This window comes from Phallusia mammillata, chromosome 4 (assembly GCF_965637545.1).
Source record: "Phallusia mammillata chromosome 4, kaPhaMamm4.hap1.1, whole genome shotgun sequence".
In the NCBI taxonomy this organism is placed as follows: domain Eukaryota; kingdom Metazoa; phylum Chordata; class Ascidiacea; order Phlebobranchia; family Ascidiidae; genus Phallusia; species Phallusia mammillata.
The window spans coordinates 17975246-18036193 of NC_137255.1; the positions used below are offsets into that span (position 1 = coordinate 17975246).

General features: G+C 37.8%; 6 protein-coding genes and 1 long non-coding RNA gene across 8 annotated transcripts in view; 3 read left to right on the forward strand and 4 right to left on the reverse strand.

Annotated features, from left to right (window-relative positions):
* Positions 1-5604, reverse strand: part of LOC145223281 (protein FAM184A-like) — a 13923-nt gene extending 8319 nt beyond the window's left edge. Inside the window, exons 1-6 of the mRNA XM_080089679.1 lie at positions 5320-5604; positions 5105-5262; positions 4224-4920; positions 3937-4072; positions 3570-3751; positions 3118-3294 (exon numbers count right to left, since the gene is read on the reverse strand). Coding sequence (XP_079945805.1) covers positions 3118-3294; positions 3570-3751; positions 3937-4072; positions 4224-4920; positions 5105-5262; positions 5320-5463 — 1494 coding nt within the window. The 5' untranslated portion in view covers positions 5464-5604. The remainder of the gene's footprint in view (positions 1-3117; positions 3295-3569; positions 3752-3936; positions 4073-4223; positions 4921-5104; positions 5263-5319) is intronic.
* Positions 5605-6482: 878 nt separating this feature from the next.
* LOC145223379 (intraflagellar transport protein 74 homolog) lies at positions 6483-10241 on the forward strand. Its single transcript, XM_080089801.1, has 8 exons — positions 6483-6722; positions 6949-7180; positions 7665-7940; positions 8111-8446; positions 8724-8930; positions 9043-9230; positions 9452-9677; positions 9932-10241. Exons 1-8 carry the CDS (start codon positions 6547-6549, stop codon positions 10049-10051), a joined length of 1761 nt encoding a protein of 586 aa, XP_079945927.1. The 5' UTR covers positions 6483-6546; the 3' UTR covers positions 10052-10241.
* LOC145223380 (uncharacterized) lies at positions 10169-15608 on the reverse strand. Its single transcript, XM_080089802.1, has 10 exons — positions 15443-15608; positions 14859-14964; positions 14390-14513; positions 13433-13478; positions 12825-12932; positions 12484-12697; positions 12153-12274; positions 11738-11852; positions 11579-11657; positions 10169-11097 (listed from the first exon to the last, which is right to left on the reverse strand). Exons 1-10 carry the CDS (start codon positions 15591-15593, stop codon positions 10633-10635), a joined length of 1530 nt encoding a protein of 509 aa, XP_079945928.1. The 5' UTR covers positions 15594-15608; the 3' UTR covers positions 10169-10632.
* Positions 15609-21787: 6179 nt separating this feature from the next.
* LOC145225158 (diacylglycerol kinase delta-like) lies at positions 21788-41319 on the forward strand. Of its 2 annotated transcripts, none has more exons than XM_080091824.1 (16): positions 21788-22198; positions 22335-22473; positions 24007-24148; positions 28309-28350; positions 28799-28924; positions 30144-30179; positions 30518-30636; positions 31757-31911; positions 32952-33174; positions 33639-34543; positions 34904-35060; positions 36029-36150; positions 37478-37627; positions 38112-38223; positions 38631-38783; positions 39989-41319. In XM_080091824.1, the coding sequence occupies exons 2-16, from the start codon at positions 22375-22377 to the stop codon at positions 40025-40027; spliced, it is 2580 nt and encodes an 859-aa protein (XP_079947950.1). In that variant the 5' UTR covers positions 21788-22198; positions 22335-22374; the 3' UTR covers positions 40028-41319. The 2 variants fall into 2 exon arrangements, with proteins under 2 accessions (XP_079947950.1, XP_079947951.1); XM_080091825.1 differs by having other exon boundaries at positions 22070-22198; positions 22338-22473.
* A 640-nt stretch (positions 41320-41959) lies between these two features.
* On the reverse strand, positions 41960-51590 carry LOC145225159 (F-box-like/WD repeat-containing protein TBL1XR1). Its single transcript, XM_080091827.1, has 13 exons — positions 49984-51590; positions 49420-49565; positions 48586-48949; positions 48039-48213; positions 47520-47682; positions 47129-47192; positions 46450-46608; positions 45675-45796; positions 45512-45586; positions 45111-45238; positions 43329-43494; positions 43117-43218; positions 41960-42974 (listed from the first exon to the last, which is right to left on the reverse strand). The coding sequence occupies exons 1-13, from the start codon at positions 50039-50041 to the stop codon at positions 42948-42950; spliced, it is 1749 nt and encodes a 582-aa protein (XP_079947953.1). The 5' UTR covers positions 50042-51590; the 3' UTR covers positions 41960-42947.
* A 4725-nt stretch (positions 51591-56315) lies between these two features.
* Positions 56316-57302, reverse strand: LOC145225161 (uncharacterized). Its single transcript, XR_013859821.1, has 2 exons — positions 57034-57302; positions 56316-56922 (listed from the first exon to the last, which is right to left on the reverse strand). It is a non-coding gene; the product is annotated as an uncharacterized LOC145225161 (long non-coding RNA).
* Positions 57303-59581: 2279 nt separating this feature from the next.
* On the forward strand, positions 59582-60559 carry LOC145225160 (lipopolysaccharide-induced tumor necrosis factor-alpha factor homolog). Its single transcript, XM_080091828.1, has one exon. The coding sequence runs from the start codon at positions 59746-59748 to the stop codon at positions 60205-60207; it is 462 nt and encodes a 153-aa protein (XP_079947954.1). The 5' UTR covers positions 59582-59745; the 3' UTR covers positions 60208-60559.
* The last annotated feature ends 389 nt before the right edge of the window (positions 60560-60948 follow it).

Here is a 60948-nt window from a genome sequence, read left to right on the forward strand (position 1 = left end):
CAAACTGACCACTTATCATTGATTTGGGCAGCGTTGGCCAACGATCTCATTAAATTCCGTCTTTTAATATGAGAGCTTAACAGCCTCTTACAAACCAGTTCAGCCTTGCAGAACTTTTATATTGATAAATCGTTGTAGGTTTTTGGGAAGTTTTTGTTTCTTGTGCGTTGGGTTTATATATGTTTGAATATCTATTGACCCGCAAAGTAACATAAAGCAAATATCGATTGCTGCTGATTATTTTCTTGGTCGGATTTCGTACCCACAGTTGTACGAACACCAGTGGTTGCAATATACTAATTGGGTAGAAAGTACAATCTTTCTGCCTTCCTTAAAGTAACCCTTAAAACCAAATGGGCTTAGTAACAAAAATGTAGAATTTGTTGAATTACGAAGAAAAGATCACAAATGACAATAATGCCTAAAGTAGTCATTTTAAAAACTTAAAGGTAATCGCACATGGCGTTAGTTGTTCGTTATTGGTGGGTGCAAGTGGTGTGCTTACACTCGTGGTCCTCTTAGGTGGCAATAGAGCCCTACAGTTGAGAAACGCTCGTCACTAATGCACCCCGCTTTGTAAGCAACCCAATGTACTAATGAACAGGATTGGATTTCCACACAGATGTCGCGTTGCATTCTGTGACCACAAAACTTCGACACTCGAAACGAAATCGAACCAGTCAGTTGGTGGGCAACACATGCGATTACGTCATTACCTACGTCACGCCTGAGCTAGCACGACATGCCGCGCGCGCGACCATTCATAACATCTAGAAGGGGGTGGACACGCGTCTTGACAAAGAATGCAAAGTCACAATGCTGCAACAATGTACGAATTTGCGGTTATACGCTGTTTTGTAAAAATGATTTGAAATAGTTGTCAAATGATTGCCAACTTTATTTTTTAAGATCGTGCATTTTGTACTGACCCTAGTAAAACAGCTTGATAGAAGAAGAAATGCACTGAGAAACAAGTAGGAACATTTTCTGCGGTTGATTTGTGATATGAAAGCATTTGCGGTGGCCATATACTTCCGTAAAATAAAATTTTGTCAGATCTTTGCGGTCCGCGTCAAGGGCACACGAATCTGTTTCAAGACGGTTGCCAAAATTTGCTGTAATCCATAGAAACCCAGGAAATTTCAATAAAGTGGTCAAAATTGAATTATTTATTCAGCAAAGAGACTGTTAAAGTCTCTTCTGTTTTCAAAGTCAGGCACAAAATTCAATGTAATTAAATGGAGGAATTTGACAAAAATGAACATCTACGGTTTCCTACGGGATTTTGATTCCCTGACCTCGCAATAGGAATCTAGGCAACATATCTTATCATCACAGCAATGATAGAGGAACACTGAGTGGTGAAGTACGGACCGAGCTGGTTGTTATTACAAACTCTCGGACAGGGAAACACAATGTGCTCGGTTGTTTAACACACCAATACGATTGCTTTAAGGCCACATAACTTGCCAACAGACAAATACTATTCAACATAACAACGTGCTTCAACACAAGGCAATATTTTTGGTCTAGAGAAAATATTTGTAATTTAAACAAGGATGCCAAGTTTATTGTTTGGTTTACAGACAAATAGTGTGGCTAAATCTTAAGTTGTCATTATTTGTGTTTGAAAATTGGATTATGCGTTTTAGATAATTGGTTAATCTTTGTTTTCTAATACGCAAAACTTCGTAATATAAACCGCAAAACGATGATCACACCCGGACAATTTCATGTTCAAATCTAAATCGCTAACTTTGCTGCATCAAACAACAACCCGCGGCCTTTCCCCGTGGGACTGAAATTGAACAAGACGGATTAGCTTACATTGAAAAGCTTTCTACGCAATTTCAACCACCACCGGCCCATTTACCAAGGCATATATGTATTAATGCAACGTCGTGTATTTAATATTTTACATTTAACCGCTGTATTGGTCGAACTTTTGTTATCGGCGAACTAGTGCTTTGAGCGTTTTAAAACGTTAAAACCACTATAAATGCAACAAAGGACAGTCGATTGAATTTGCCCTTTAAGAAGGCGAGCAGTCTATGGTTTCTCTCAATAGCATGAGTGCAACAAGTACAAGTAACGCTCGGATGGCCTAATGCGCATACCATAACCAGATAACGAGCGATAAAACTCCCGATTTGTTGCGCCCAGACTGCGATACAACTTTATGTGTCCAATTTCCCACAGTTTTTCTGCAAAAATGGTGATTTGTCGAGACGACTGTTTACAAAAATTGAGGTTTAACATGCGTGATATGCGTTTGAGATTGTAAAGGGCGGTAGTTTACTCTTCGCACCATTACTCGCTATTCGAAACACCTTTAATTTGAAAGCAAAAAATGTACGTTATTCAAAATTGTTCAAATGCGTTTAAATTATGGTTGTTGTAAATCAAGCAGTTTGGGGGATAGACTGTTTTTTCTTCCTTTAACGAAGTCTCTTAAACCACAATGTTTGCACCAAAAACCCCTTGTAACTTCAGGTTATCGGTAGCCAGATACTTGGTAAACTTGTGGGCAATTAACATCCGTGACTGAGCAGCCGGTTGCAGACAACAAACAAACTCAGTGATGTATATCCAAAAACGCCACAAACTCTACGTTACGTAATTACACTAATCCGACATAGCCGTGTTTCGACAACTCACGTTACGACTTACGACCAAGCCCACGATGCCAGTCGAATGTTATGCACTGCGGCTACCGTACAATGGACGCATTGTCCGACCTGGCTCGGGCTTTGTAAACACGCCCGGGGTCAGGCGTTTAAGTTACGCACTGATATCGCATGCTAACATGAACCTCGAGGGGCTGGTGGCACTGCTATCCCCAAGAGAATGCTGTAGCACATGTCAGCGACCAGTGACTAGACGGTTGCCATCTTTATTGTTTGTTAATGACTTTAGGTCTGAATTTGGTGATTTTAAAAAGAGAATCCTTTGTAGTGTCATTTATCACATGTGTGTTAAATTTGCCACATAGGTCCCCATTTTAACCTATAAACCTACGAGCTTCAAATAAACAGAACTGCCCTAATGTCTGCATAAAATTTAAGTTTCTTGTTGTCCCGAAGTTAACCAAATTAGTTCAAAAACCCTTTAACCCACTTCAGTTTTCATCATATCCACTTCAGCTTGATGGTTGGTTGCCATTGAGTTGGCTTCATTCTCAAATTGTTGTTTTAAACCTTCCACTTCCTCATCATGGCTCAGTTTCAGTTCATCAAGGTTTCGCTTAAATTGCTTCTGTAATGCTGTCTTCTCATCTGTCATGGTCTGAATGCGCTGTATAAACAACAGCATTGATAAGCAATAAACCATGTTGTTTGATGTTCAACTAAATATGGTTTTGTCACAATTTATTACCATGCTTGAAGCAAAATGAAAACAGTAATTTAGTTTGCATTCCATTAGTTAATTTTGCCTACTCTTGGTTCAAATTTGTTAAATTGTGTTTTTTGTCAAAAAAGCGTGACTGCCGTGGGTCAAAGTATAACCACAGAGCTTTACAAACATGTTGTACATTGTAATTCCCAATACAAAAGTTTTACATTTTTTACCTGTCCCATAACTTTTAGCTGCTGAACAAGTTGCCCATTTTCATCAGTCTGTGCTTTTTGCAGAGCAACACGCTCAGAATCAACATCCTGATATCGCTTCTTCAAATCTTTCATTTGTGATTCAAGGTCTCGAATGCTCTCTTCTTGTGTAAGTTTAATTGCCTCCAATGTACCAATAATACCTGATCATTCAAAAAAGTTTGGCTTAGAAAAATATATACTAAAATTCTAATGTACTAAAATTCTGTAGTTATGTAGTTTATACTTTAAGTATATTTCCAATAGTTTTGATTCTGTTTGTTCAAAATCGGTAAATGAGCTGGGTTATATCTTGTGCAAGGAATTCAGATTGGGGTTATCAACTTACTTGATTTTTTGATGATGTCATTGGCCTGTGAGTCGATTCTTTCTCGAGCAGTATTTAATTCTTCTTCAACAAACTTTGCATGATCTGAAGTAGCATTGTACTCAGTGTGTAACTTTGCTAGTTGGTCACGGAGGTCCTTTAACACAAATAAAAATGCTTGGTTAACAAACAAAGCAATGATTCCAAAAAGCATAAAAACAAATGTTTAAAGCACACAGCATAACATAAAGGAATGTTAACCTAAACCACTATTCACATACAAACAAAAATATTTATATACCACCAACCTTGATATGATCAACAGTGCTGTTAGCCTTGGCATCAGACTGATGTAGTTGGTCATTAAGGCTCTGAATCTCATCGGTCTGGATGGCGAGTTCATCAGTTAGCTCTTTTATTCTCTTCCTTAGAGCTAACTCAACTCTGGAAGATTCCTCCTTCATTCTGGCCTCTCGATCCTTCCACCTTTTCTCCATCTCCTCATCAGACATGGAGGATGCTTTTAAAGCCATTAATTCTCGCTCATAGAACGCCTTTGCCTTTTCCATTTTGCCATCATAGTCCTCAACACATTTTTTGGTCTCTTGGTTTGCTTTGTCCAATTCCACTCGCAAACTGGCCAGTTGCAATGAATGGGACTCACTTAAGTTTGCATGTTCTGCTTCAAATTTATTCTTTTGTTCATTCAATTGCTCATTTAAGTTTTGTATTTGTGATTTATAATCCATGATAACAGAGTCAAAGTTTTTGTGCCTTTCTCTTTCTGCACTGGACATATTGTTTTCAAAATCATCTATTCGCTGTTCAAATGCTGCTTTTGCTTCTAATAATTCCCTAGATAGGTTTGCCACTGTTTTTTGATGTGCAGAGCGAAGTTCAGTTTCACGTTCTTCAACACTATGTTTGAATGCATCCATTTCCACAACAGCCAATTTTCGTTCTTTAGTATATGATTCAACACAATCTTCCAGATTTTGTACTTTTCTATTGAAGTAAAACAATACAAAATCAATGACTATGTTTATTTGAGTGTAAAATATAGGTAACCCAATGCAAACTATATTTAATTAACTCCTGTTCATATTGAATTACAAACATTTAAATGTCATACACAACAGTATGTCAAACTAGTATGTTTTTGCATCCGCAAAAAAAAAGACTATCATACCTTCGCAAGTCCAGTTCATTTCCAATCTTTAGTCGATACTGTTGAATTTTTGCAGCTGTTTCAGATAATAATTGTTGCATTTCTTCCTCATGGGCATCTTTAAGTGCTTCCATCGCTGCCTCATGGTCATCATTTTTTGTATTCAAAGCATAAATGACCTAAAATGGATCAAGCTCAGATAAATAACCACATAAACATAAAAAATCCTGTCTCACCTTTGTCAGCTGGGCAATTTTCTTTGACATTTTGAGATGCATATCCTGTACATCCCCTCCCATATTGCCACTGCTATTTCCATATGATTGGCCATGCTTCTGCTGGTTATTGTAATATTGCCAAGACATTTTTCCAGTAGCCATTACATCAAGATGTGAATAAGTATGATGGCAGTTTTGCTTTAAACATTAAATTGTGTGCCCAAGTGGACGATGGAACAAAAAACTTTGGAAGGATTCTTTTCAGCAACGCAATATCCTTCCATTTTATCAAACATTTATCTGAATTCTGAATTGTACATGAAAACGTTAAAATACTTTCTACAATAAATTAACTGTACGTTTGAACATAAACGTTGAATAGCAAAAGTTCACAAAACTCAGAAAACTTTCGTGCTAAAAATTGTAGTCACAAAAACCGAACTCGAGATAAGCAGTAACTAACAACATTGTGTTCACCCATGCACATCGGATTTGTACCTATTAATTCAAGCTGATTTGTAAATACACGCGGTTGACATGGCAACCATTAAATTTAATGTTTTCAAACTGGAATTTAGTTTGAAATCAAAGCGATAGATGATATTTTTGCTTTAAATTTAACACATTTAAGTCTTTATCTCCAAAACTTTATTGAAAATTAACTTTTTGGGGGTAAAAAACAACCTTACTTATCATAGATTATCACCAGATGTCGCAGTTATTTCGTGTACAAAATATCCAAGACTTTACAAGTACTGTAAATGACAAAATATCACTTTTTGTTATAATTGTAGCAAATTTAACATGATAATGATATCACAAAACAAATATAAACGCTGTTGTCTACAAAAAACGTTTTCTGATTTTAGAAAACAGAGTTGTGCATGATTTATTCCGAATACACTGACGCGGATTAGTGCATAGTTATAACAGATATTTGTCCGCAACTTACAAAAAATTTTCTGGAAATTAGTTATTTGTTCACTACTTTACGTGCTCTTAGGAAAAACTTTTGTTGTTTTACGACCGTATCGTCAAAGTGTTTTTATAATATGGTTAACATAGCTGCTCTTCACCACAGCATGTGCATAGTTAATTACTTAATTCAGAGTTTATAAGTTTAAATATGTTAAATGTAGAATCACCCCCTGTTTTTATCATGCTATTACTTTGTTTTTATCATGCCATTACTCTGAACTGTTTTTCAGTTGCAGTATAGTTTAGAGTCACCAGACGTAAACTAAAATGTCAGGCAGACCACCCAGTTCAATGCGAAATAGACCCCCAACTGGTTCAATGGCCCGACCACCTTCTAGTAGTATGAGAATGGGTCCACCTGGAACAGGCCGACCAGGAACAAGAGGTGGTCAGGCTCCTGGAGGCAGCAGTGTGTTTGGAAGTGGAATTAAAGTTGCTGATAGGTTTGTTAATGTTTAAACTTCTACACAAATCATACTGCTTTGTGCCTGCTGAAATAGGTCTTGCACACGAACTTACGGGTTTTGCATGCGCACACGCGGGACATGTAGGTCCTGCACGCGCGAGATCTCGCCCGCAACTGCCATGTTGTGCAGACTGGGTACTAATTGCAACTCATGGATTTACAGTCACTAGCTGTTTACAAGTACAAATTTTGTTTTTATTTAGACCAATGACACAACAAGGCCTGAGTGGCATGAAGACAGCAAACAAAGGGTCTCAGCGGCAAATTCAGGATCGAACATTTTGGCTGGGCGAAATCAGAAGCAAGTCAACTGCAATAACATCAGAGATCAGAAGAGTTGAAGCTGACATGGTGCGGAACCAAGAAGAAAGCAATACATTTCTGATGTTTGAGAAACGGGCAGAAACCCTTGCATCTGAAATCTCTGAAATTCAGGTTTGTTGTGGAGCACAAATTTAGTCTGACTTTAAAGTGCACTGCAATATATGACTGCTACAATCAACAATCATCTTAACTCAATGCTGATGTACAAAACTATTTTTTCTGAACATAAAGCTGGTAAACTTTGTGTTGTTGACATATTTGCCAACCTATTTGTTGTACTTACATAAAACTTTTCACTTAATCTGCCATGGTGATTTGATCCACATTTTTTAAATGTAAACACACAATTTTCAAGTGATAAACTTATCTTGACCAGGGTCTGTTCACAACAATATCTGTTAATTTTAAGCCAACTAAACATTTTTTAGTACTCTCCACTGCTTGATAAAAAAGTGTTAATAAAAATCTGTTCCCTTTAGAAAAGATACTGTTTATAACCATGAACTTGGGATACAATTTTTTATTGTTACGTTAATTTCTTGTTTCAAAAAGATAATACAGTACAAACTACATATGTTCCCTAAATATTGTGCAGGGTGAACTTCATGACTACAACATGCTGATTGATAGGATGAACATGAATCAGGAACTTCCAGATATAGTTGATGATCTGAATGCACTAAAAGTGAAGAACGATAGAGAGGCTGACAGCTTGGAGAGAATTTTTGAACAGAAGGAAACCAAGGAAACGCAAATTGAGCAACTGGAAAAGGAAATTCGCAGACAGAGAATGTTGACTGAAAATAGAGTGCAAGACATGGACCCTGAAATGAGGGAACACTATTCTGAGTTAAAGAGAGATGGTCTTCAGGTAAGTTTCTTCCAAGGGTAACAATTATTTGTTAAGTTAATGTTTTTTTTAAATATATTTCGTTGCCATTTTTTGATTTACACCCCCCTTAATGCCTGTTTTAGTTTGTCAAAAAGTGTGCTTTGATCATTACTTACTCTAGCATTCAATTAACCTTGAAAAAATTTTAGACCATGGAGGAGTTAACACAACTTCAAGATGTGTTGGAAGATCTGACAAACAAACAGAATGCACTGGAGAATGCCATGCAAGGAGACTCAATGAAACAAGAAGCTGTTTTGCTTTATGAGAAGCTCAATGACCTGCAGTTGAAAAAGGAACACCTTGAACATGAAGAACAATCCAATCTCAGCCCAGAGCAAGAGCAAAAGGAGTTACTTGCTAAAGTGAAGAGCTACAACCAAGAGATTTCATCCATGGATCGCCAGAGCAATGAGCTGGATGACAACATACAGAAGATGCAAGAGGAATTACAGCAAGTTGAGGATGAACTGGAGGATCAAGAGGTAAAACTCTATTTACAGTGTAGTAAATATGGAACATTATTGCCATGTGTTTCTGTACAAAGTCTGGCAATGTTGTTTCATTATTGTGTGGTGGTTAAAATCTGTTTTTGTGAGATGACTTCAGTAAGGTTTGATTTGTGGTTTTTGATAGAAACTGTTCTGTTGTGGTTTGCTGTCAGACCATATTTCAAAGCTTATTTGATGTTCACTAATGTTTATATTTTACAGCCAGAGCCTTATTTCCATTTTTGTAACATGATAACAAATTTATCAACAGAGTGAAGCTGTTCAGAAATACAGGCAGATCCAGAAGAGAGAGCAGGGAATGGATGAGTTCGAAAAGAACTTTCCGGAAACTCGCTCACAAGAAATTGAACAGCAATCAAACTTGGGTGAAAATATTGTGGCATTGCTGGAGGAAATTTCCAAAACCCTTACTACTGCAGCCAATCTTCCATCTCGTAGAGAAGTACAAGACCTAAAGGTCAGTGTTTAACTCTCCCTGTGTTATATTGTGAATGCCTTTGCCATTTTGGGTAATGGAGTCCAAACACTTTTTCATATCTCCACTTGTAAACACAAACGTTTTGTTACAGGATGATCTACAGTTTAAGGAAAATGAGATGTTTAAGGCTGAGTCCACATCACAGTCTCTGGTGACACAGAATGCTGATCTTAATCATCAACTGAACAAGGTTGAAGAATTGGAAGAAAAAATGGAAACTGAAAAGCAAGAACTTACAGAGAGAATGGAAAGGATGCTTTCAGAAATCGAAAAATTCAAGTGGGTCATTTTTTGCACCAAAAACTAAACTTTAAACAAGCATCGCTAATGCTTTGTGCACTCATAGTGCTTTGTTTTAAACAATACATGGTGTCTGCTAGGACATATTAAGAATATGGTAGTTGCACATTTTACATCTTATATCCATGTAAAACCTGACAATAGAATCAGATTTTATTCAAGGGTTTTTCTCAAAAACATGATTCATATTCTGTCAACAGAAACTTGGATAAGCTGCGCAGCGGTGCTGAGACACGCAAGAAAGAGCTTGAACATGAACGGGAAGAGCTGAATTCGAGAAAGCATGAATGCCGAAGAAGGGCAGATGAGATGCATCAGGAGTATCAAGAGGTTGTAAGGAATTTGGAGGAAAATGATACACATGCTCAACTCTCCAATCTCATTAAGAAATGGCAACACATAGAACAAAACAACTTTAGTTTAAAGGTATGTGGTTTTTGGGTACTACTGATAAATTATTTTTTGCAAAGAAAAATACTGTTTTGATATGTTTGCTTGTGGATAGTTGTGCATTGGTCTCGATATAACCAACCTCAAAAACTTAATTAATACGGCTGTTTTGCAACCAAAATTGCGCAAACCCTAAATTTTGTCAACCCTAAATTACGTTTTTTGCTGCAATAAGTTTTTAAATTAGCCCTCACACACTTCCTAAACGACTTTGTGATCGTTTTTGTTAGGAATATATAGCCGCACGCTCCATGGATTCGGGAGCGATGAAGGGAAAGGTAATGCACAACCTTTCTGACATCAACACTTTGCTGCAGGAAATCTACGTCAAATCTTCACTCTATTCATAAAACCTAGTTTACACGTTTGGCTTGGTTTCCCCGCGACAGAAAGACTGCTATTTTCAATGTGCTCATGCTCGATTTATCGTCAGACTTTTAGTAACTATTCTCGTCGTTGTTTAAACGTTTCCATATATTTTAGATGTATTATTTTTTTAGTTTAAATCCGCTGTGATTTTTCAATAAAAACAAAACAAACAAAACTTACACACACTGTTTGTTGACAATACAATTTCGTTGGGGGGTAATGCCTCACGATATGTTATCCTTATTGCGATAATAGTCAAATATATAATCACAATAACTGTTAAGAAATATTTGACACCATCTTTTAGGCTACGAAGGGCGTCGTATGCAAAATCCTTCGCACAACTCGCACAAAAGTTTTAGTTTATCAAACATTCAAACACAGTTGTGCAAAATATACACATGTATATGAAAAAAACAAAGGATAAAGCTTATGTACGAAAATGCCTTTGTAAACAATAAACACAGCAATTCGAAAATACGATAAAGGGCCACGCTTGTAATGGCACGACTTGCTCATTTTAACATATATATAAAAGTAAAGCACAGTACAAGTTTATACGTTAAATATGCAATGTTCCCTTTCTTATCTCTTGCTTTTCCCACTCACTAAGTTTGCGCTTTAAAGTCGGCACCTTTTTTCGCTCGCTCTTCTGCGATTTGGTGCGCTGCAAAGTCCGAGCGGTGCCATAGCCTTCGTCATCAACCGGTGACGTCAAAGTCGCGTTTTTAGCATTCAGTGAAATCACTTGTCCGTGTGACCCCAAGGTATTTACATCGGATTCAGTGGGACAATAAAACATGTAACCGCCCTCCACAGGCATCAGCATTCCTGGCATGCCGTTGTGCGTTATAACGTCGTTGTTAATTTTGTCCAGTGTATTGGCCTTTGCTCTGTTGAAAGGCTGTTTGCTGTTGATGTTAGAGCGTCGTGAAGAACCTGAATCAGGCCGGGTGGCGTGACCTGACTGTGGTTGTGGCGCCACCGCGTGACCAGGAAGGTCGTGTCGTCGCTGTATTGGATGAGCCTAAAATTTCAATCGTTTTTTAAATTTCAGTGATTTTTTTTTTGCTTTTCGCCTATTTTGGGTTCGTGATGGCTGACAAGGTCGGGTCTTTCGCCACCCCTCCGCTTGAAGAGCGCAAAATATAGATACTTACTTAATTACTAACCGCTTCTGGTGGCATACTTCGCCACACCAAAAATCTAAAGAACCTGATGTTACAATGTTAACGTGAAGTGTAAGGACGGAAAGTAATGGTTGAGTTTCGCTGAGCAACTGCATGTTTGTCATCAAGCCCAAAAACATGACATGACCCGATACAAAACAAATATTTTGCGGCACACCAAGAGATTTCTCATGGCGCACCAGTATATGTCGCGACACAGTTTAAAAATCCAAAATCAACTTGTATTTCAACGCACCATTGTTTAAATACCTTGAATAAATACCTGTATGACCAACAGTCAACTGCTGCATGCCGTGTTGGTTTTCCCAAATTACTTACATTTACATCCAGCGGGGATTTCTTTTCCGTTTCGATAGCCTGCTTCTGCTTTTTAGACTTTCTCTTGTCGTAAACGCATCTAAAAAATTCAAAGTTAGTTGATGAAGACCGCTATCAAAACTCTTCCTTCGTGAAAGGAAAAAAAGCATGAATACTTACATCTTGAAGAGGATGCAGATGATGATCAGAATCAACAATCCTCCTCCTGCGATCCCAACTATCATGTATAAATTGTACTCCGGTTTATCTTCCTTATCTTCTTCAATAACAATTGCTGCAGAAACCATGAAACAAACACAAAATCTATTAAAACGATTTCTTGTAAACTCGTAAAAAGGAATTTATCAAATCACTTATAATGTATACAATGCCTTAAGATTCGACCAACGGTAATACAACTTGTATGTTTTGTTTGAAACTACGTTTTGTGTGTGCAGTTTTTGTCTGCACTTTGTATCAAGGTGAGTGACCTTCATGGAAATGTCGCCTTCGGTCGGAGTAGTACCGCGTCATGTTGCATGTCTTGTAATCCTACACAAACGTAAGCAACACGCTATCGACAAAGTGCCCTTACTTATTTTCTCCGGTTGTTTAACGTTTTGAACCGGGTTGATTGGAACTTGATTCGCTGGTGGTAAAACTGGTGGGGGACGCTGCGGGTTCTTGGATGGAATCCGAGTTCCGTTTAAAACTCGCCTGTAATATATGCAACAAAATGACAACAGACATAAGCTTTATCACTCTCTGTATAATATGCTTAAGAGCTTGTTTATCAGCTGTTTAACTGCATGTATTGCGTTTCTGCGATCTGTTGTGGACGTCAATGCAAAAAGCACTTTAAGCTACGCCATCCATTATGATTTGTTAAAAAAAATGTAAAATATTGTTGAAATCGCATTACTAACCGCTTGATGTTTTCTCTCATTTTTTGCATTTGCTTCAAATCAACTTTTCCTCCGTTTCTCACTGGTTGCGGAATTGTTGTCTCTTCCTGTACTCCCCCTCCTCCCACTCCTCCTCCTCCACCAGCACCGGTAGCTGCGCCCTTCACCGGTTTTCGCTTTTGCTTTCGCTTTTTCTTTGGTCTTTTAGGCTTGACGGCAGGGAATGAAAACGTTTCTAAATGTTAAAAATACATCGTTTTTTGACAAATTTGAGTCAAGATACTTTTTAAGTGTTTAATTTGATTGGTTGGTATTAGTAATGTTTTGTTTTATTCTTCAAATAAGTTAATGCAGCAGCTTACTTTTATAGCCAGATTTTGTAGTTTTAGATGTAGCTTTAACCATCATTTTGAACCCTTGATGTGGAGTAGCTACTGTGTCGGCAAGCAAGTCGACCCGAAGCATTTTGCCTGCAAGGAAACCCTGATTACAAAAAATGCACCAAGATACATCAACACAGAACATTGGTGACACATAAAGGATTTTTATCGGTTGATAGTAGTATAAGAAACATTAAGGATTTTAAGTGGCAATTAAATGCGTTTTCATTTTTTGTTTTTTGCAGTAAAGAAAAATTGGCAAACCACCATTGCTAGATTAAACTAAATACGGTAACTGTATTTTAAACAACACCAAAACCAACGGGTCACCAGCACGTTACTCCCGTTTATTTACTGTAACGTCCAGTGCAGGACACTTCGGTCCACTACGGAATGTAAACAAATAGGCCGCTGACATCACTAAACAAATATGACCCTGGGCAGACAGATCACTAGCAAGACACGTTACCTTAATCCGGAGGGATTTATGGGCCAATAACGACCTCCAAAGGAGCAACAAACGTGTGAAAATTACCGGTGTTGCTTTGTATTGCGAGAAAACACCTTGTAATTAGTGTTGGCCCACTTACCGTAAGACACGTAATCTCCAGGTCGCCGATTTCCACAGAAACGTTGCTGCCAAATCAGAACACAAGTTAGTTCAGGTAATTACTTAATGGACTGTTTCTAGCATATTTTCGTAATTGTAGTAAATCGTGCCTTGTTATTCAAAGCCAATAGTGCTAAACTCCAGGATAAAAGATATTCTTGTCATTGAGCAAACATGAAAAAAGTTTTTCCATTTAATTTCCTCGTAAACGTTAATGCAAGATCTTTTTTGCCTATCAATGTTATTATTTTGGTTTTTATTGTGTTTTTTATGCGACAATTTAATTAATATCGTTAAAATTAGTGATGCACCGAAGTTTCGGTTGGTCGAAACATTTCGGCCGAAACCGCTGCTTTCCAATGTTTCGGTTTCGGCCCGAACCTTTTTAGTCGGGTTCGGTGCATCACTAGTTAAAACGATAACCACACCATGGATGCGAGGAAACCTCTGATGCAACATTACAGTCCTGAGGCAATCCTTTCGCAAAGTTACAACATGATTTGCTCTCCAACAACTTGGTGATTAATGATGCCTGATCGCATAGAGAGATAGGCTATTTAATTTAAAATTGCTGGGGTTTCGTATATACGTTAAATCGGTTTGCAGCAGTGGAACATATTCTTAACCTTTAGGCTATAAATTTTACCACACACTTTAACAGTAAAATCGTAGACTTTCGGCTCATCGCTCAGGTTGAAAAGCCCGATTTTCCAGTATTTGTTTACTCGAGGGAACTTATTAAATTTTAATTTGTTGTTTTTGTGCGATTTGAATGATCATTGCTGATGTCGACCACAGCGATTGTGAATTGCCGAATATTTTTATTCTGGTAAAACTGTTGGTCAAAGTTATATCAACTTAATAGGAATAGTGGGAAATCTTAGAATTTTCTTTAAGAGCTGAATTCACATGGAGAAGCAATTACGACAACACTTACCAACAGTTGTCCCGTGTCGATTTCATAAATTTCCATATATTGGGTGAAACAGCTCCCCATCGTCCCAGTCAGGTTTAAATGGAAGAACGACAACAAAACCTTTTGATTCGAGTTGACCGTGATTCTGCAAAATATAATCTTGTTGCGTTCGATTCCTCCCATATTCGATTGCGAAACCTTCTAGTCAATTCTTTTTTTTTAATTTGTTCTTTGTTGCACTCAAGTATACCAATTTATTGCAGGTATATCTATGTAAAGAAACAACCATTTGAAATGTTTGATAAAGGTTAACAAGAGAAATATCTTTGAGAAACTTCCCAGGGCATTTGAATGGCTACACATTTTTGTCAGACAATTTTGGAAGTAGCCTATACGTGCAAAAATTATTTAAACCAGAACCCACAAACAGGTTTTGGAACATTTGATTTCTAACAAAACTGGATTAAAGAAACTACAATTCTGCACTTACATCCAACTACATTGGGTTTGCTTGTTGATTCCGTTCGGATAGTTGTCACTGTGAAACTCGGTCCATCTCTGTGACGACGCGTGCATACGGTTTATGCAATGTTTCCCTGCGAAAGCGAAAGAGTATGTTATCAAAAGGCCTGCATGTCTTAAATTCCCTAAACTAATGTTAACTTTTGTGTTCGCTGGGCAAAAATGAAAGAAAACAACGTTTATTGTTTAAACCATTGTTTTTAACATTAGATCCCTAAAACTTTATGATTTTAGCAACTAACTACCTGTTAAAGATTGATATTTTTATCAAAATGCAAACATCGTTTGTCGTTAAAAAAATTAAACTAATTTCCAACCTAGGCGAAAGTGCTGTTTACCAACGATAGTTGTGACAAAATTTTCCAGAGTATTGTTACCCCCCTTATATAGTGACCCCCTGGCTGGAAACATTTGCGTGGTTAAGGAACAAGGTCACGATCCTCAATACGAGGTCACGACCCTCAATACATTGTTCATATTATTTGGCGGTGCTAAGGCAACTGGTAAACCAAAAATTAAATTTTAAATAAACCACATAAAACAGAAACTTACATGGTGGAGAGATCAGTGAAGTTTTGGCACTTGCCGATGATTTTATAACAAAGCAAACAAAGAATAATCCAACGTAAATTCCAGCAAATAATCGTTTCATAATCCCTAAAATTGCCACACGTTCTTCTATATGATCTAAAAGTATAGCCATGTTCGTCTTTTCACTCTTCAAACACCTAATTATCGAATACGTAACAAAAATCGAACCGTTTTACCAGCATAACGTTTCAACGGTGCGCAGTTATTTTCAGCTCAGTGACCGTTTCAGTGCAACTGTATTGCTATGTTTTCTTTCACCAAGCGAAATACACTCAATTCAACTCAACTTAATTACAATGTGATATAGCCTATCTATCAAAACTTTTAATGTTTTCAACTTTTCAAAGCCTTTGGTGGCGTTATAACTTGTTCATTCTAAAAGTCGATTAACGATTGTCACCCGTGTCAAATTTGCTTGTGATCTAATATTCTAATTGCCTCAACAACATGCACAGCTAAGTCATTCTCATGTATAGCAGCGTGATACGGTAAACACTTAACAGTAATTGCCAATTGCCGAACAACTCACGAGAAAATGGCCCGCCCGTGACGAGGTAATCGCGAGAACCGGTTTTGGCAATGTCACGTGACCTGAGCATTCCAGCCGAACCACTTGGCATAAGCAATTCTTTGTTACGCAACTGAGTGTGGATAGAAACGGATTAATAGCAAAACACTTACAAACTTGATTATAAGAATCTGAAGTATTTGTTTTTCGCGCTTTTTGTGAAGTTAAGTTTAAGCGTAAGCGCCTACCGAGCGTTACATACTGACAAGTTATAAAAATAAAACAAACAACGCCATTTCAATGTATGATTTTTCAAAATGGCGGCCATGCAAACTTTTGAAACACGTTCGACCATCTTGACCTTTTAGGACATTGACGTTGTTTTCTCTGATGGATATGTTGATGGATGCGGCAACCGCTACCATGAGAACTAGTTGCAAATAATTATCTTGTCTTGGTACTGGAAACCACATTCAACAACGTGAATTTTCATCTAAGTTATGCATTAACTGTGTTTTTTTAAGGTGTTTTGGGAAACCGAAACGGTCCCCCAAATTTCTCCAGCGGTTTCCCAAAAAGCAAATATGGCTATTTTTTGGTATTTAAATGAAACACTTGCGGTCTCTTAAAACTACTTAGCGGTCACCCAAACCAAACCTTAAAAAAAACCTGTGCATTAATACATAATATGATCTTTGTACAACGCCCTAATACATATGGTCTTTGTAAAACCAAAAGTTGAGTAAAATCTTTCAACAAAAGTCTGTATGTAAGTCTATTATTATATACTAGTGGTTCTCAAACTTTTTCATCATTTTTTCAATACGGTCATTTGCCATTATTTCGAGGGCTCGCGGTCCTTAAGCCTAAATGTGCATTTCAGAAAAACGAAAGTTGATTGCAGGATTTTGGCTATTTATGCAAAAATGCGCATAATAAAGATCCAAAGACAGCATGTGACATCACAGAAAAGACAAAAACATTATGGTTGTGCGCGAACAATTGTATTTTTGTTAATTGTCATGCAATAAAGGCTATTGTTTAGAAATGGATACAGTCGATTCTCAATTCTACCTTGATTTAAACTTATTTAGTGGCACAAACTGACGCCAAATAAGATTATAGAATTACTTCAACCTTTTCGCGGTCCCCTAAAATTGCCTCATGGACCATTAAAGGACCGCAGACCCCAGTTTCAGAACCGCTGGTATATAAGGATCTGTTCATTGTTCGTTTAAAAAATAAAGCATGTCGCCATTTACGCCTATTTAGGCAGATATTTTCACCATTAAAGTCTATATGAGTGGCGAACATTGCAATGGGATAATACTTTCACAGTAATAGTGTAGATGAGAGAAGAGTGGACAAAATATGCGCACCAGGCATTCTTTTTATATCGCGTTTTTATATCGCGCCCAATACTTTTGAGGGACGCCCACCAATTTTGCAATATTCACGATAAAATGCAAATCACCTATCGTTCTCTTGGCAGATGCTCAAGGCGATGTATGAACTATTGGCGGAAGCCGGTGGTATATTTACATGTGAAACAGTTTATTGCGTTGTAACCTCAAATCGTTAAACCACGAACGACCTTTCAAAGTTGCAGTAAGCAATTAGATAGAAGTAAGGCTCTAGCGTTGCCATATGTGCACCTGTCCATAAGCATAAAAATATATGTTGAACTCTACAAAAACGAATATTTCGCGGCACATTTGAGAAAAAAATTAACCTTTACAAGTAACTACAACGCAAAAAGTATACGTTGTTGTCCAATGTGTAAACTTATAGTGCTTTGTTTGTTTATTGGTAAAACGCTTGCATTGATTGGATGCTTTTTGTGCGATTGTCCCCAGCTTTGGAGTTATAAGACACAAATTAATTCGCAAAAAAGCATTTTATAACAGCCACCGTTTTGTCTGTGAATTGATAGTTTCATTTTCGCTTAAATAAATTTGAACAACCGGTTTGCCAAGTCGATTGCGTCATCCATCAGTGTTTCACAGTTATATACGTTCGTGAGTTAACGACTGCCGTTTCATTGACAGACCGCCAGCAGATCAAGGCCAAAAGTTTCAAATGTTGCTCAACGACGCAGCCAAGTTTCGGACTTTGCCGCATTTGGTCAATAAGTTTTCTAATTCTGTCGCTTCTCCATCTTCTCCGTGTTATTTCAATCTTCCGATTTCAAAATAGCAAATCGATGCTAAAAATGGAAGTTACACTACAGTCCAGGTTGGAGATTATGCAGTGTTTTAAATGTAAAACGCCTTAAATAGATCAAAAGTCCATTCGTTAGCTAAATTTTCCCAATTGGTCGAAATGCATTGCTGTTTGGTTTGTTTCTTCTTGCCAATTCAAAATATTCAAGTTTAAACCAAAATCGTGCCAGTATTAGCTCTGCGCAAAGTTTATTTCTTGGCACACTTTAAGCCACGTCAAAGAGGCGGTTAAAGTCAAACTGTTTGCGTTAATCGGCTTATTCGCTAAGAAAAACGCACGGTAATTCATGGGAAACCCGCGTTGATCTGCCGCAAAGTCAAAGGCTCACGCGTGCCTATGATTTCAAGTGGATGTAACTCATTCAACCCACGTGCTGTTGTCTTGCAACTCAAGTGCGTTTCATCTCGCAGCAAAATCGTGCAACTTGACAAAGATAAAAAATCTCGTTTTGCTAATTGCTGACGCTTTTCTCTTTCGTTTCACCTCCGCTTAATTTACGTTGAGCGGCCATTACATGGACTTACTTTGTAATATGGAATGCACCTCCAAACAAACCTGACAAGTTTTGAAGACGAATCTTGAAATTAAACAGAAAAATCTTTGTCTTTTTGAAAGATTGCGTCAAGCTTAAGATTTGATTTTTTGGTGGTATATTTCTTGATGTATTTAGGCATTCTATTGTAAACTGTGGTTGGTAATTTGGGGGACACCCAACTTGCCATCATAGAAATTCTGATGCTAGACAAAAATCATCCACATAACTAAACAAAAATTTTACCTGATGTTATTGTTAATCTGGAATCCAAAACTGTATCTAAACACGACAATGTTTGTCTAATTTCCAAATTATACACTATATTTCTCGCCATTACAAATCATTTCAGAATTTCCAAATTCATGACGTTCCGTCAATACTAATGCTGCCGTTTCCTTGACAACCTATGGTAATTACTAGCTACAGTGCACATCTTGATTTTCTAGTTCATGTTTAAACCATTTCTATGACAATCATTCTTATACATACTTCACGACTGTGGCTGTCAATGTTTCTCAGTTTGCCAATACGAACAGTCTGGGAAACCGACTTCGTTTCATTTAAACTACCCTTAGGGCCTGAATCACATTCTAGGCAAGGGTATGCGTGTCATTGATTGTTTTCGCTCTTTTTCCTGTCTTATTTACAAAAACGATTGTTCTGTTAAAAATTGCGCAGTGCGACCTGGTTTATTAATATCAAAACTCGAATAATAGAAACTTTTACCTAAATATACAATCTGCAAAATAATTACATGTATTTGTCGGATTTTTGACAGAAAAATACCAATACAAATATAAAACTTTTCACCAAAATTTCTAATAATAACTAAATCAAGCAAGTAACCAAGCTATACCACTGAATTGCATAGTTGGAACATACATAAAAACTATAAAAACTGCCTTCCTCAGTTTATTTGTATCTTTACAGTGAACAAGACCAGACCGTACCTCCCCCAGGCAGTAAGACACGTCAGTCGCGGTGGCAGGTGTCTCAGTTAAGCGTGGGTAATTAACTTGCATTTTAATGCTGCACCTGAACTTTTGTTCATGGTCTTCTGTCATGAAATGAAAGTATAGTTTCCAGAAAAAATACGAAATGTCGACGATTAAATTGTATTGATTCTTTTACTTTAATTTTTGATTTAAGCTGTCCACGCAGCCAATAATTTGTAAAAAAAACGGATCATATTTTTAACAAACCCATACAAAAAATTAAACAAAGTTAAAATTTACAACAGAGTCGTTCGACATCATTGTTCAAACTTGTATGTTGTTGTTTGTTGCATTTTACCTCAGTGGCGGATCCAAATAAACAAGATAATCGGGTCCCTAGAAAATGCTTAAGTAAACTGCTGAAGCGTTAGATCAATTAACTGCCAAAACTGATTAGTATTCATCACGTAAGCGTGCTGTTTGTCGGGCACATAACTCTCATGTTTTGTTCGTCTATCATCCTAATATCGTCTTTATTGGGCCACAATGACGTGTCTTTGCCTCTCGCATGGTTATCTACTGGAAAATCAAAATGAGGCAACAACGGGTTACTTTCACTTCGCCATGATTGTACTAAATTAAATATAAAGGACATTGGCATCTCCTGTATGTTGTTCAAAATAAAACAACACTAAATCAGAGCATGATGAAGTAGACGAGAAAAACAATGAGAAAAATTCTGCAGATGCCCTGGAAACACAGAGAATCCTTATTTAAAGTCATTTTTTTGACATATGTTTTATAGTCGTTTTTGCCGACCCAGTTTTCCGGGTAATGGCGGCAATCAATTCATACAAAAGCCCTACCGAACATTGCAGGCTAATGCTCATGTATGAAACAACCGCCTGTTTTGTGTTACGCTAAAAAAGCACTTTTGACAACACATAAGTTTTCAGATGCATATTTGCAGTACAGTTTATTCTATGTTTGAACTGCCGTTTTGCAAACACTGCAAATCACAGACAATCAAGTTTGGTCGAGGAATGACTTCGCAGCGCCACTGTGCGTCGTATCACGCTCCTGTTACGTAAGTCCTACTCATTTCCGGACAGTACAACGGGGAAAAATGCTGTTTCGTGAATGCAAAAAGATATTTCGGGGTTAAACATCTGGCCTTCGTTCGAAAAGAAACGCTTGCAATTAAAAATAGTTTCGACTAAATGCAACATAGACTACAGCATGAGAGATGGGTTAAATTAAAAAGTTGGTTTCGAATGGTTTACAATAAAGAGGGAAGCGTAGGTTTGTTATTGCAAATGTTTGAAACTAGTCCACTGCGTTGGAGGATGAGATAGAAGTAGATTTATCTCCAATTTTCTGTTAATAAACACATTTTTGAAAGCTTTCTTGGTTCTAAAACGAATTGCGGTAAAACTAAAAACTAAAACAGCTAAACACGTGCAATCGCATGGACATAAAATTTCTAGAAATTTGGTACTTCTTCGTGTAACGTGTGCATTTAAGATAAAAACCATAAACATGAACATTATTATTTTAGTCTAATAAGTTGTTGCAAACGCGCCAAAGGCACACATAATTGTAGGCTACTGATGGCAGTAGGCTGTAGTAAAAAAATAATTTGCGAGTCATAAATAGCTGACTCAAAAGGCCACAATTTTAAAAAAGGGGTCTGCAAGGCACTGGTTAACTTTGAATTTCTCTCGTTTACCTACGATGTTAGTTTTAGGGACAGGATTTAACTTTCACTTTAAAAATAAAAGTCATACCATAGCTTGTACTGTTATCACTTGAGCCATGTTTTTTAATACTCGTAGAGTTGGATATTCCTTCAGTTTTCATAAGTAAAGTCTAGCATCAAGAAGTAGTTTTCAAGGTCATTGACACAAGATGATTACGTATTTCGTGATGTTGTTCGCAAAAAAATTGTGAGTGCTGAAAGCTCAGTCATGCGTAAACATGACGTCACAGACAAACAGCTGATGCTAAAATGTGGAGAAACGTTTTATTTTATGCGTAAATCTGTTGTTTTTCAGGGGATCTGTCGGGGTCAAAATTACTTTTTATCCTCTTCAGACGATAAACCAGTCTTCTGGCGTACCTTTTAGTATTTAAAACGTGGAGAAGGTCACGTTCATTTCGTCATTAATTACGCCTTGTTGCTGAACTGAACTTATAACTGTGATTTGAGGAGCTTAGGGCGAATGTGTAAGCCAAGCCAGCCACATGCGTCTTTGTCATGGTCTATAAAGTAAACACAATGCCAGCATGTTAAAAATGGTCTTATGTATGCTATTAAATTCAATTCAGATCAATGGGCCACCAGGTTAACAAAAAAATTATTATTGCTGTCAGCTCATTTTAAGCTGAGCTATTGAGTATGTGTTGAAAAAATATTTTGTAGGTTACAAGGTTTGTAGACATTTTTGTGTGTTTGAAAAATGATAGTAATCATCTGACTTACTGTCTTAAAGTTGTGCACCATTCTGGGACACTTGGTAAGAAAATAGTGTTTGTGCAATAACTATGAAAACTTTATCAATGATGTTAAACTGTTTACAAAAGTCTGAAGTTTTGTTTTATAAATCTACTTTTAGTTTTTAAACTTGTCCTGGTAAAGTTTGTTGTTTTTAGAAGATCCGAATGCATCAAGAAACTGCCATTATTTGAAAACATGAGCGTGATGGCATATAATGGACATCCGCCGCTTCGAAGACAAGTTCCAAATAAAACCTCCTTCAACACTTCTGACATACACTTTGCTGAAAATGGGGTAATTCAAGCATTGTTTTTTTATTTTTCTACATCTTTTTCATTAAATCTGAAATCTTTTTGTGGTGATTTGATTGGTTTTCTTATTTGTTGTGGCAGAGTCTGCCAAAAAACAAACAACAAAAACATTGCAAATGTCACAAACCTATTTATATCTCATACACAAAAGCTACAAGTTTAATAGGACTAGAAAATGTTTAAAGATATCTCTGGCTTTTTTAAGCACATAATAGGAGTAATTTATTGACTTGCTTTATTGCTTCTTATTATGCCCCCTACTGTCAGTGAATTCTATTATTAGCACTGACTCTTCTGCCATGCTTTAATTGTCCAATGATGGCTGCCTGCTGTTTTTCCTTCTGCAGTATAATGGAGTGGGTAATGGTGACTATCTGTTAATTGTAGCTATTGGATTCTAATGCATGTTTTATTAATGAGAAGAGAAGCAAAATGACCAGCTAAACCAGTTTAAGTGAATATCTGCTGTAGAAAATCTTCATTGACTAAATGAGACCTTTAACAATTTGTTTTTATACTCTATTGCTGTCTACAGGTCAGGTTTCAAAATGCTTTTACTTGCTCATCTGTAAGTTTGCTTTTTAGATAAAACAGACAGTAAACAAGACCAGTACTAATTTCAATACATGTAGATTATATATATTTGCAGTTGAGTTGTAAGAATTTATATTGTTTAAGCACACATTTTTGTTGCTTGTTCGTTTGGTCTATATTTAACTGATGTCCGTCACATTCATCAGCCTATTTGTGTTGGGACTATTTTTGGCCATTGTTTGCTGAGAATTCTGGTTCTGCTAGGTGGTTTAACATATGTGTGTGTGGTCTTAGGATATTGTAGGTTGTTTATGGAAGCGGTTGATGCCAGAGGTGAGCTGCTTTACTAGCAGATAGATAATAATTTAAAGATCTCACATATCTTCCTATTTTTCCACAGTGTTATAAGATATTTTTCAGACTTGATCCTTAAAACAGTGTTTCAAAATTCTGAATTACGCTATACTTTACATAGTCTATCATTCATAATTCACTGCCCGCAAAGTGTAGTGATGTCATATCAAGGGAAGTCTAATACAAAGTGGACTGACTGGGTGATACATTCACGAAGTGTGATGTCGTGGTTGAGAGGAAGTATTAAAAACCATTAGTGCAAGAACTACTGGAATAGAGCAAGTTTACTTTTCCTGCAGTTTACTTGATTAAGTCAGAGTCAGGTCAAAGTTTTAGTAAAATGTAGCCAAGTCTAATGGTAAGATTAGCATTACTCTTTGAAAGGAAAGCATGGCTGACAAGCTTTAGAAACACCTGTTTTCAATAAACTTTTATATATGGCTTAAATTACACCAAATATTTTATTTGCATTATACATGTTTTATTTTTTATCATCACATTATAAATGTGTGTCGCTATGAACTAAAATCTACTAAATTTTTATTGTTGTCAGTTTAAATTAAATAAGAAATGCTACCGTAGCTCGGTAATAACTTGCTCTGTGGTTTGAAAATGCTGATGTGAATAGGAGTCACTTTTGGACAACAATCATCCTGCTGAGATGCCCTCAACCCTGGACTTACCAACAGGGATTTTATTGCCCATATCTTTCGTTTCGGTGCCGTATAAGGAAGACAATCATGTTACCCTACGACAGCAAATGATGAGAGGTGTGTATACCGACTTTTTTGCACAAAAACCCAATTAGCACTAGCACTAATGAAGCAAAGCATAGTGTGAATTGAAATCAAATTCTTGTTTGCCTAACTTTTGACGTCACTCCTTGAAAAGTTGGGCCCTCCAGATACAATTCATTTTATAGTGTTTGCTTTAAATGTTTGACTTGGATATATTTAGCACCAAATCAAACTACACAGTGTTTGCCAGCGAAAAAGCTGGCTCATTTACGTCACTGCGTCCATATAACTCCTTGTGTTTATCAAATTTGTTTTGCCACTAAACCATTACCTTAATCCAGGTAAATTTATTCAAATGTGGCATTGAACTTTTTTCTGTAAAACAAACTAATTATGGGTCCCCTTCCCTGAAGGGGACACATATTGATTTTACTCAAATTGTTTGTTGTTCTTTCTTTCTTATTTCTTCCCAAAGTTTGTCTGACTCATTTTTCCATCAAATGTTTGATGGATTTGGCTGAAATTTACACATATGGTAGATATACTTAGGAACACTACACAGACTTGAAAAGTAGTTTAATCACAAACATTACTGCCAAGGTAGTGGTGTATATGGTAGATATAGTTATGTAGATGTGCATCCCACTTTGTTTTTGTTGATAACCCCAGTATTTACCCCGCTAGCCCCCTAAAATGGGTATTTTTTCCCCGAAGTTTGTCCGACTCGTTTTTCCATCAAATGTTTGATGGATTTGGCTGAAATTTACACAGATGGTAGATATAGTTATGTAGATGTGCATCCCACTTTGTTTTTGTTGATAACCCCAGTATTTACCCCGCTAGCCCCCTAAAATGGGTATTTTTTCCCCGAAGTTTGTCCGACTCGTTTTTCCATCAAATGTTTGATGGATTTGGCTGAAATTTACACAGATGGTAGATATAGTTATGTAGATGTGCATCCCACTTAGTTTTTGTTGATAACCCCAGTATTTACCCCGCTAGCCCCCTTAAATGTTTTTTCCCCCGAAGTTTGTCTGACTCGTTTTTCCATCAAATGTTTGATGGATTTGGCTGAAATTTACACAGATGGTAGATATATTCATGTAGATGTGCATCCCACTTTGTTTTTGTTGATAACCCCAGTAATTACCCCGCTAGTCCCCTAAAATGGGTGAGTTTTTAAACAGTGTCAGAATTGGCTGAAATTTTGATTTCTTGTAGAGTATGCCATTTATAGGTGTCGATTGTTGTGTTCAACCCTGTAGTCCTAACATTTACCCCACAAGCCCCTAAAGTGTAAAAGTATTTGTATGTTACTGGGCACCACAAACGAAAGATTTCTTTGGCGCAATAGTGTTACAAGGGCAACCAGTTGTATGTTGCTCGTTGGTGGGTTGCTTGGTGGACGTTTTTGTGCCATGGCAGTTAGGGTCTTGTTAACAGCCCTATGACGTCAGAAACATTAACGGTTGTTGCTCAAAACACCTCTAGTGGTTGAAATTTTAAACATTGGCGGATTGGGCTGAAATTTTGCAGTACTATTGATTGAGTCATTGTGATTTTTATATATTTTTTTAGTTTGTGTGTCGAACCCCGTTACCCTACTAGCCCCCTAAAATGGGTCAGTTTTTTAAAATGTTAAATAGGGCATACTTCAAACAATATCTGGGGTGAATCTAATTTTATAGTTTGTATTGTACATAGTATTATTATTTAAGCCCAGTGCCGATCACTGTGTTTTACCTTACAACACTCGACTTTCTCATGGTTATCTCTTGAATTGCATTATTTTCAACTTTGCATGTGTGGGGACCCATGAGTTTTTGCCTGCAGAAACGACTAAGGTTATAAAAGACGATGGCTAATATGGGACCCAATACCAAATAAGCATAGGAAATATATTAAAGTTTTAAAATAGGTTATGGTGTAAAAGCAACAACAAAATGTGCTAAGCCACCCTTCTAGTTTTACATCATTTCAGCCAGGACGTAATATGAAACATGTTTATGTGTTATTTGCGTGGTATTTAGGCATTGTCATAAATTTGCGTTTTTTCTGGCAGCTTAAATGACCAAATATATCTTGCCAAGTGATATGACATTCACTCCATGTTTGATTTGATCAAAATATTTCCACATCAGTCTCACACTTAAATTTTTTTACGTGGGGTTCCATGTAGCCATGCAAGTTCCAGAAATGCCAAAATTCATAATAAAATTATGTCAAATTAGTCTTGTACAAAGTATAAAATGAGGCCCATATTTATGCAATCCTAAACAAAGGTTATCTTGTCCAGCAGTTACTACAGTACGAATATATCAGTTACTAGCATTACTTTGCTTCAGATTATGGCTCTAGATTGCAAAGCATTTTTATGTAAGTGTGACATTGCCTTGCACGCATACAACATTTATAACGCTGCAGCAATATTGTAACTAAAGCGTTAGTTGATTGTTTGTTGCCCAACTTGTATTGTCATTAATATCCTATGCTTCCATGAAAATTTAATGGTAACACCTCAAGACTATGTTACTTGCATGTAAACGAATGCTTGTCAAGACAATTTAACAAACCGTGTACTGTACAATATTATATATGCATGTTAAGTATTGACAATTGAAGGGTAACTATAAACTCATTTGCCTTTCAAAAATTGATTGGTAGATTGACAAAAAAAAATAAACAAATGGACCAATGCATTGGTCATTAACTTCACAGCGGCACAAATTATATTGATTTATTACCAACTGTTGTGTATAAATATATATATCACTAATTGAACTGTTGAACTGTCTGTTCACCTGCATGTGTATCAAGTTTTACGCTAGCTCTCAATTACCTGAACCGATTGAGTAACAAAAATAGATGCGTTGGTACGGAAAAGAGCCATTAATCATCCAAACTTTGCCAGTCAGATTTTTGATCTATATAATAATGGTACTGGTGTTGACAGGGACAGTGGGTGTTCAAACAAGTTCACAGGGCTATTGTCAATATAAAAGCTATGGATAGTAGGTCAGGCAAGAGAAGGAAACACCAGATCATGTAACTGCCAGAAGAACACTAAAATAAGCTTTGAGACCAGCTGCAGGACTACTGATGTTTATACGCATGACTAGTTGAAATACTACAGAAAAAATAGTTGTAGCCATCTCACAGACAAAGGAGAACATTGAAAATATTGATTGCAATAATCTTCTATTCTGATTCACATAAACCAGTCATCACAATAGGGGATGTTTCACTGACTAATGTTCTCTGTTCCTAAAAGTGCTAGTGCGTTGATGAGTTTTATGTGTGAATAATACCCGCAGGCTTACTCCAATACTTCATTCATATAGTTGTTGTAAGTGCTGTACAGGGTTAGTTAATGTTCAACAGATGAGTGTTACATCTAGTACCCAGAAGAAAGCTTTTTTTACATGTACTAGTTTATTAGGAAAATAATAGGAAGTATGTGTTTTGTACCAGTTTGCAACATTTTATTAAAATTGCATACTTTTCAGAACCATAAACTTGTTAAATGGAGTTTTTAAAGCTTTGTTTTTTGTAAAAACAAATTATTCGTTAATAGTGATGAACAAAAAAGAAATTAAATTTCTGTGTAATTTGTACACTTACCCACCTTACGAAAAGAATGCTAATAATATGTGTTTTTAGACGGCAATGAGTTTGAAATGAATTAAAAAATTAGGATGCAGTTTAGCCAGTGCTGGTTTAAATTTGTTTTTCTAAGTTGGTTTAATAAAAGGCTAAACACAATTAGGATTGAATCTTAAATGGATTGGTTGGTGAAAAAAATCAATGTGCCAAGTGTGACATTAAGCAGCGAACAAACATAAATTAAAGTTTGGGGCAAACATAGTAGACAGAAACCTTGGTTGCGTGCCACTTCCCTTTGTTAACTTTTCGCTTGCGGTCTTCCATATATAAGTCAGGGGTGCACTGGAAAGTCATTCAGTACAGATTTTGCTTGATTGGGAAGTTTTGATATACTATAATAGTAATAAAAGTTAACTCTTGCAGGTAGAGAATGTTTTTTACTTTGAACATTTGCTGTTAGTGAAATAAAAAGCTTGATTTTGATGCCTGCTTTTTGTATCTTATGTAAGCTTTTGATATAAGGTGATTTTCTTTGCATTTGCAGTTTATGCTTTAGTAACTGTTGTTTTTAGTTATTGTTTCTGTTTTAGGAACAATGTCTGCTGACCAACACAACAGTACAACAAAGCCATGTAAGTGTTTTCAGCATCGTAACTATTGTTCCTTGCTACGTTTTAAGGAGGTTTTGTTGGCTATCAAATTTTAAATAAAATAAAAAGTTTAACTGTGTGCATATTAGCTTTGCAAGTTAGACTAATTGTGTAATGTAAAAACATAATTTTGCAAGCTTTGTGATAAAAATACATCTCCACTTTTTTAGTCCTAAAGTTATGGCATCAGTTCTCAAAATTTTTCTTTTTCATTTACCCCCAGTTTTTTATCATACCTAAAATTTACCCCCAAACTGCTTATATTACATTTTTTCCTTAAAAAAAATGTTGCTTACTTTTTTTTAACCCATAATGCATGTCATACTTACCCCTTGTGGGTAAATTTACCCATGGTTGAGAACCTCTTGCTCGTGGTGTAATGTAAAACGTGACAGAAACTATACCACGGTAATAGTGATTCTTTAAATAGGGCACCACAAAGCAATCCGTCGCAACCTGTCCAAAGCAAAAGAGCTGGTTTTATTTGTGGGCAAACTTCCCGAAAATCTTCCCACTGCCAGCTACGTCAACTACGCAACACAATGTACTAAAGTTGGTAAGTAGCAAGTTTAGGTCCAACCACGTGAGTGCCAGTTTCTGTTTCCCAACGTCCAAAATAGCATGCCTGAACGCTACGCAGCACTGAACTCGTAAACGTGGTGACGCACAATGCGCCCACACGTCACGTCCGCGTTGTTTTAGGTGGCTTACGTAAATATGCTATGATAAAAGATTGGCAACCAACCTTTCGTTTTGCAATATGTTTCGTTGTTGGATCCTGGCGTTATTGTAACTACGTTGAACGTGGTGTGTTGGGAGCAGTTGTGTTGTTTGTTTGTTTTTACAATTTTAAGGCCTCCATGCCTGTTTTATTTTTCTCATAAACCCTTAAACTAGTTGTGACATTTTTAGAATGAGTGTCAGACACGAAAAAAATGCTTTAGTGCAATTTTAAAGCGTTGCTGCAATTTTATGCAATAAACGCATCAAAGGGTCTTTATGACATAAAAAATACATGGTAATTGCGATGATAATATATTTTTGTGGGGGCTGTATCTTACGGACGAAAATGACCACAAGATCCTTCCCAATTCCGCCGACCACTAGAACAAAGTGGCGTTAACTTTCCATATTTTGTTGACTTTTCTGGGACATATAAAAAGTGCGTGGGGAAGATCATTCACAGTGTGTTGGCTGGTGCTTTAACAGGAAACTATAAAAAGCGTCAACCTGAATATTAAAATAACGCTCCAAATCCATCGATCAAGGGGGCGGCCTATAAAAAACTATCACGCGTCTTCGAGGCTTTTTTGGATGCATCTATTGTTTAGTGGTTGAGAACAATGCCTTTGTGACGCAGAGAATAATGACGCAAAACACGTTATAGTTGCGTACCAGCGTCGTGTGTATTTTTACATAGGAAAGCGATGGCAGCCTGAAACTGCTGGTAAAAAAACGTTCATCATGTTTATTGGGATACGTTGTTTCCTCTACGCGTCTAAATGCCTTGACGCAATGCTGCCATTGTCGAAATATCGGAAATAGAATTAAAAAATAAAAATAGAAAGAAAATGACAAGAAGTGAATGGATTTTTTGTTTCAGTTCTGCAAATAGTAGTTTCCACACGCGTACTGATACTAATAATACAACAAACCTTCTACTTTTGTGCCATCGCATTTGTGCTATATTAAATATATGTTTTGACACCATCACTTTAATAAAACGTTACTTTCTTTCACATGTTCTTTTACCATTGTTTGTTTTTGTGTTCCAGAACGATCTTCAATCGGTCCAATATTTCCTTCCCTAGGTAAGCATTGGTTATATGCGTACTCACAAGGCGGGGTCCTGTGTAAACTTGGCCTTGAACAAGCTTCTGATATTTTCCTAACCTATTGCCGTTATAAAATTTTATTTTCGTTTTAATGGCGCCTTAATATGGATCTATATAACAGCGTACGTGATGTACACGTCGCTCGAAAGGCTTAAACAGCGTCATAACGACGGTTAGATCTAATTTCCTGTGTTACTGTCCAAAATTTACCAAGTGGGCGTTGTTGTAGCAATATCAAATCTCTTGTATTCTATAACCTTTATTGTATCAAATAAATCTTTCACTGTGTAAAATCAAATGTATTCTTATCGCAGGGTGCTTCTTCATCACTTTCTCCAGTGGGACAACTGCGTCCACGGCCCTTAAATTATTCAGAGTGACGAGATTTCAGGGAAATTTACCGGAGCTTCTCTTGCTCCCATATATCAACATGGTAAAAACCTTTCCGCCCTTTACACCGCATAATTTGTGCTTTGCCGCAGTGTCTTGTGTAAGGCCTGTTACGTAAAATCCTAATTGAATGCCTTTAGTTCGACCTTGCATTTTGATTTTCTGGTGCGATGTTGTGTTTTAATTTCCGTTTGGATCCGAATTTTCGGTTAAACAGGGTTCAAAACGGAAGAAAAACAATTATATGTTATATGTATTTCCTCGGGTGGCGATTTTCAACAAGTCAAAGTTAATTCGTTTTTTTTAACGAGGCTTTAGATTTACACAACTTTAAAAAAGGACAACTAAGTTCAGTGAGCTGAAACTTTTTTGCTTTGAAACTGCAAAAATATAGTTCTAGCCGATTACTTGTAAGTAACCTTTCCATAAAGTGGCCCGAACATCATCCATCTTAAAAATCGTCCCGATTCCAGGTAATCTAAATTTCTAGTCCAGCAAATCCCGTTGATTTGTTGGGCAGCTTGTCGTGCGGAAATCCACAGGCCACATCCCAGGGGGTAATTGCACACTTACCGCGACGCAAGACCTCGTATATATTCCGCTCCTCTCATGGGATCACTGCCTCGCGATCGATGCCAACTCTGCCGCGCACTTGCGATCGCGTATCAACGATCCACTTATGATGTGACAGGCGATTTTAAAAGCTCGTTGAATGTAGGCGCTACTGCTCGCGGAAATGACAAAGTTGATTGGCAACGTTTTAAGCTGATTAGTTCGTCTCAGGTGTAGGACCATCGCAAAAATTACATATTCGTTTTTATATATTTTTTAAGCAGAACGTTTTTGACAACTTTTATACTTGCGCAGTTATAAAATAATTTGCCTTCTGCCATTCCAGAATGGTAACTCCGAGTAGCCTGCAATGCTTCACCGCGAAAACAAACAAAATGATTTGCACAAATTTGCATTTGAAAAATGATAAATTTTTGTGTGCAACAATTTGTCTGAATCCTAAAATTCGTTTTTCCAATTCTTTGTATAATCACCTGAAACGGATTTTTCGTTAATTTCCAACTGCATTGTTTAACCTGATGATCTGTTCCTTGAAACTTGTTTATAACCAAGCAATTAGGTTTTAACCAATCTCCCATTACATATTACAGCCGACCAATGTCCAGGCGAGGGACCACAATCCGCTTCTGGTGTTTATCAACTGCAAGAGCGGCGGAGGTCAGGGAAGTCAACTCTATGATCTGCTTCTTGAAACTCTCAACCCATATCAGATTTTTCTCATGGAGAAGGGTGGTGCAGTTCCAGGGTAAGCAAAAATTAAGGCAACCATTCATTTACTTCATCAAAATTGGAAGGTTATGTTTTAAAGTTTTGAAAATAGCTTTTATTGGCTTAATCAGGGTTGTAGGTACCAAACCTTGACAAATTAAGAACAAATCCTTTTGATGTTAATAAACGACACCCCAGTGGCATTGACTTGTCCCACCAATCGATTTTGTGGCAGTTTTTGTTCGGCCAAATGCCCAACTCGTTTCTAAATAAAGATTGTTTCAATGTACAACTTTTATTATTCGTCACGCCCATAGGAACAAAACCACACGAGGCATTTTAAAGCAATTACGTTCGCCAATCTCCCAACAAATCAAACCACCCATTACAATTAGCGAATCAACTAGATTTTCATCCAACTTCTTTTTTACATCGTCGTACCACATTTTAATATCCTACGGCGGTTTAAAAATTAAATCGCCCCTTAAAATAACTTCTGAAGGAGAAACAAGTTCCGTAAACGTGATGCGTCCAATCCCCAGAGTACAACATCATTAGTTCTGGCTTTTCGATCGTTCTGACCCTTGCCGCCCCTCTGATGTCACTAGCCCTGGTGTTGTTGATGTTTACGCCCTTTCGCGGGACCAAGAAATCCCATGCGGCAGAGCTTAATTGGTCTCTCGTTCCGGCTGCTTGTTTGTCCCGTTTATTACCGACTGGCTAGCCAACTGTTGTTTTACAGACCTTTTTACGGTTGCTATATGTTTTCTTGCTTTCTAGCCAGTGTATGTAAGGTTTATTATAATCGCAAAATGCTATGGAAAGGTTTAACTCAATATCAACACCTTGCTTTGCGTGTGTATATCTTGCCCAGCGTTTGTACAACGCGTCTAAGTTGTCCAAGAATACAAGTTGTTTAGGAAGACTTCAAAATTTGCGTGCTTGCATTTTCGTCAAAAAACAACCTTCACACGTCAAGGCTTCAAAACTCTTGACTTTTTTGAGGTCAAACGAACCCAGAACACAATCGTTGTTCCATAACAAACTCACTTTACATCGTTCAACGCCTCCGCGCAGGTTGTTCTCCTTCCGCAAGCTCGCACGATTTCGCATCCTGGTTTGTGGCGGGGACGGCACGGTCGGTTGGGTTTTGTCGCATGTTGAAGTGGTCCGGAGACACCTGGCATGTTCCAACCCGGCCATAGCAGTTCTGCCCGTCGGTACTGGGAATGATCTTGCCCGCGTACTCGGCTTTGGATCGAGTTGGGGTGGAGAGAGTGTAGCGAGCGTGTTGTCACAGGTTCGTGGTTCATTTAAATCATTGGAAATGTTTTTGAATGGGAATTTACAGCAGCAAAATATTTTTGTGTAATTTCATACAGAATCTAGCTTTAGGATTTAATGAAAGCAACGTGGGTTGATTGTTTGGTCTTGGGCCCATTTTTTGGCATTTGTTTCTCAACCTATTTAATAACGTGGCCTAAAAACGTTTTGTAACATACTTATGGCCGACTATCTCATTATTATGTGCGGGTTGCATATACCAGAATATTAAGGCGTTCCTGTTTCTGAGATAAAACATAAGATTGCTCATGAACCAAAATGTGCGGTATTTCTAACTTTATCGGCGAACGCTTTTCTTGGGAAACTTAGCTAGGGAAGTATTTAAATCTATGGGTCAACGAACTTTGAAACCACTTGAATATACCATTTCTCAGTCGTGACATTACGGTCCACTAACTAACTGTACGTACATGTTTACAGATCCAAGACACGCAACCTGTGGAAATGGACCGGTGGAACATCCTCTTCGATTCGGTTAATACGCCGCGCACACAACCGGGCAGTCCTGGCGAAGATCGGCCTCTTTTGCTATCAGACGCCGTATCTTTTGACACTGGGCCTGAACCCGACCTGCCCAGCACATCCAATACAAACTCGCGAAAACCGGACCCTGTAAACGTTGTGATGAGCATGAGAGGCCAAGTGAACGGACACAATTCGAATAAAGTGCAAAGGGGAAGCACTCCCAACCTTATGCTGGGCCTCGTTCCTGTGCTGAGCCCCACAAAGGAAAACACGTCGCAAGAAACTGAATCCGACTCTGTGGTGTCGAATAATACTGACCGGACAATTGTCTCTACCACAGACAAGCACGTTGTGGAAGATTTAATAACTTTTACTGAAGTAACGCCATCCGAATCTTCCGCACCGCCCCACGACCACGGCAATTCTATCGAAACCTCCACTGATGACGATGGCACTGCCCAAAAACCTGTTTTCGATTTATCGGCCTTGTCCGGTGGCGTTAACACTACTAATGCAGGAGGAATACTGAGACCGAAAAGTAAAAGTGATGCTTCTTTGCGCCATCGCAGACTGGTTCACATCCTCAGTGAAAGCGAATTTGAACTCCATGGGAGCACGGAAAATGCGGAAACTGAGGAAATTACGGAAACCGAGGAAAATAGGGAACAACAGGAAATGGAAGATGCCTTGTGGGAAAAGAAACTGACTCAGCTTCGACTGAATGCAACAACCGATGACTCTGACAACAGCTCCGACTCGAACAGCACACCTCCCGCCGATAACCAACCCGACCAAGATCCCATGAATGAGTTTGTTGGTATTGAAGACGAAATTGAAGACAACGTGGCTGATTTGCCAGAGTAAGGAATAGTGTTAAAACGTGCACACCAACAAAGGCTTGTAATCGCATTATACACTTAACACTGCACAAAAGGTTAGGAAGTTAGATTGCAGTGTAACGTTAGAGTGGTAAAATTTAAATTTTTGTTTACTAGCAGAATAAGGGTTTGCCATATCCGAAAAGTCGCTCTATTATATACATTCCTGATCGTTTTATCAAACAAGTGACCCATTCTACAACTCAGTGCGCAAAATTATGATTGCCACTAGTGGTTTACTAACGAGGCCGTAATAGCAGGACGCCCCTTCGGTAATAACTTTCTGTCGCACCAAATACAAGTAATTTGTCAATTTAAGATATTTATTGGCATTTTTTACAGGCAATCGACCTTTCGACACCACAGTGTGGTCAGCGACTCTGTGGTGTCATCCAAGTATCTTCATAACGACTCGTTGCGCGTGAGATCGCAAAGAAAGAAATTCTCACTGCCAGCTATTCCCTCCTATCGTGCTTCGTTTGACGATGCCGCGGCCGAGGTAAATTATCGATATATCCAAGTTTGATTCCCAATGCATAAAGTGTATGGTAGTTTCTTTCAACCACTGTGAGAGATTTCCAAGTATACTACGACTGTTGGTTTTTGCGGAGTGCAACCACCTTACGTTTTAGGACAGGGGTGGGCAACCTGTGGCCCGCGGGCCACATGTGGCCCTTTGATTAAAGTTGTGCGGCCCGCAGAGACACTTGGATTTCAAATCTAACGGCAAACGAGTCCAAATTATTATATATTTTTTAGCCGATTAGTTCGCCCGGTGCTATTTTTCTGCGACCTGGCAACATGCTGCTGGAGTTAAATGGGAATTTTATATGTAGCTAGGCATTTTTGGTATGCAACGAAGTAAAATCACCTTGTTTTATATAAAGTTGCGGCCCGTGATCTAATCATCGCAATAGTATTTGGCCCCACAGTGAAAAAGGTTGCCCACCCCTGTTTTAGGGCATGATCTAAAGCATATTTGCCATCACAAGCCGTCTCAACGATTCCAAATAAGTCTTAAACTGTTTCTTTCAACTATTTTTCGTCTTTCTAAGACGAACCAGAATTTGAAGTCGATTCGGGTTTGGCCTTAAATTTGAATATAAATGGCTTAATTCGGACCGACTTTACACTCGATCATATGTGTTGAAATTTTACTTTCGGAGCTAATTGGGGCTTTATTAAAAAAACTTGGGTTTGGGCCGAGTTTCGGGCTTGTACTTTCGGGTTCGGGCCCTGATTTCGGGTCTGCTGACAACTTTGCCTCGAACAAACATTCAGTTTGTTAGTGTGCTGCAGGCCTGAAACGGTTGGGTATCACTGCAGCATGAATGCGTTTTCCAATCATACCTGATTTAACTATTATTGTGGTCACCTAAAGGCATTCATGTGTGTTATAAAAAGCAAACCTATTAATTTTGTGTTGTAACCCCAGTGTATGTTATAAATTTGTTGCAAAATAATTAGGAAGTGCCGAAAGGTCTCAAGATGATCACGATGAACAATTATCTAGGAATTGGAATCGACGCCGAGTTGTCTCTCGCCTTCCATCTTGCTAGGGAGGAAAATCCGGAACGATGCACAAGCAGGTAATGTGAAATGGCAAATATCCGGACTCGTAAAGTTTTCATGTGCAGCCGTATAGTGTTGTGAAAATGTGGCAAACAAATACTTTTACTGTAAACTTTTTCGACAAGAACTTTCTTTCGGAAATTTGTGCAAAATTATTTTTATTCTTTTAGGTCTTTTATACCGTCAGAGATTATCTTTAGCAATGCTTTTAGGTACAATATTTCCGTTTTCGCATCCAATTTGCCCAGTTAAGCTTTTTTTTAAAAGTATTATTCAAATGTGCTAGTTTACATTTTAGACATCAAGTTAAAGTACAGTACTAGTTGTTGGTTTGTCGGGCTGTGATGTTTAATTTATTTTTAATGGGGGAATTAAAAACAGGCAAATTGAGTTTCATTCCTTCACAAAACAATGCTTTTAAAATCGCCTTGTCTCTGTCCTTCGTCAAATGTAACCGAAACCTTTTAGGCCTGGCCACAATGTCAGATGACATTTCCCGTTGCCACAAGTATTGCCTGCTTGGTTTACTTCTCGCTGTATTCAAAGCTGGGCAATAAAACCGAATTAAAAAAATCCTTCGAATGTCAGGAATAAATTTTCGCCAGATCTAATCGGCCCGGTCGATATCTCGGCCAACACTGTCAATTAAACGATCGCCTTCCGCCCTGGTACAAGGGATTTTCCCCTAATTTGACTTGGATCGATCTCACTGAAAAAAATCTGATTGTTCGTGTGACGTCACTGCCTTGACCACCTCTACACTGTAGAATTTTTCAGAATGTTTTAAATCTAATGTGGGCTTGTGACTGAAATAAGCTGGAGCCTAGAGGGCGGATCATCTGTCGTTGTTTGTTATGCGGCGAACCGCATGCAAAGATCCAAAATAGAATTCCATAGAGACAGAGACTGAATTTTACATTTGCTCACCGCAACATAGACTTGCTACCTGTTTTCACTGCGCTTTTGGTGTAAGTGTCAATTTGTGAAATGTAGTTGGACAGACATTCTTTCTACGAAACACTCAATAGTTTATAGCTCCGTCTTGTTTCCAAATAGCCACGTATATACCTGATGAGCATTGACTCTCTAAGTTAGCTCTACGAAGCATGTTCCCAGGAGACGTGTATACTATAGTATAAATCCATTACTAGATTATGTTGATTATTAGCTTGGTGCTGTTAGTTATTGTAAACCAAACTTCGAACAAATTGTATGGGAAAAGTAATGCAAAAAAGTTAAGAATATTCATTTTAATGTTCATTCAAGATGTGTGTGTTTTTCAACTAACAGCAAGTTGCTGTTACCCTAAAAAGCGAGTACTAACTTTGTATTCCTTATCTTAAGGTTCCGAAACAAGGCTCTATACTTCAAAGCCGGTCTAAAGAAAATGACGAGCCGCTCAGTAAACCTCAACAATGTCATTGAGCTTATTGTTGATGATCACACGGTTAAGCTACCGACGATTAAAGGCTTAATATTCCTTAACATCGGCAGGTAAGGGCCGTTTTAGTTTTACTCAGCAGCTTATTTTTTTCCTAGCAGACTGTTTACGCAAGCAGGCGGTAACGTTTTACCATACAAGGGGCTCTTGTTTATTTACACATATGTTGTTATTTGTGAGTTACTGTTTGCTCAAGTTCGTTACGTGAAGCACCGCTATTTTAAACATTGGTAACATCGTTAAGGGTTTGCTATGTCTTTCGTAATTAGTTGCACACGCCCCCTTATTATGTCGAACCAATGCAAAAGGCTTGGTAAATAACACATTAGATGCAAAATTTAACTTTTAAATGATCTGTAACAACTAAGTCACTCATTGGAAGTATTCATTTGCCATATGGAATAGATAATGTCGTCGTATATAAGTGACAGTGAGCTATGTCAATGAACTATGTGATACTGGTGCAAATGCTTTGCAAAAACACAATTTATCTGCGTTTTTTACGATTTCACAACTAATGTTTTTCAATTTTACCAGCTGGGGCGCTGGATCCAACGCTTGGGGTTCAAGTTCAAGCAGCAGGTTTGCGACTCCTTCAATGAGCGACGGAATGTTGGAGATTATCGGAGTTACCGGGGTTCCACACATGGTAAGTCAAAATATTAAATGTATATAATGCTAATAACGGTTTTAAGCTCTTTTCAACCAGCCTCGTTTTGTATTTATTTGCTGTTTTGCGGCAAGTGTAAACACGTTTCTATATCCTGTTCTGGTAGACACAGTCCTCTAAAATTAAATAGATAATTGTTTCAGGTAAATGCGGTCTGCTAAATATGTAACGTTAAGAACGGTTATGAGCTCCTTACAACCAGTCTCGTTTTGTATTTATATTTTAATGTGGGTATTTTAAATACGTTTGTCAAGCCTGTTCTGGTAGACACAGTCCTTCAAATAAATCTTTGTTTCAGGAAAATGCAGTCTTCTTTTATCTGATCACGTTTAAATATATATCTCGGTTTTGGGTCATTTATAACCAGCCTAATTGCATTTTTGTAGAGTCAAGTCTACAGCGGGTTACGGACAGGAACCCGCATAGCCCAGGGCGAGTACATCCGGCTGAATCTGAAGGCAGAGGTTGCGGTACAAGTTGACGGGGAACCATGGATGCAACCACCCGGCAAAATAATTATCACAGTCGCTCCAACACGGGTAAATACGTTTGTTTACCGAGCAATTTATTTACTAAATGGAGTAAAATTTTGGTGTTACATTTTAAATCGAAAGTCATTGTATGCAACAAAGCATTGGCACATTTTAGTGCTGTTTTGTATTGTTCCTTTAACTGCGGTCTACAAAACAAAACATGTCTTAATATTGGGCCTTTCGATGATAAAACATCTTTAGTTGGTGGACGTTATTGAAGGTGCGGCATGTTTCTATCTTAATGCAAAATCCAGTGTATAAAACCTTTGGCCAAACAGACACGTTTGTACACAGTATTCTCACAGAATATAGATTTCACCAAATGTGTATGGCATCCTTTGTTCCTATGAGCGAATACAACATTGTTATAAAAGCGATAAAATAGTAAAACAGTGAAACAGTAAAATTGTAAAACAAGCTGCCAGTTAGCAACTAATAAAAGAACTATCCAGATAGTTGATTCTGTTTGGCCTAGGGTTTTATACACTGGGTTTTGAATTATACTGATATACAGAATGGTAATCACCGGAAAACTGCTACTGCAAGGTTGATTTTATTCCAAACTACACTTTTTCTATCTTATTTTGCCATTGACATTTCAGTTCATTTGTTTAATGTTTATGATTACTAGCTTTGCAAATGATACAAGGGCAGTTTCTGTTGCTAAAACCATCCCCTTTACCCCACAATCATAACGATGCCACACGAAACAAATCTTGTCATGTAGTATAGTAACCATATCCCTTTCTTAACACTTGACATTCATTCTCAGTTTTGTGGCATTTTTCTTTTTCTATTTTTAGAAATATTGTATGTGGATAGTGTTTTTTCAACTCGTTTGTTGTTGCCCTTGGCCTTTCGCCAAGCCGTATCAATCAATAATTCGATTTATGGGATTTAAACTTTATCTTTTGTTAAAATAAGTTTTTCTGTATAAGGCAGTCATGTTGTTATATAGAGATGTTCTTACTATTGCTTTGCACATTTATTATATCTTAGTTGTAAACACACGAATACTAAATTCAGACCAAAGGTAAGCACAACTGCAACCTTTGAACTATGTGTTCTAGGCTGGCATTGCAACTTAAAACCATAAGAACTTCTCACAAACTTTTGTGGAAGACCGAAAATACTTTTAGTTTTTAAAAAGTTTTCTTGTAGTGTATAAACAATTTTTCATCCCCAGTGTATGAACAAATCTTTTTTTGCAGGCTATTATGCTAAAGAAAGTCAAAAAGAAAGCCAAGTAACTAGAGGCTCTTGCTGTTGTGATGTGATATGTGTCCAACATCTGGCGCCAACGAGTGCGGTAGGAGTAATACTCGCACAGGACGAGGAACGTGTTGAAGTAGAGTGCTCTTCTGCTGCCCAAATATACAGCTACTGTGTAACGTCAAGTGTCGTTTGGGATTTCTTTATGTCAGATGTTATGTTCCGAATAACTTTGTCGTGGCTTTGTCACTGTAGTGATGCAGCAAGAGCTTGACACCGCTGCTTAGCAAAAGACAAAACCAAGCAGGATTCTGGTAGTAAATATTTTTTTACTTCTTCCTCGAAAAAACGGTTTCTCGTTCGCAACGGCTGCTATAAAAAAACGGTTTTGTTATTATCTTAAAATACAGTGCAAATTTTAATTATACCTTTTCATCTGTTACTGTCGCAATCTATACAGTGAAGTCTCTTTCATCTTGAATCAGTCATAACGTTTCCGCTTTTAGCGAGTGATTCTATCACGTTTCGCTTCTTTCTTCGCGTCATCCTCGTTCCAAGCCAAGGTTTAACTTTACGCATTTTTACGGCATCGTTTTAAATCCAGGGTTTCAAAAAAAACGCGTTTTGTCAAGATGTAGATGCTTTGTAAATGTTGACAGGGTTTTGTCTACTTTATCCAAAACTGTTAACTTCTTTTCAGGAGTATTCGCTGGAGATCGTCAATTTTAAGGCGTTTATCTTCTGTGCTGCGGACGTATATCGTCTGTGGATGGCATAAATTATTTAGTGTTACCACGTTGACGGAGTTTCGTTTTGAACATTGTACAGTGCTCGTCGCGCCTGAAACAATGTTGTAAACCTCCACTACCAATGTCATTCATAATCGTACAGATAAAGCTGGTTTTTTTAACAATTAACAATTGATTTTCGGTTCAACTTTCTGAAACACAACCTTCCTACATGAACCAATCATAAATTGACACGTGTACTATTCCACAGCCTATCAGGTAGTCGAGCCGGGTCTTTTGCTTCCTAAATACCCCTTTGTCCGCTTCGGTCGTCAGCCATACAATTCTGTCCCATTTCGGTGCATTTCAACGCGAAACTGTGACAAGTTTCACTCCAGCAATCGCAATTTCTTTGTTGCAAGTGACATTGTTCGTTCCTCATCGCGCGTGTTCGCATTGTTTTGCACCTGTCGTTCACTGTTTCTCCCGCTACTATTATATACATATTACATAGTTACTTTTATTTATACGTTTTTCGTTGACGGCTGTGCGCAACCACTTCGTTGATATGTGCGGCGACGCAAATAAATAACAAGCCTTGACTTGCTATAGTCAACACGATATGCTGTTTAAACACAAGCATTAGGCTAGGAAGAAAGAAAGGCTATACTTCCATCAGACTTAATCATTTATCGATAGTTGTTTATAAAACCTACTACTATACCTCACTTACCTTGTTTTCGTGCGCAGTTTGCATTCAAAATTTAGGATTTCTTTGACAACATGATTCTCTTTCGACATAAATGACTGGTTTAATAATGTAAACATTTATAAAATTCGAGGTTGTAACCGTCGTTAAAGATCAGAGCGTTCGACACAGTGGTTCAAGTTATCCCTTCAAAACACAAACACCGCCATCAACAACTAAAAAGTACATGCAAAATATGCTGGACATTAAAGGGACAGCAATTTTGCCTGCCCAGAAAGTTGGTCTGTGTCTGCACGACAAATACAGTAGTTTAGGACCCCGGTTCTAGAAAACAAGTATTAAAAATATAAAAAAAATTAAGCCATTTTTTCCTCTCCAATTCCTCTCTGGGCCGATTTTCCTCCCAGGCATTAAAAATTCCTCCCAAAGTAGCCAAGCGGCACCCTTTTGAGAACCACTGGTCTAACTTATCCTGTTTCGCCTAACGCTGATGCTGACAACATGAAACCAGTTGCACGAAAAAACTACACAACTTTCGGTAGAAATTTTAATGAAAAGTAAGGAATCATCTGGGAACCACAAACGGCGGCGGGGCTCGCGCATTGTTACGTCACACAATGAGCGAAATCCAAACGAGAAAAAGGAGCGCAGCTAAAAGCGCGTCGGAGACAACGGCGTTCGAGTCGTTTTGAGGCATTTTCGGAATAGGTACAAGACAAGTGAAGTCATTATATGACAATGATGTCACCGTCACGTGTGGTCGTGAGGTCGCACAGAAAAGTTTCATTAGGCTGAAGGGAAAAAGTTTTTTTTAAAGGTGAGACTGACGTAGCGAAAGAGATAATCGGTTTTGCTCAAGAAAAAATATCGAAACTATGGCAACACTTTACGTCGATTGTTACTGTTGTTAAAATTCCATTTTTCATTTAAGTGAAAGAAAACGATTAAACGTTCAATAAAGAAAAACTAGCTGTGGGCGTTGCGTAAATTGCCTAACAATGTGATAAAGTCAAAACAAATGCAAATTCTAATACATTTACAACAGTAAATGCGTTTAGGTAAACATTTCGTAACCTAAAACCACTCTAAACGTCGAAAGTACTATTTCCACGAAAATCCAATTTTTTCCTGCTCCTTGATAAAACGACAGCGAAAATCCCACGGTTAATTTAATAACACGGCTGTTGCGTGTAAAACTCGGAATTGTACCACGTAGTTTGGCCAGCAAGTATTCGTGCGCAACAAGCAAGAAACAAGTTTTAGCTTAGCTAACGACCTTCGACATTTGAGCCCCACGAATTTTCCACAATAGCAAACCAAGCGAAAATCCACCACACGTATGATATAAGTCCGCCCGGAGCATTCTGAATTTGCTGTAGCGTCTTCAGCGTCTCCATGGCAACGCATTCAGTAGCCTGTCCGTGCCCAGCACGTTGTGGAGCGTCCCAGGCCGAAAGAACCCTGTCTGCCGCTGGGTGGCGTTGTGAGCATCGAAACGACGGTTGCGACCGACGGAGAATTTCACTTGCGTAGATCCAACACACACACCTACAGTTACAATTGATGTTAAATACCTTGAAGCGTGTGATAGAAAATGCTTCACAAACAAGTATTAATAGAAAATTTATACATTTCAACCGACTGAAGATTTGTGTGAGATCTTTGGTAGTTATAATGTTTCAATACTTACGGTGCCATCTGAAGCGCTCGCACCAACTTTGTTACCAGCCGCGTTCCAACAGACTTCAAAAATCCCGCCAGTTCCTTCATAACTGTGGACTAACTGACCCGTCTAGAAACATAAACAAGCATCTCTATTACCAAAGGTTGGTACAAAGTAGCTACTCTGGCTTTGTTACGTTAATTATAGCATTAAGCACAAGTAATTGATAAGTTGCTTACGTGCGTGCTCCAAATGTGAACGCATTTATCAAAAGAACCGCTGGCAAGCAATCTTCCGTCGGGACTGAATGCTACAGAGTAAACTGGTTCGTGATGTTTGGTGAGTGTGTGGAGGCAAGCGCCCTTTTCAAGCTCCCAAAGGCGAACGGTCGAATCGAACGAGGCACTAAAACAGGACAAAGAGTTTGCTACCAGCTATTCTGTTGACTGTATAGGAATAAATCGTCTGTCAATAGAGGGACATTGTGTGAAAACAGTCAATGTTGTGTTTTTAATTTAAGGGGAAACTACAAACGGTGATTTACCATAGCTTTCCCCAAATGGGACACCAGCACACACAGTAATAAATTCCCAGAAGACATTACAGGCACACTTTTCAAGCCGAAATTATAGCAACTTGGCCATGAGATTGTCTCTTCTATCGCATTGCCAATTCAATACACAACATGGACTATTAAAAGACACTTTTCAGCCATACTATTTACTATCAATGCAGTAGATACACATTTGATACTGACATTGCCCTCATATGCCATTTACTGTATTTATCATCCACAATACATTGAGTCTTTATATAGCTTGATGGAAAACTTTTGCACAATGTAAGGCAGAAAGGAGATTTGCTGCAAAGCACGTTACATCAGTCATAACATGATTACGCAACCTTGTAAGTTGACCTGTAGTGACCTTACAACCATGTAGTAGCAAACTGGACCATTACTTCTTGACAACGCTACGTGGTTTTATGAACGAGCTATAAATTCAGTATCAACACACAGTAGACACATTGTGACGTAATGTCTTTTACAGCGTGATGTAGCAAACGGAAAATGACTGGCGAGCTGCCCTGGGTAAACGTCTTGTTCTGTGCAGGCGCAACGCACGTTCAGAACAAAATAGTAAACGAACATATTTTGAGTTATTGAACTATGCGTTTTAATCCAAACATCTGCAGCAAAAATGACTTTTTCTTAAAATAAAGGGTGCGTTGTGCAAAAAATGCATTTAAATGCCATTAACACAACTATGTTATTGGTAATTTTTTTACAAAAAAAGGAAAGGTTAATTTAAGCAACAATCTAACAGTCCCATGTGGGAAAAATTGACCTTTCAAAAAGTGCGTTAAGTGCACGCCACGGTTTAGCCTTGCAACGCGACTGCTGCTGAAAACAAGAAAAAAAACTTGCATGCAAATAATCTCTCGACTGGCGCTGAGAAATCCCGGAGTTCAGCACACCACAAAACATTGGGTGCGACGCATCGCTTCATCAAACACAACAAGGTCTCAGTTTACGCTAGAATCGCTGCCTTGTCAGCAGAACTCCGCTCGTTATGTAAAAACTAACAAATGATGCAGGGTGCATGCAACAAGCTATTAGCTGTATCCGTTCGTAAAGCGTCAGTTGAAACTTCTGACAACAGACATGTGCAATACGAATTGAATTTAATATATCGTTTGGATGTTTGAAAATTGCAAGGTCTATTACAATGCAACGCAACTATTAACTAATTTGGTAAAAAATGTAGATAAGCCAGGTCACTACGGAAAATCCCAGATATGCACTTAACATCAAAAAATCCTAATTTAAAAATCGTATCTGTGCCAGTTCCGTATGAATATGAACGTCAACGTCTAATGCACTTTCTAACAACCGTTTTTACCCTTCGGTTGTGTAAACAAACAACATTGTATTGCAATCCTATTACACCACGTACAAAGTGGTGTCTAGTGCAACGCCGGTTAAAAAAACAGACAAAGAAGTTTTGTTGCTAGGCACTTACCTTGCCAACATGAGGTTGTGGTTCGGGTTGTTCGAGCCTGGGCCAGCCGGACTCCATTTTATCGTGTAGATTTCTTTGTTGTGCGCACAAAGATCGTGCACAAATGTGTCATGCTTCATTGACCACACCTTAACACACACACAAAATAGATATTAAAGACAGATAAAAATCAATGCGAAATATTGTTCAATTGAGAAATATAGTTCAAAGCCTGCTTATTACTGATGTGCTTTATTTAGGTAGATATTCTACCAATTTGACAAGCATAGGGCAAAACACAGAAAGTTTAACCCTTATCATTGAAGTATGATAAAGGTTATGTGAGATGCCTCAGGGGTTTAACGTCTTGGCTCAGCTTATAGTAAGTCTGACTATCGATCACAACTTCCTTGAACACTCACCTTCAGTGTCATATCATCGGAACATGAGGCAAGTAATGAACCCGACGGATCCCATTTTATTGCGTTTACTTCGTTCTAAAATACAAAAGACGGTACTGTTTATAGAAAAAGGTCACCGAGGCAACAGAGTTCAAACAAGCAAAACTATGAAACTGCAACCTACAGAATGTCCATCAAAGGTCTTTATCGGTCGGTCGTGACCAAGCTTGCAGACGTGTATGCTCATATCCGTCGAACAGGAAGCAAAACATGTATTATTCTGCCAGTCAACGTCCAACGCAGGAGCTAAAACACCAAAAACAATTTAAACACCCACTAGATGTCGGACAGGAGTACAAAAGCCTAACTCCAAACGCCATGTCGCATGACAGGAAATGAATCGTTCAGTCGCCCGCGCTGGTATTGATTACGTAACTGCCGGTTGTTAGCCAACAAGGTTGGATTCTGGCCCTGTGGCCTATTAATGATTAAACGAATTGTGACATGAAATGACCTTTGAAAAGCCCTCGTTTCCATCGAGAGTAGACTTGGCAATGCCCGAAAGGCCATGTTTGTGGTGTTTTCAATTAGCAGAGGTGCTGGTTAGGGTGTGTTGACACAATTGGAAAGTATAACAAATTGCACAATTCAACAAACCAAAGTGGCATGGTACTTAATTATGAGACTGAACTCTGGCCTACAAATGGAAACCTGGTTCAGGATAAACATTTCAAGCTAATTGAATGAAATTCAGTAGGATTGTTTTCAATGTCAATTCAATCTTAAAACCTAAAGTAAAATGATACAACACAACCCAAAACAAGTTGATCTATGAAAATTTAAATTTAAGTACAATTTGTCAGAAGGCAAGTGTGCTGTTTGCAGCTTCTGTTTAGATATCAAGTTAAACAAATGACAGCCTGTTCATCTTGTTCAGATATTGAGATAAACCATCATACCTGAGTGGAAAGGGAACTGTTGTTTGGCAACACCAGTGGTAGCGTCCCATATAATGGTTGTTTTGTCAACGCCAGCACTTAAGATGTAATTTCCTTTCTTGTTCCATTTCAAGGCAAAAATAGGCCCTTTGTGCTGTCCTAGTATATTTTCAAGGTGACCTGAACGCAAAAAGTTTTAAAATTTCCAAACATAAAACTATAATCTGTAGGCCATGTTATAAACTTAACTGGGCAATTTGAACATTATACATGAATGGATAAAATACCAAAAATAGGGCAAAGTTAGTCACGCAATGAATACAATAAGCACTATACTGTCCAGAAGTGTGTCAACAGTCTTACAACAGTTAAAAAAAAATCAGGCCAGTCCAGTTAAACATTTACTTTTTAAGTAAATAGTGTGTGGCAAACTGTTGAGCAATGGCAAACACTATTTAGAAACTTCTGATAGTAGGAGTACCGCAGATAGTTGTACCAATGGTTTCGAAACATTTAAAAAATTTAATGCATATGATACAAGATAGCATAATTTACTCATATAAGTGCATTGCCATAGTCAACACTAAAAAAGCACCATAAAAACAACAATTTAAGACAGCAGGAGGGCACTGGTAATGCCTACACAAAATGTTTTTGAAAAAAAGGCAACATGCATACATATAACAATTAAGTAACTTACCATTTGTTCCCCACAATCTGGCATAGCCATCATATGAACCAGTAGCAAGTAATGTTCCATCACACTAAACAAGATAAAAAGAAAACGTTTATGTTTAATGACAGACCAACACCCATGTAACTGTACCCTAACATTTCATTTAACTACCAGTGGACCAACCCACCCAAGGCAAAAACTAAGTGAAATTTCACTTTCAATAGCATATAGTAGACAAAAATAATCTTGCACAAAGACCAATATTGCCTGACAAAACATAACCTGAAATACTAAAAACTTCAATAGCAAGTTAGGTAAGCAAATTGTCCCTTAAAACAACTTTCATATTATGCTTCTTATCTCTCTAGCCTATCGAATAAGGGTATACATTTTGTAACAACGTTTTAATACATACATTCCAGTCAAGTGAGGTTACATCCTTGTTGCTAGGAACCTCCTGGTTACCGTCCTTTATGCAATGTCTTAGGACAAGTTGCTGGGGTATCGTGCTAGGAGTAGAGGTGGAGGTAACGGCATCTTCTTTAAGATTCCATATACGGGCAGTGGAATCACCCGACCTGCAGTTATAACAGAGGATGGTTAACACATCTTAGTGTTGATAAACCTGAAATACACATGTACATACATTGTACATATAACTTGGATCAATTCTTATAAAATCATAAAGTGTGTTTCACCCTTTTCCTACTTTCCTACATGTTTTCTTAAGCTTTTAGTAAAGAATTTGTTGTTTAGACAATAACAAAGAAATTCATCACACCAAAAACGTTAACAAAAGTCAAGAAGTTCATTTTGAAACTTTAGTTTGGGCCTCAAGACAGCTTTGTGAAAAAAGAAACAGTATGCTGCCTGGGCTATAAGTAGATACAATTTCATGCTGGCAAAAACAGCTGCCGAAAAGTCAATATCCTACCCTGATGCCAGTAAGTCCTGTGTGGGATTCCATGCACAAATAAAGACTTCAGAGTCATGTCCTCGTAAAACAGTTGAGTTGTTAAACGACAACTTGATATCATTTTGACTTGAGTCAACTTCCATTGGCTCATTGCCATCAGGCTGTTGTACAATACCACTACTTGCATTTGTTGCTGCAAAAGCGTACACATGGGTGAGCGTTTGTAGGTTAGAAGCTGCACAATCCAGTTTTTAACGACCCTTAACTCGACCACAACTTGGAAATTCAGTCATTACTTCACTACTAAGCTTTGGCACAGAAAAAAAGAACATTAATTTAATGTTTGGCAAACCCTTTTAACAGTTTGAAAAGTAAACAGACAGAAACAAAGGTATAAAAAATTAAACAAACAACCTCAATGTAAGTATTGGTGCTACTGTTTACCACTATGTAAACAAACAAAAACAGTTTGAGCATTATTTACTTTCAGCTTAAAAACCAACACAACTGATCAGTTATAAACAGAAAAAGCAGTACTAAAAGAGGAAGGACCTATGGCTCTTACCATGTATAGTGTGGTCTCCATTGGTCTGTGGTTCCTGTTGCTTCATATTTGTGGTTGAAGTTGCCGCAGTTACCACAGTCGTTGTCATTAATGCTGTGCTATTACTTGGAGAAGTACAGACTGTCAATGGCAATGAACTGGGTGGCAATGAATTGTTCACTGACAAAACGTTTGTGGCAGGATTATCTCCATTGTTTTGCTGTAACTTTTCTTCAGCATTCAATTGTTTTTCTTGTTCCTTTTTAAGTTTTAGTGCAGCCATTTTCTCTCGCAGTTGTTGCTGTTTTGCTAAAACAACGTCTGGCATTACGGCATCAATCAATGACAAACTCTCACTAAAGCGGCCTTCAAACATCATGCCATCCTGAAAAAACAAAAGAAATATTGTAGATTATTGTTCCAAAAGAGAAAATGTTCACTTAAAAGGGTAACATTATACAACATTGTAAAAGTGTTTGGCAAACTGCAACACAGTATTATAGTGCACAATTTATATGTTTAGTTTCAACACCTCATAGAGATTGTGTTCTTATAAAATATAAAATGCATGGGTTTGGGACATTTCTAGGAAGTAAAGGAAAATTTTACAGTATTGTCTATCCATGCACAGCCATACTTTCTTAAACAAAGACTCTGAACCACCATCCCTAGTTTAGAACTATAAAAGATAAACTGTACCCCCAGGTTTGATTAAAACACTCATCCAACTTCTAGATATACCCACAAAAACATGCCAAAATTGGGTTGAGAATGTCTGTTTAAAAGCATTAAATAAAAGTGGTAAATAGTCCACTGACTGTTGTTATTCAAACACTATGACACATGGCACCATACCTCATTGATGCTTATTTCGGCTTCAACATATTGAAGGCCTTTTTGTATTATGGAAATGAGTGCAGCTGGTGGGACTAGGGCACCATTGATGTTTGACTGGCTTATATGAGACTCCAAGCCAAAAACAAAAGCACTGTGCTGAAAGCCTGTAAAAACAAACATAACAAGAACTGAGTATTTTGATTACACACCATTAAAATGCTTTTTTTATTTTGGCATCATCACACATCTAAACGCATGTGCTGCTAGTAGCAAATTTGATAACAAGCTTTTGGGGCAAAATACACATATGCAATTGACACCCACATAAGTCCTAACATGTGGCTGGGAGGTGGAAGCTTTCTAGATTTGGAGGACACAACATGTGTTATTACATTACTGCAGATTTCAACTAACACATTAATCTGAATTTTAGAATTCTGTTGTGACAAGCAGAAATATGCACATCCACATTCATGAATTGTTATGGTTTGGCTACATATAATTGTTACATAAATCATTTTAAACACAAGATAAAGCATTACTTAAAGACAATTTCTATCACAAGCAACATTACAAACCTACCTGACTCCTGTAGATATCTGTACACCAGAAAGTTAACTTCATCTGAGGTAATACTCATTTTTCTGTGATACACTTAGCAGCATGGATTAGCTGTTTTCATTTGAATACTTCCAAGTTGTTTAAGTCCACAGTAAACCTTTATGTTGTATGATACATATCCAAAAGCATGAACAATCATTTAACAGTCAACACTTGTTCTAGCTGAAATTGCCTGCAAGGGTTGTTACATGAAACTGTAGAGTAAAGATGTGTGATGCTGACAGGCAAGGCATTAAAAGCAAGTCATGCAAGTCACAAAGGGAGAGTCGAAATTTATTTTACAAACAATACACAAATACAAAAATCTATACTTTTTTAATTTGCTTAATTTGTGTGGCAGTTGTCTTCGATTTTAATGCATATATTTTCAAGGGACATATTAAACACTCCACAAAAATATAAACCAAAACAGCTTTTAATGATACAATCTCCCATGTAAAGGGGGAGGAATTTGCGGTTGGTTTAAGAAGGTGTTTTGTCCATATATGTAGTTTTTATGTCAACGTTGCGGAACGGCTGTAGCAACAAGGTCATATGGTGCACGCCGATACCGTGTTTCCACGGGGTACTCATGCGCAACAACAGCCACTCACGTAGACTCTTTACCATTACGACCCCCGACGCGTCGATATTTCCTATGCGCCGCGAGCGCAAGGCAGGACCATTTGAGCGCGGGGTGTTTCTTTCACAATTGCGCACACACACCACCATAAACAAGCATCAACGTGGCACATGCTATGTGGGTCGGACCATTCAAAAACCCCACCACAGCAGGCCTGACACCAAAGCAAGGCATTTCTCGAAGGCTAGGACAGTTTTCCCGTTCCAATCAAATCTGTTCTAGAGCAAGAGCTTGTTATGTGCACGTGACCTTATGTTGTTTATCTAACAAAAATATTCCTAACCCTACATTTTTCAACAATTCTGGTTGCTGTAGTGTTAATCACCATTGATTTGTCAACACTATCTAAATTTGCATTAATTTGAGGTAGGTATGTACTTTTTCGTGCGAATAAATGTATAAAAGTAACACGTAACTTCTAACTAAGATAGGTTACAATACCAATCACATTCAGACCGAACAATAGAATATTACACACCATACATTTTTAACATTTTAGCCGAACAAAACAAAACATAAAACAATAAATCAAAATCTTAACAAAACCTTTGTTCAACTCTCTTGTGTCGTGCTGAAGATAGTCAAAAAAACAAGGATGCTTTATATCCACAGAACGAAATCCATACATCCGGTTTGCTTTATTATTATGACTTTTCACAAAACATATCGAACAAAATCCAAATAAACTCGGCACTAACGCCAATCAACTAATGCTCCATAACCTACTGTTTGTCAGCATAGGACTACTGGTTGTCATCCACACGACGAAGCACTCACCACGGCACCAGCCATGTGTGCCCCTATTCGACTCGATTCCATTGTTATGAATGTTTTTTCGCAAAAATCTGGTCTTGTGAAACAGTATTAAAAACACTTCCCAAATCCTTTCGTATTCATAGCATGTTAATACATGTACTTGCCTAAATACGTAGACATACAACTTAAATCGTTAGATTGAAATATAAGGTTGAAATACCAATGTGGTCAGCTCTTACTAAGCAATAAAGAGAAAGAAGAGCTTGCTCCATCTCACTCGGTAAAGAAATCCTCCTTCGGTGTGTGATAAACACGTCTGGAACAGAGCGCACACACACGCTTGCACACAATCTTGTTCACAAGCGCAAAACCGTTCGCACACTCATGCGGATCAATGCGAATAGCGCTATTGCGTCACAGCGATTTTTTGCCTTTTTTACTACAAAGCGCGCAGCGGTTCGCCATAAGCTTTGTTCTTTTAAAAACGGACACGACCACTGAGAAGCGTCGGGGTGCTCTTTTGCAAACACTAAAAGAAAACAAAGAACGCTTCGGCACCCCACTACATGGTCGCACCTAGAAAACAAAACTACCAACGTGTCACACTCGAAGTGGCCTGACAAGGCATTTTTTAAGGCTCGTTACAATGGCTGAAAATTCGACTGGAAGATACGCCCCAATGTTGAAGGCATATTAAGCTGCTTATGTCATGGCACATTTGCCGTAGATTCCACGAACATAGCCTACCTCTATTTTATGTTTTGAGATCGTAATTACTGATGCTTCGAACCTGGTACAAAGGCTCAGGCCGAAAATGAACTACAGCTGATACCTGGAAGGGTTTTTTAAAAAAACTTGCAGTCAATACTGATCTCATTTATTGTAGTCGATACACCTTTTCGACATACAGTGCATACTGGACAAAGTAATAATGTTTGGAAAAGTATTTTGTGGAGACCATGAATAGTTTAGTTTACTATTATGGTTTAACATTATCACAGTGAATTTCAAAATACAATTTTCATACATAATAACAGTTGGGTTTCTAACTACTTCAAAAAACGGTCCTTTGAAATCGAACAAAAAATAGCATTAGTAGGCCTACCTTGTTATGTTGTGACACAGGCACAGGCCAAAATCGTTACAATCAGGTTGCTAAATAAAGTTTCCGTTTTAATTACTTCACTTAACATGTAACAAATAGGTTAAAAGTAGATAGGATTTTCTGGTGTTAGAAATGTGTTTGTGTGGGCAAACTTAGCAGCCCAGTTCACTACCATTAAAAAATACCACCTTCACAGCGCAAACAATTCTCGGCAGTAAGTACGACGGGCGCAAATGCTTGGGTTTGGTGAGTGTGTGCGTTTGCGTTTGCGCCTTATCAGTAAACCGTTGGACAACCGCGCAACCGGTTTTGTGTGTGCTTGCACGTTCGCTGTTGCTGGAACTGTAGCCTACTGCACGTGGTTGGAAGACAGGATAATGCCTGTTTACTTTATATAGTACCATCTGTTAGAGATGTGAGGAAGAGAAATTTTTCAACTTCGACAACTACATATTTTGTTGTGTTTCCTCTCCCATGGATGTACAAGGAAACGTTGAACACTGAAATACCCTGTTGTTAGGCAGTGACATTGTCCTACTCATCTTTAAGTTTTCTAGCACAAATTGTCGCTGCGTTTAATCAACATCCGTCTTTACCAATTACCATTAAGGACTGGCAGTCATAGGAAGCTATTACAAAGGACGTGTCAGAATAGGGTGTGTGTGCCGTGATAAGGTGCAAGCGCGGGCAAATCATTGTAAGCAACGTATCTTGTGACGTATGTGCTAAATGGCGAGGTGCTATTCGTCACATAAAACGGCGTTTGTGGCCAGTCTCGTTGTAGCGGTGCACAAAATTGTCAAGTTCACCAGATCATATAAACTTCGGTATTTTCTGTTTACAGGACGGATCGCATTGGAAAACGATCTTTTGCAAGTTTTGTTGTATGTCATGACTCAGCTGGTTTCCGGATAGTAGATGTGAAAACGGAAACATGCCGCTCCCAAACACAGCGTTTTTGTTTGCCCAGCCACATTTTTGTCAAAGTTGACTGTTTCACAACCGGAATTGTAAACCGTTTTTTTGATATATTGTGTCTTTTCAGTCATAATTCTACCAACTTATGCAATTTGTGCCTAACCAACCATTGTTGCGACGACAATAAGGATGTTTAATAATCTTTTTAGTCGACTACATTAAGAACTTTAATTAGATAAGAAGAAAATTGGCCAAATCATTCTCACCACGGCCAAATTGACTAAAAGCGCCCGAGGCTGTGGCATGTTTTTCCATTTCGCTTCATTTTAGACCAGTTGAGCAAGACTGGAAATTTGATAATGTGGTTAAGTGTTAAAAATAACAACTGTATTGTGATAGCAGCGATTAATAGTGGGCTATAACACCTTCTGTGTTTTTAGCACAAACAAGAAACTATGGTATTTAAACTGATCGAACGAGACGTTTGTTGCATATTCTTTTTCAAGAAAACATTGTTGATGACATTAGATCAGTGTTTTCAAACCTCTACGAAGGGACTCGACACCTTGTCGTTGGTGTAGGGGCTTACAATCACTAAGATCGAGTCCAACCCGGTACCCAAACGGCAATGCGCCATCCTGGGTACACGTCTCTGAGTTTTGGAGACGTGGAAATCATGCGACAATTTATAGTGTTTTCAAACATATATTGTAAAGTGCTGCTATAAGCATTTATCAAATAGGGCGCCTGTAGGCCAAGTACGAGAAAGCTCAACAGGCGGTTAAATGTGAGGAACTACCAGCGTCTGCTTCGTTCCTTCCTGCAACAAAGTCCAACGTGAGTGTTCTTTCTGACGTAATACGGCTCCGAGCCATCCCGCTCTTTCTTTTATTCATCCTGTTTCTTTCTTTATGGGTGCCGCCTGTTTTGTTGCCTTTTTCTCGTCCTTGTCCAACCAGCCTGTTAGCGCCGTGTCATCGTAGACGCAGCCTTCATTCAGCAATTCCGAGTCTAAAAATAACGTGACCGACAAATATGCGGCGACTGCGCGTTCTGCTTACTGGGCGCGTAGCCCCTTTGCACGATTTGTTGCCTACATTCTCAGATATTCCTTTTTGTTTCGTATGTATTTTTTGACGTATTTAAAAATTATTCCTCCCTTAACATTTATGTAATTTATGTTAACTGAATAAACCATATACACGTGTATTGGTCTTTTTTAACTTTAGTGAACGCACTGAATAGTTTTAGTAACAGTATCGCAGATAATGCTAACAGACTGTAAGAAGACGCTTTTTTTTGATTTGTCTCGTGTCTTGTAGCACGATCGAGTTTCAAGCCGATTTTTGGTCCAGGTACTTGTTGTGGTGAAACTTAATACTATCCGTATCCCGATCCAACTATGGGACAAGCGGTTTTGTTAACATTTCAGACAAAAACTCTGCCTTTATTGACTTTTCTCTTTGTTGTTCGCGTGGAAATCCGGTTTGTCGACCAACTGTCTATTGGTTAAACTTTACAAACTGTACTCCTTTCTTGCTTCAACTGACCCATGGAACAATTTAACAATCCACATTTTTAAGATAAAAGCATTTTGTTGCATTTGCCCATTCAAAACTGTAACGTTGCACAAGATGTTATTTCTTGTCTTGTGCATAAATCGCTCACTTGTTAACATTATTGTAGTTAAGCTGGTATGCACTCTTCTATTTGATTGGTACTGTTACGTTGTATGACAATAACAGTGTGAAAGCTACTTCTTACACTCATTACGATTTACTTTGACATGTTTGCATTGAAGTTTTTGAACAGCTGATTCATGTTAAAAACATATGTTTTTACATGAAAAAAGAACTTAGGAGTTTGCTTTCAGCAACTTTAGAAATCTTACCACCAACAAACCATTTTTGCGCGATACAACAGCGACCTCCTCGGGTAACTTAGCTGCAGATATTTCACCGCTGTACAAGGCTATATAATTTTGTGGAAAATAACTGTCTCTATGCTGGTTTTGATTGTATTCTTATGCTATATTGTTTTGATTTTATCTAAAAAAAAAACAAGCAAGACGTATCATAACAATACCTGTCATCAGTATCATTATATAATATTTTTTATTATTATTTTATGTCATGTTAAAATTATTACTCCTAAACATATGTATTATATAGGGCACCTTTGGAGCAAAACATTTCCAGACATGTGTTGCACGAAACTTTGTTATTTGTTCTTTAGAACTAATTATGTCGCTTTTAACTAATGGCGCAACGTGTTAATGCGCCCCTTTAGTTAAAAAATAGTTTTTACGAAATGCCTTTCTCTTTTGGTAAGCACTTAATGTAAAGCGGCAGGTCCTGAGTTACCGTTGATACACAAAAATAACAATCAAAATGAAACGCGCTTATGACGTCATAACCACCCTCCCGCATTACTTGTTTAAGCTATTTGCAACAAGGTAAATGATGTGGTTTAAATCATTTTTGCTACATGTTTGAACATTTTTTAGTGATTGTTTTATGTAAAATATTAGTATTTATAATTAAAACAAGTATAAACCAACGAGATAGTCCTTGTCGGATATTAAAGTGTAAATAATTAGGCTTTTCAGTGTTTGACATCAGACAAAATTATTAAACAATATATTTCCGTTCGAATGTGTGGCAAATATCAATAATTTAATTGATCAAAGGTTTTTTTCTGTACTTAATGGTGACCAATGTGGGCTCTTTAGCTAAAATCAAAATTCCTAATTTTATCCAATGTGGATTTAATTCAGTAAAATTGCACATAACATTTTGTGCATATTGACTGCATAAGATGTGAATATTTGTTATGGCTTGTTTGAGATTTTTACTGGTCACTTTTAACTTGAATAGCAATGTTACATAAAACACTGTTGCATTTTTTTTATTTTGCAGCAAATTAAAATGCAGTACATAGTTGTTAAAAAATGTTACACAAAATTAAATTACAGTATAGAACACAACAGAATCAAACTTGTAAAAGATAAATTAATGTCTTTCATTTTGCAAATAAGAACATTTGTTCTCGTTGAATGAATGCTGGTACCACCACATGCAATGTTAAACTATTTTGCAATTTACTGTTGGCCAAACATAAAGAAAATAATCCAGAAACTTTCAAAGTTGGTTTCAAATTTCCTAATTAATATGATGTCAATCTTATAATAGCAGTAAAATTTGTAGATTGTTTACTTTTAGGCTTTCTCTTAAAGACTTAAATCAATTCAATTCACCATAGTATACATATCATAAAATGTCTAGTTTGGTTGGCTTGAGTTTTTGTGTTTGGGTAAAATAGTGGTAGAGCATATTTGTAGTTCTTGGGTCACATGCAAACAGCAAGCATCCTGGCAATGACAAAAACAAAGGAAACATTTCAAAGTAGAACTGATGCCAAAGACTGCAACGTTTGACTGGAACTGTACTTGTCACACTTGTATCACCGATCCTGTGGTTGGATCAATTTGGAGGTTTATCTGAATTGCAAGAATTTTTCATTTTTAAATTGGGAATTGTTTGTTTAAATGTAACAATTTTGCATTTCAAAACTGTATAATAAACCGATTTAGATGTCCTTTATCACTGACTTTTGGTATTTGGCCAAAAGTGCTTTCCTTGTGGAGATTTGATAAGTTGTGGCAATGACAGTTGGTTGGCATCCAGCAGGTATATGATAGGCCTACCATATTCCCATCCCCCAAAAGAAGGACACAATTTTAAAAAGAACATGAAAAAATACTTTAAGGCTCCCCAAAAATAAAAGCTTCCGAAATTAGACGGTATACAATAGTTTGGATAAAGTTTATAACTATTATCACGCCACAACACTAAAATAAGCTTGCATTTTCAAAAAACGTAAAACCTGTGTTCTTCAAAAAATCAGCTGAAGATGTATATTTGGGTGTTTTCAAAGGTATGATTGTCACATTTGTATTTGGTAAATCAGAAATTCCAGGAGGACATTTGGGCTCTTTTTCTTGTCCTCAGAGGACAACTTGGTTTTTGTTAAAAAAGAGGACGTATGGTAGGCATAACTATATGAGATAATAGATTCATGATAAATAGAAAGTATCTGTTCTCCCTGTAAATCTCACATTTATAGAGCTAAATCAAAGTTAGGTGGTGACATGTATTATTGGAATTAGGATATGACTGGCATGCATAAGCTTTCATGAAATAGGGCTATACACAGATTTACCACAAGTATATAGTGACGTAGTTGGACAGGACACAACAGGTTTGTTTAACAGCAGCACTCCTGCATGTACAGAAAGGTCTTAAAACAAACATTTTTACTTGAAAATAATGCAGTAATCACAAAAATATTACTTGTAACTTACCACTAGCAGGCTACAATTTAAAATTGTAGAATCGACTACTGTAAGCTGTAATTAGGCGTATCACAGCATTTAAAGAAATGGACTGCGATGTTTTAAGCATAAAATTTCGAAAACCACAAGCAAAAAGGATTTGCTGACTTTTTAAAAATAACTTACCAGCCGTTGCAATACATTTACCTCTAATTTGCTACAGCGAATAACCTCGACAGGGGTCACGCACAAAAAGGATGGCATCTTTAAACACACAACTGATAACTTTCGCTCAATAACTAATTTAGGAGTTTAACCGGGCTCAAAAAACACCAGTTTTAGTATTTCGCGCCAAATTCGTTAATTTCTTCTTGACAACGGTAACTCAGGACCTGCCGCTTTACATTAAGTGCTTACCTTCTCTTTTACGACGCAAGATCAGTGAGGCGTTACATTTTTTATTTATTATGGGGAAGGCTATGTTTCATACAATAGCATGGCAAACTATGTTGAAGTTTGTTGTTTAAGCCAGTGCAAATAGCAAAGGTGCGAAATTATAATCCACTTGCATGTAATCATATTATTATTAACTCATATTATTAGTGTTTTGTAAAGTTTACTTGTGATACAATGTTTTGTGTTAAACCTTTTTTTTTAACTGTTTTTGTGTGTTAATTAAATGACAAAAAAACTAGCTTTGTAGAAAACGAGCGAGAAATATATTGTTGTAGGTGTGAAGTGGCCAGGTGTGTGCGTAAATATTTAATGGAACTAAATGCGCTAACCAGGTAAAATCCGAGCCACGAGCTGTTTGGTGTGAAGTACGGCCATACCTTTATTCGGGTCGTCAGCAGACAGCGCATCATTTTACGACAGCATTTCCATTGACGTCAACACAGTCATGTGACTAGCAGTGGGTAAAACGCTTTGTGGGTCAGAAAGACAGAGAAGTGACGGCAGCCATTTTAGCTGTAGGGCTGTTGGTAGCATATGTCAGTTTACAGTTTGTTTTTCCTGCTTGCTCGTGTGTAAGCGATTTGGTAACTAAAATACTTGGGTTGTGTATATGTTTAGAATTATGTAGTTAAAACCTATTGTGAGAAAAAAGCTGGAGAAATTTAAGTAAACCTTCGACTGGTTTTCTATTTTGAAAAGAATCACTCCAGTTGCCTGTTTTTATATTAGAGGGGTATGCATTTTTGTACGGTTGTTGAAATTGTGATGAGTCTACTGGTTTGTTTTATCCTATGTAAAGAAACACGATTTCTTCACTAAAATGTACACAAAAAACGTTGGGGATGTTTTAAATAGGCAAATGTTGTTGACAATGTATCTTAGTGTGAACGCTCTATTCGTTTAAATTAAATCGCGAGTTTACTTGTTGTTCACGAACAAAAGCAATACAGCTAGTTTTCAAAAAGTTTCCGATAACATACCGAACATGACAACTGCCTCAAGCAATACTGACCGCGTGAAAGTTCCGCATTCTTTTGTAGCCGACGTTTACCTGTTCAAGTTGACTATTTTTTTGTTGTAACATGCTACTAGTCCAGCAAAGTAGTGTTAGAATTTGGTGGATACGGCATTTAACGTTTTATGACTACATTATAATGACTAACAGGTCGTACTATGGAAAGTTCCTCATTCTCTTGTAGCCAACATTTGATATTGCTAGTTGACTCTTTTTTATGTTGAAAATAAAACATGCTAATGGTGCTATTAGTCCATCATGTTATTGTAGGAATTTGGGTGATGCGGTATGTAACGTTGTATGACTACAATATAATGAATAACAGATCGTACACTGGAAAGTTCCGCGTTCTCTTGTAGTCAACTTTTTTTCTAGTTTACTTTTTTATGTTCTAACAGGCTGCTTGTCCAGCATGTTAATGTAAGAATTCAGCGGCATGTAACGTTATACCTAAAGTTTTACGACTTATTTTTTGCCACAGGTATTTGCTATAATAACCTATTGTTGTGTCGGAGCATATGGAAACCAAACCAACCCAGCCTCCTGCCTACACCGCTGCGGAGGGTCCACCGCAAACGCAATACAACACTCCTGCTCAATATGGAATGCAAGGTGGCGCTCCTCCACCCCCACCAGGATACGCGCCCGTGGCTACAACGCAATATGTACAGCAACCAGGAGGTCCCCCTCCTCCGCCGAATTTCGTGCAGCAGCCAGGAGTTGTCGTAGTGACCCATCAACCAATCAAATTGCATTCAAGGTATCCAGTTTTGGTCACGTGCCAGCATTGTCACCAGGCCGTGACAACACAGCCTCGTTCTGAAGTTGGTACCATTACATGGCTCGCTTGCGGTGCTATGATATTGTTCGGGTTCTGGTTGGGTTGCTGTTTAATCCCGTTCTGCATTCCTGACCTGCAAGACACCTACCACGAGTGCCCTAATTGCAAACAGACCATCGACGTTTACAGGCCGCTGTAAAGATGTTGAGCGAATATATTTTAAAGCCTACGTTTATTATACGTTGGTACTTGTAACACAAGTTATATTGTACAAACGAAATCTGTAATATACTGCTGTTGTTTACCTACGAATACAAAATCAACAAACGTACCAGCTGTTCGTCGTTTGTTGCAAAACTCCATCACTATTGCACTATAGTTACATTTCCTCTTCATTACTGGTGTATACGTTGTTTGATGATGCTTGTGATCGATGTTGTGTACATACGCCCTTCGCGGCAATTGCTCATGTTTTTATCAGTAGTCTGTTTCGTAGCATTCATTGTAATAAACACCTGAATGGTCCACTTTTCGTTGGCACCAACAACAGATTTACGTATTTCTATCATTTTATTAGATGTTAGATCCGTAGACTACAAAAGTGCACATTTGTGTCGAAATGTATGTAAGTCTTCAGCGTCAAGCAGTGCTTTATGGCACAATTTCAGGTAACACACGAAGGAGGTTGAAATTATTCGTGCCTGCTGTTTACGAATGACACTCCACTCACGTAGTAAAATAGTGTTTGTGGGGTAGGTAGGAGTTTCATTTTTGTGATACACACATTTAGCTTGGGGAAAATGCTAAAGCTGCGGTATGGACACAATAAATGTTCGGAAACTGGAATCTGAAAGATTGTAAGATTCTTTATCAGAACCTGCAAGTTTTATAGTCATACAGAAACGCGGTACCGTAAAATTGGCCGAACTGGATGCAGAAG

Bases quoted from the DNA above. Each gene is read 5' to 3' on its own strand.
- LOC145223379 (XM_080089801.1), top strand. From the start codon at position 6,547: ATGTCAGGCAGACCACCCAGTTCAATGCGAAATAGACCCCCAACTGGT. The intron at 8,931-9,042 runs GTCAGTGTTTAA...GTTTTGTTACAG, and splicing joins GAGAAGTACAAGACCTAAAG to GATGATCTACAGTTTAAGGA. The intron at 9,231-9,451 runs GTGGGTCATTTT...TTCTGTCAACAG, and splicing joins TCAGAAATCGAAAAATTCAA to AAACTTGGATAAGCTGCGCA.
- LOC145225158 (XM_080091824.1), top strand. From the start codon at position 22,375: ATGAGCGTGATGGCATATAATGGACATCCGCCGCTTCGAAGACAAGTT. The intron at 28,351-28,798 runs GTAAGTGTTTTC...TTCTTTAAATAG, and splicing joins CAACAGTACAACAAAGCCAT to GGCACCACAAAGCAATCCGT. The intron at 38,224-38,630 runs GTAAGTCAAAAT...GCATTTTTGTAG, and splicing joins TTACCGGGGTTCCACACATG to AGTCAAGTCTACAGCGGGTT.
- LOC145225160 (XM_080091828.1), top strand. From the start codon at position 59,746: ATGGAAACCAAACCAACCCAGCCTCCTGCCTACACCGCTGCGGAGGGT.
- LOC145225159 (XM_080091827.1), bottom strand. From the start codon at position 50,041: ATGAGTATTACCTCAGATGAAGTTAACTTTCTGGTGTACAGATATCTA. The intron at 47,193-47,519 runs GTATGTATTAAA...TATCTTGTTTAG, and splicing joins TAACCTCACTTGACTGGAAT to TGTGATGGAACATTACTTGC. The intron at 45,587-45,674 runs GTAGGTTGCAGT...TTTGTATTTTAG, and splicing joins AGACCTTTGATGGACATTCT to AACGAAGTAAACGCAATAAA.
- LOC145223380 (XM_080089802.1), bottom strand. From the start codon at position 15,593: ATGGCTATACTTTTAGATCATATAGAAGAACGTGTGGCAATTTTAGGG. The intron at 11,853-12,152 runs GTAAGGGCACTT...TGGTTTCTGCAG, and splicing joins TAAACAACCGGAGAAAATAA to CAATTGTTATTGAAGAAGAT. The intron at 11,098-11,578 runs GTAAGTAATTTG...TTGAAATTTTAG, and splicing joins AATCCCCGCTGGATGTAAAT to GCTCATCCAATACAGCGACG.